This window comes from Myiozetetes cayanensis, unplaced genomic scaffold, assembly GCF_022539395.1.
Source record: "Myiozetetes cayanensis isolate MyiCay16 unplaced genomic scaffold, myiCay2020 scf31, whole genome shotgun sequence".
Lineage (NCBI taxonomy): Eukaryota > Metazoa > Chordata > Aves > Passeriformes > Tyrannidae > Myiozetetes > Myiozetetes cayanensis.
Window position 1 is genome coordinate 3182714 of NW_026087533.1, and position 53059 is coordinate 3235772.

Here is a 53059-nt window from a genome sequence, read left to right on the forward strand (position 1 = left end):
GGAGCGGGGTGTGAGATGGGGAGCCGTGGGAAAAAGCTCTACACTTGGATCCTGCTTTCCTGGAGAAACACGAGGCATCCAAGACCACGATGAGTGCAGTGAGAAAGCTCAGGAGTTGTCAGGAAGGGTGAACCCTGGAAACGAGGTGCCAGTTGTGGCTGGAAGATCAGCAGGAATGTAGGAGCGGTGGGTGAGTTCAGCTTCCAGGGCTTTTGTCGTGCTCAGCAAACTTTTTCTCTGGGCTGGAGAGGGCCAGGGCTCGGCAGCGCCTGCGTAAGCGTTTTGGGAGAGGGGAAATTCTGAGGAATGCTGGCAGTGGCCAGCGGGAGGTGGGGAAGGGAGCTGCAGGGCGAAACCAGGCTTTTCGGAGGGTTGGGTGTTTAGTCACTGCCGTCACAACAGGGCTTGGAGCCTTCTGGGGTTCAAAGTCGTGACTTGGAGGCTTCAGAGGAAATGCTTGGGAGCAGGTAGGAAGGGTCTGGTTCAAGTGGGAGAGGAAAATCATTTGTTAGCGTGAGAGAAGCCTTGTTTTTAAGGAGGTGTGAAGCACAGTGGTTGGGAGGATGAGTCTTGTGAACATCACTGGTGCAGGGTTTGTGGATTTTCCTTACGGCTCTCCCAACCAGCAGAGATCACTGAACTTCTTGCCTCACACCGTGTGGCAATTTGAAGACTTCCTTAGTTTTCCATATTCATCAGGAATCTGTTGCAGACAGTTTTCTGTTTCTAGAGGCAATTTCCTCTTACTTTTAACACACTTGGTCTCCTCTCTCATTACACTGGGATCAAGGCAGGTCCTCCGTGCCCATGTTGTTCTTGCAGCTTCTTAAAAACAGTGTCCACACCCCAAAACTCTACTCCTGAAAGAAATCTAATCTGCAGCGTTCATAAGCAAATGGAAACGCTTATCTTTGCCCCAAAGATAAGGATTTTCGGCCTTGCAATTCATTTAAGTTGCATGTGAATGGTAGGATTTAGTTATAATATATGGTGTGCGGTGGTTGTGTGACAGTGACTAATGCCTGATGACCAGGCTGGCCGGCCGGGGTGCAATTCTGCTGTGCTGTCATGCCCTGAGCACAGAAAGGGAAGCGGTTCTGGATGGCCCGTGCCTGGCACTGTGCTGTCAATCGCCTCCTTAATGACTCTCTTAAAAAATAAAAGCAGGAGCCTCCCGGAAAGCTCTTTTAGCTCCTTCCCTTCTTTCATTTACTGTGTCTCCTCCCTGCCCCCAGTTCCTGCCTTCCGCTGGGCTCTTCCTCCTTCCCCCTCTGCTCTCACACCTTGTGCTTCTCCACACCTGGTTTTCTGCCCTGCCTGGCTCCTGCTTTCGAAATACACCACTTATTTTCCAATCCACCCTATTAATCTTCGTCCCACCTACTCAGGAGGCATGAAGGTTTTACAGGAGCCCATTAGCTGTTATCTCTGTCCCTCCCCTCCAAACACTCCAGGGGAAAAACAAGGTCTAACAGCGTTCTTGTGGGGGGCATCGACTGCTCTTTTTGCTCATGTGGTTCCCAGATTTCCTTCCTGAAACCTCAAAGCTCCTTGTCCTGCTCAGAGGAGGGGAATTTTTTTTGCTTTAAAATGCCTCTTACCCCCAAGAAGCTGCTGGGAGAGCAGGGTGATTGTCCACAGCCCACCCTGCCCTCCTTGCCTTGCTAGTCTCCGGTGCTCCACGGGGTTAATCCCGTAGTTTGCTGGATCCTATCTGGTTTTAGGGGCAGCAGAGTCATCCCCGTGGCCTTGGGAAGCCCGAGGAGGCTGTCGTGGCAATCACGAGGGCGAAAGTCTCAGTTCTGCAGTGGAGTGTGGCTGTGCCCGGAGGGTGGGGGTGGCTGGCAGGATGAGCTGGGCTATAAAGGGAGTGTTTTTCTTAGCCCTTATCTCTGCTGTCTTGCACCGGTGCAGATTGGTGCTGTACTGGTGCTCTGTCGTTGTTTTTCGTTTAAAAAAAAAAGGCAATTTTCACCACTACTCCTTGCTTTTAGTTTCAAAGCATGCTTTGAAGGCAAACACTTTTGGGGTGGCTGTACATAGGCAACGTATTCTGAGCCTTTTTTTTTATGGGTATTTGGGGCACTGCTCCATTTTCTGCCCTGTTTTCCCCAACCTTGCAGGGATTAGTGCTACCTGTGTCTATCCAGCCATGCTGCCCATCATCTTTGAGGGGTGTTTTTTTTTTGTCTCTTTTTATACATTGTGCTCACATCTCACCCCCCACTTCCAGGCTTATTTTTCCCTCTTGCTGTTTTCCTTCTGTCTGTCCTACACCTTGGAAGGTTTCCAGCCAGGCTGTCCACTCCAGCTCTGCAGATCCCACCGCGTGTGCTCCCTGGCCGAGCCCTGGGGAAGCACGGGGGAGAAAAGCTGGATGCAGGCAGCCTGCAAATGCTTGCCTTGTTTATGAGAGCTGCTTCTTGGTGCAGACTGCAGTCTGGGGGGAGCTGGGAAAGTTTGTCTGGCATGAAGCACTAAAGCTGACAAAAGATTGTAGGGCTTGGGCTGGAATCGATAAAACACAGGGTGTTGGGAAGCGAAGGTCAGAGCCCTTCCTTAGTTCACCCTGTTCTTTAAATATCCTGATGGCTGTGGCAGTGCTTGGACACGGTGAAGAACAACGTGGACTTGATCCTCTGAGGGTCTTGCTTTTATTTATTTGGATGCAGATCTCCCTGTTCTGTGCAGTACCTCGTTTTGGAGACCCTTTTCCGTGCAGCCTGTTCTAGTGGAAGGTGTCCCTGCCCAGGGGGTTGGAAGGAGATGATCTTTAAGGCCTCTTCCAACCCAAGCCATGCTGTGATTCTGTGAAATCCCTCATGTAGAGACTGTTGCAAAATGGCAGCAACCTGCATCTGCTTGTCTGGGAGATATCCCAGCGCTGGGTGCTGCGGCTCTTGAACTCCTCTGCCTTAATGGGTCAAATTTAGCAATTCAAAATCTGGCTGGTGAGGTAATTAGGAGGGATAATGCCCACTTCTTCCTCTTAACACCCTGATAGAAAAGCATCCAGGAAGGACTCCTGGACCTCAAAGATAAGCTGCCAGCTGCCACAGAGACTATCAAAGGGTGGCTCAAAGTCAAGAGCAAACAGCTGATTTTTTCTGGTTCTTGGGTTTTTGCTGGTGGTGACAGGAAGCCATGTTCCCCAAGCTGTTCGCTTCCTGTTTTATTTTTACACCCAGCCCGAGCAGATCCGCATGCCTATCACATGGGAGCTGCCTGCTTCTCTTGGGTTGTTCCTCAGCTGACCTAGAAAAGTGATTCTTTCCCCTTCTAAATTAATCAAGAAGTTGGGATGTATTTGCTTTCACGTAGTCCTAAAGATTTCAGGCGTGTCTCATGCTCCTTGTAGTGAGATGGTCACCCAGGATTCCTCCTCTCCCTTGGAGCTGGACAATCCAGGAGGGAGCTGTTTGTTGCTTCAGCGTTTGGGCCTGTTAGCGAAGGAGATTTTTGTGAGTTCAAGGCACTGACCTGCTCATAAAAGCGTTTTCTGTCCAAAGCGCAACTTCCGGACACTCTGTTTTCTTCAGGTTTTTTATTTCATTATTTTTTTCCTTTTTTTTTAAAGAACTGGAAGTTTGTCCTGCTTGTTGTACAATCTTGACTCCTCTCCGAGCGCGCTCCAGTCCTGCATCCTGAGTAGAGCTCCCTCAGCCTTAAACTGCTGTAGCAGGAAAACAATGGTCCAGTGTAAACCTCATCCCCGGGGGATTTCCCAAGGGAAGAGGGGTGCAGCCTGCAGGATAAGGAACAGTCACCAGAAAGTTTCCTGGTCAGCTGCAAGCGCTTCCTGTTGTTCCAGGAGAGCCCTGTCTGCTGCTCCAGGAGGGAGGCACCTCGTGTGCTTTGGTGTGCTGGGAAAAGCTGTTCTGTTCCTTTTCTTTTTTTTTTTTTTTCCCCCTCTTTCTCTCTCTTTTTTTTTTTTTTTTTAAATAATAACATCTCCCATCTTCACCTCCTCGGTTTGCAAGCGACTGTTGCTTGCAAGTTTGAAATGTTTGTGAAGAGGAGCTTGTAAGAGTCACAGAAGAGGCTGCGTGTGAGCGCGGGAGGAAGGAGACCACGGATGGGTAGGAAGGGAAGGAACAAGGGCTGCGTGTGGGCGAAGATGTGGAGTTCTCCATCTCTGCCTCTGTACCTGAGCTGGTGGGGCTGTGCTGTCACTGCAACTCAGAGAACAGCAGGATCTTTATTTCTGATGAACCAGTTTTCTCAGGGTGGGGAGCCGGGGGGGTAGGGGGGGAGCGAAGGCTTATAAATAAAGCCATTCGAGAGCAGGAAAAACGAACACCATGGCTCTGGTGTGCCTGGAATTTGCGGTTGAGTAATCCTTTCCTGTTTCTTTTTTGGGTTGTTTTTCATCTTTCAGAACAGTGCCTGAAGCAGGTCCACCATGCCGTTAGTAACGAGGAACATTGAGCCAAGGCACCTGTGCCGTCAGACGTTGCCTAGCGTTCGGAGCGAGCTGGAATGCGTGACCAACATCACCCTGGCAAATGTCATTCGACAGCTGGGCAGCCTGAGTGAGTACCATGGCGAGCCTGCGCGTTGCCCTCAGGAGTCGCTACTGCTCTTTATTTAGCTCCCTTTCTACTCTCGTGTTCCTATTTCTCCCCCATCTGCCTTCCCTGGGTAATGCTAAAATGTTTTCCTAAAGAAATCCGATGCTAATTTCATATCCCCGGTCCCACTGCCTTCCTATCTGGGAGAAAATGGGGAGGGGGGGGGTGTGTGGATGTGTTTGTGTGTGTGTGTGTGAGAGAGAGGCTGCAGTGAAACTGCAGATGGAAGGATGGAGCACAACTCAGGCTTGTAAAATGGGAGGCTCTCGGAGCAGCCGGGATCTTGTGTCAGAGAACGTGCCTGTAATTGCACGAGCTACTAAATGGAGCTTGACTCTGTTGAATCTGCACCATGTCAGTAGTCTTATTTATAATGAAAGATAATTAAAGCCCCCACGCAGAAGCTCCTGTTTGCCCCTGCTGCTGTTTGTTGTGCTGTGAGACCCAAAGACCCGGCTGAGCCAAGCGGTGCCTCTGGAGCATCAGGGGCTTGGGGCTGCTCTGAAATGGCAGCAGGAGCTGGAGCAGTGCCTGGCTCAGCTCTCCAGTGGGCTGACCCATAGCCTTGGAAAAGCTGGAGGGAAAACACGGGCCTACATGCCCTAGGAAAAAATGAAGAGTTAATTGTGGTCTCTCCGGGATGACTCTGTACTCTGCTGAAATGCTCTAGGTTCTGATTAACCACCTTTGTCCTTGAAGCGAGACTTTGATAATCAAATTAATCTATTGTTTAGCTTCTCCGTGGTGTTTGCAAGCCCTTCTGCTTGCTCTGCAAAGCAGGCCCCTTGTTTTCCGCCATGTGGCAGGGAAAGTTTGGGTGCAGCCTCTTTCCAGCAGTGCAGACCATGGCTGTCACTGAAATCTGGGCCCGCGTTTGCTGCCAGTCTGTGTCACATTCTGTTGGGTTGGAGAAATGTCACTGCACAGGCGAGACCAGGCTCTGTGCTCATGTTCAACTGGCCCTTGGTGTTCATTTGTTAGGTCTGGTAGCCAAGATGGTTGTGGAGTGTGAGTAAAATCCATCTCCTGCATGTGAAATGGTGAGGAAGGAGGCAGTAAAGCTGTGCAAATCCCAGCTGCAGGGAAGGCTTATCCCAGTCCGGAGACGCTCCATGGGTTAGTGTGACACAGCCCTGGCCAGATCCTGCAGGTTTAGACCTTTGCACAGCTCAGATATTCAAAGCTTCTCTGCTTCTGAAGCACTGGGAGCCAAATTGCAGCCTGGTTTCTCCCTCGGGAAGGTTACCCTGGGAGCTGGGAATGCGGGGAGGAGGTGGGAGCTGGTACCTGGAGGAGAAACTGTGGGAGAGGTGGCTCCTGCTGGCACTCGGTGTGGAGGGGGAGCGAGGCAGGTGGGGAGGAAATGCTGAGCACCATCCGCTTCCCCAGGGTCAGCAGTATTTTAAATGAAGCAATATTTAGCCTGCACTTGCACCCAGACGCCCAAACTCCTGCCCCCCACCCTTTCCTCTCTCTTCCAAAAAACCACAACCCGCTCTTTCCTTGTACCTTGACTGTTAGAGGAACGCAGAGCGGGTTCAGTAGGCTGTGACAGCCCTGTCAAGTGAATAATCAGCCATGCCTGGTGCACCACAGTCTCTTTACAAAGATGCAAACATAAATCTTGTCAAACTTTCATATTCCAGTGAGTTTACCCTTCGTTACTATCGCAGCTGGGAGCACTTTGTATAAGTCGACTGCGCGTTTTTGTGTGATTTTATAGAACCCACAAGCTAAAGATGGAAGGACCTATTAAATCATGCCGTCTGTCTTCCTGCCAGTGCATGACAAAGATAATTCTGATTGTAAGCTGCGCTTTTGCAGTCAAAGTAACTAAACTAAAAAATTAATCTCTGTCTTGCCCTGTCTAAAAGTGTGTGTGAAGCACGGGCGGCGTGTGAGGTGCTGGGTGATAACTCCAGGTGCACTTACACAGGCAAGGGAACACAGACCATCCCTTCTTCTCCCTCCGGGGTCAAGACCTGTATATAAAATGCTGTTATATGATATTTTACACTTGAAAAATGCTTTGCAAACCGAAGACTTCATTTACCCCTCCCCGAGTGCTTTTTGCAGTTCCCTGTGAAATTCAGAAAGTATTTTCACTTCTCGTGAAAGTAGAAACCAAATGACAACTTTTTTTTTTTTTTTTTTTTTTTTGAGCTGTTGCTGGAAGGTTTCAGATTTTCCCACAGATAAATTTTGACTCTCTTCGGTCAAATAGGAGAGCTGGTCTGTGCTGATGTTGAACACGGAGAGGGCAAGAACTACCTGGCCCTTGGGTCTCCAGAAATAAAACCCTTCTCATGAGTTTGGGGAAAGCTGCTTGGGCTTGTTAATGGCTCATCTGTGGAGTTTGTGCTGCCTGGGAGGGTGGAAGGAAGAGGTCAGTTGAAGTTAACCTCCAGCATTTGCTTTCTACAAACACTTGGAGCTTGGCATTGCCACCAAAAGGGGTGGAGGAGGTTGAATTTTAACCTGGCTGGTTCCCCGTGCTTGGCAGTGTAAGGAGATCTCCTGGGAGCAGGAACAAGGAGCTCTGGGAGCAGGAACAGAGCTGATATGTTGGGTTAGATAGCTGGGAGTGTTTGTGCAACTGGGCTTTGGGGATGCCCTCGCCTTGCCTTGTGCAAGGGGCGCTCATCTCTCTGATGGGACTCTGCAGACAACCACATTTCCCAAAACTGCCGTTGAAGTCAGACTTCCAACTGGTTATCCTCTCCTGAATGTCGGCAAGGATCTTGGGGAGTAACAGATTCCAGAGCAAACTGTTGACCATATGATGATGCACTTCAAAACCAGGCTGCTTATTGGGAGCAGCCTTGTACTCAGCAGCCGTGGCTGGAAATGTTTCCCATCAGTGGGAACGCCACGGGCCCATGTCTGCTGTCGGTGCCAAGTCTGTCCTCGGTGTGGTTGGGGCTCCCTGGCTTGGGTTGTGCCTGGGAGCAGAACAAAAAGCAGAACTCTTTGGAAGTGCTTGGTTTTCTTCCAGCTCTCCCACCTCTGTCTACCTGTGGCCATCCCTTGTCGCGTGTGTAGGTTTTTAAACTCCCTTTTGAACGGGGACATCTTTTTGTGACGCCTGTTAAGTGGTGCAGCGAGTTCCTGATCCAAACCCCCGGCCCAAACAATGGATGGTGTTTGCCATAGCAGCCCACTGGGCAATCCAAACTGTTCCAGAGAGAATGTCCCTGATTGAGAAGTTTCCCCTTTGGTTTTGATTTAGAATCAACGTGAACGCATCAATTTTTCAGACACTGCCACCTGAAGGAACAACAGGGTCAGTGCTTTTGGCTGCGGATACAGCTCCGGCTTCGGGATCAAGGACTGGGTCTACTCTCTGCTTCCAGAGTGCTTTGAGCTTGTAAATATGTGCCAGTTCCCCTGGAGGCAGGTCTGCTGGAGACTGGGAGCCTTTGAGATTCTCCAGAGCAATAAAAATCTGACTGTATTTCCTTGTCTAATAAACAGAACAGCAGAGAATCTTAAAGGACCCTCAGACCCATCCAGGCTCAGACCAGTGTAGTGTTGTCAACCCTCTTTAGTTCTTTACTTTAATAGACTTTAAAGTATGTCTCAATTGTTTCCTTATTGCTTGAAGATCCCTTGGAAATGTCAGGTTTTGGTGGAACAAAGCGTTTTCTTCCTGGATGTTTAACTCAACCCTGACAAACTTGAAAAGAAGCATGGTTGGTTCTTTCTTCCTTTCTTCTTGCTTCAAGAAAACAAGCTGGGAGACTGAGTATGGTCTGGTGTGGCTCACGGGGGTGACGTGGACACTTTAATATTCCAGGTAAATCTGCAGAGGACATATTTGGAGAGCTGTTTACCCAAGCCAACACCTTTGCCTCTCGGGTGAGCGTTCTGGTCGAGAGGGTCGACCGCTTGCAAGTCAAAGTCACTCAGCTGGACCCCAAAGAGGAAGAAGGTAATGGAGTGGAGCACAGGGCCTCTTGTTGTGTCAGCATGGTGGGTCCAGTGCCATAAAACCAGTGTGACACTGCCGTGGGTGCTGGAATGTCCTCTCTGGAGCTGAGAGGGACTGTTTCCTTCCCTCACAAAAAGGGGGCTGTTTCCTCCCCTCAGGTGGACACAGCCTTTTTGGCCAGGTCTGGGTTTGCTTGTTGGTGAGTGTCCATGTGGGAACTCGCTTTCCAGCAGCTGGATAGCCGGTGGCTGAGTGGCCTGAGCTTGGTCACAGAGGTTCCAAACCTCTTGAGAGAGCTGTGTCGATACAGCAGCGGATCTTGGCACGGCACACTCTGAGATTTGATGGGTTTCCCAGGGGACCTGTGGGAAAAGGAACCTGACCTTAAGAAGTGCGAAGCATGCCAAGAACTCCAAGTGAAATCAGATGTTCGCTGCTTGGTCTTCAGTGTCATTGGCCTGGGTCAAGCTGCTCCTCACTTGCTCTTTCCTCTTCCTTACAGTCTCCCTGCAAGGCATTAACACCAGGAAGGCCTTCAAAAGCTCCACAACTCAGGACCAGAAGCTCTTTGACAGAGATTCTCTCCCTGTGCCTGTCCTCGAAACCTACAGGACCTGCAATACTCCTCCACCTCTCAACATCCTCTCACCTTACAGGTATGGCTGCAGTGCCTTCTTGTCCCCTTGCAGAGGAGATCCTCTTCCTCCCAGCCTGCTGGGGGAGGTGCTGTGTTGAGGTGGCCCTTTCCCATGGGATACTGAGTTACTAAACTGAGATCCACCGGGAAACCTCCATCCTCTGGATTACATAAAGCTTCTCTTTTGGGGTCGTACAAATGGCTGCAGCTAGAAAACCATCTCTTGGGTTCCCTGCTGCCACTTCTGTGACTGCCCTGGGGCAAGGCTTGGCTGGCACTGCAGAACCACGCTGGGTGTGCTGCGGAGGAGGCGTTTTTCTTGTGCTTCTCCGTGGCCCTGTGGCTCCTTTCCAGAGAGCCACAGTGCAGAGCGTTCCCTTGGAAGTGGCTCCCACCCAGGTGGGCTCAGCAGCCTCCTGGAGACCCTTCCCGTGGCCTCCAGCGCCCGCTCCGGGACATCTGGTGGGACCTACGCTGGCTGCGCAACCAGTTCTGAGCGGCCCCGCTCCGATTTCATCTTGTGGGTAGTAGAAGGAAAGGGGGTCAGAATCCAGAGACTTATCCCACATCCATAAATATCTTTTGAACAGGTAAAAAGTAATTACAGATAGCTGGAGGCAGCTGTCTCCTGCCAGACGCGGCTGCACTGCAAAGTGGGAGGAGAGGCAGTGTGTGTGTGTGTGTGTGTGCGCTCACTCGGGAGTCTCAAGGACGTTCCTGGTCTGATTTAGGGTTCCTGAGCTGGAGAAGGAGGGTTTTTTCCTCACCAGAAACACAGCACAAACAAGAGGGAGCTGCTGCTCTCTTGGTGATTGTTCAGAGCAGTGGAGCTGTTCGGGTGCTCAGTAGTGGAGGGTCTGTGTGAGGGCAGAAGGGATGGGAAGTGGGAGAGGCCGGGATGAGGAAGGCTGGGGGTCTCTTCCTGTCTGAAATGGGGGACAGAGGCAAGACCAGCCCTTTTGACCATCTCACTGCACTTTTAAACTGCCGTCTGAGGCTGTGCCGTGTGTTTTCTTTGGGCTTCAAATGTGTGAGTTGACCCCCAAGTGTGTTGTTTTCCCCTCCCCATTCCAGGGATGATGGCAAAGAGGCGCTTAAATTCTACACGGATCCTTCATATTTCTTCGACCTCTGGAAAGAGAAAATGCTTCAGGACACCAAGGATATCATGAAGGAGAAGAGGAAGCATAGGGTGAGGAACTGGGAGTCATTGGCAGGGAGGAATAGGAGTTGGGAAGTGTTAATAAATCTTGGGCTCCACAGTTGCCATCCAGAATTCAGGTTTGCACTTTTAAACTCTTCAGGGATCAATTCGGTGAAGTTTTTACCTGGTTTACCCTCATCCTTGTTAATTAAACAAAGAAAATAAAGATCCCCTTAATTGGTTTTTCCAAATGCCATCATCTTTGGGCCTTAACATTAAATTATACCATACCATGAAAGATGTAGTTTTAACATACTTTATTTAGCTTCTGGAATATTAAATATCAGATCATGATTTTTTTTCAATTGAAATAAGAAAGGAGAGACTTAGGGTGTGTTAGAATGAAGAGTGAGGATAAAGCCCAAGTCTTTGTGGGCAGGTGTCCATATTGCACCCCAAAACACTAAACACCATCAGGATGATGGGGAGATTTGGAATTCTCGACATGGAGGCCAAAATCTGAATTGATGTGGGAAACTGAGCTTTCACTGCCCTCAAAGTGGTTGTGCCAGGGGGTAACGATGGAATTGTGTCTGGGCTGCACTGGGAAATCTGGTGTTGTCTGGCAGGTTTTGTGCTCCAGATTTTCTGTATGGGAGATCTCTGGAGCGTGCAGCAATCGGGAAAGTCAACTGAAAATCCTCTTTGAGAATGTGTCTTCATTTTAGATGCTACAGGCCTGGCCTGTCCCTCCCCCATGCCCAGTGAATTTAAAGCAAAACAAAGCTTGTGTTTGATTCCTCCACCCCTTAGAAAGAGAAAAAGGAGAACCCGAACCGAGGAAACGTGAATCCACGGAAAATCAAGACCCGGAAAGAAGAGTGGGAGAAGCTGAAAATGGGACAAGAATTTGTCGAGTCAAAGGACAAACACGGTCCTGCTGGGTAAGCAAGTCTGGGGCGGGTTGATTGGGATGCGGTTCACCCTGCTCTGCAGCTCCTCCGGATCGATACTGCCACTAATCACATTCTCCAAAGTAAATCCGTCTGCTGATTTCACATTTGCCAAATAAATCAGGGAGCGGCGAGGCTGCTCCCCCCTGGCTGCCTGTGGGCACGGAGGTGTCGGGAGCTTTGGCTCTGCCCCACGGCAGTGCCCTCCCCTCGCACCCAGCCGAGGGTGGGATCTCGCTGGCATTGTGGGATTGCTTTGTTACATTTCACAAATGGCTCTTCACGCCCCAAAGTTGGGAGCGGGGGCCGTCCCCATCCAAGTATTTCAAGCTACAGATCTCTCTTTAGCACTTCTGGCTTGGGAATTCATTTAACTTTTGACACCAGCGAGGCTGGAAGCAGACCGAATTCCCCACAATGCTCTTCTCCCTTGCAGCTTCCTTTCATATAAGAAAAAAAAAAAAAAAAATCTCTCTTTAAATCACACTCTCCAGCTAAAAATAAAACTTGCTTTTAGTTTAATAGGAGAGCAGGTTTGGTTTCTAGCAGGGGAATCGAGCAGCACAACAGCACCATTTTCTTGCTCCTCTCTTTTTTTTGGGTGTGTGTTCATGTGTTTGAATTCACTCAGGTTCCAGACTCCCCCAAAAATGGGGTGGTTCCACCATATCCACAGTGAAATGAGCTCACTGAGAGTCTCTTCCTTCAGTACTATTCCAGCTTTGGATAGTTATTTTAAAGGCATCACTGTTTCTGGGGTCATTTTTGATATTCTATTCTCGAGCTTATTTTTTGGCATCTTTGAGTACCTCCTCTGTTTTTGCCACTGATGATACTCAGTGTAACTGCAAGTTCTTTAAGTCCAGGTTGGTCTTAAAACTTAAAACACTTCTAAGTGTTTTCACAAAATGAAAGGTTAAGGAAAATCTGTTTATTTAGATGTTTCCTTGTTTATTATAATACATACTAGTGCTGTTCTGGTGTGTGGCAGCAATAAACAAACAGGGGAGCATCTGGGCAAATTTTTAGCCAGAGAATTATGCAGAGCAAACTAATGCAGGTGTATGTGGTTCTTTATGTAGGAATCTTTGAGAAGTAGAGGGTTTTTTTTAATGTTATAGAATCCTGGAATGGTTTGGGTTGGAAAGGATGTCAAGGATTAAGTTCCACCCCCTGCCATGGTTGCTCTAAGCCCCGTCCGACCTGGCCTTGGACACCTCCAGGAATGGGGTCAGCCAGAGCTTCTCCGGGCGACTCTCTGAGGGAAAAACAAGCTTCAGACATTGCCTTGAGCTCATTAAATGACCTGCTCATCCTGCTCTGGCCCAGGTACCCCTCCAACATGGTGTATCAGAACGGCAGCATCGGCTCCAACGAGAGCATGGATGGGAACTGCTACCCGCCACCGCCGCAGACTGACTCCATTGTGCCACCACCTCCTTCATTCCCAGATGACAGCCTGCCTCCACCCCCGGTGGAATTTAGGTAAGCCTACGGGATCCCTTCTGTCACCAAGGAGTAGTAGGTGGTGTAAAAGGATGACATGAGCCAGGGCTGAGATAGTTCAGCAGAACTTCCTGACAGGTGTTGTATGGGAACCAGAATGCTCCTGTCTGGAGGGGAAGTGCAATTGCAGGCAGGGGCAGAGGCGCAGGCAGCACAGCTCTCCGTGAATCCCAGCCACTGCCATCAGTCCCAGGCAGAAAGGGAGGACTAAGAGTGGATTTATTCCACAGCAGGGTCCCAGTGAATGGTTTGGCTCCATTGCCTGGGTTTTCCAGAGCGTGGACTCATGTTCCGTTTGGACAACGCTCTCAGGCACTATGGTGGCATTGTTGGGGTGTCCCGTGCAGGGCCAGGAGTTGGACTCAATGATCCTTGTGAGTCCCTTCCAGCTCAGGATATTCCATGACTGAGCTTTGCAAAGAACAGCTTCTTTCACCTCTTTTTTTTTCTTTTTACCATTTGCCCCCTGATCTTTGGGAAACTCACGACGTGGGCACTGGAGGTGTAGATGTAGTTGAATTTCAAGGACTTGAGCACAGCAGCTGCCTCCTTCCCAGGGATTTGGGTGCAAGTTCAGGACATTTTACTTTGGACTGAATGAATTGGTGACTCCCAGGCACCTCTAGAGATGAGAGTTACAGTCCAGCAGTGGCTCAAGACACAAAGGGTGAAACAAGAGCAGACTTTTTGTTTTAAAGACAGTAAAACTGAGTCAAGAGTAACAAAAGCAAGTCTGTCTGATAGACAGGGCTGCTTGGCTTGTCTCCATCTTATCCAAAGGCAGCAGTGCTGCAGCAAAGGCTCTTCTGATGTGTCAGAGATACCCAGCACTGCACTCTGCAGCCTGTGCCTCTCGGGCAGAGCAGACACGAGCTCTCAGATGAAGCTCACGCTGCCTTATGCGGTTGCTTAGATCTCTGCCCAGCCACACAGCTCTCCCCTCTCTGGTTTTGTTTTGGTGGTTGTTTTTATAATGAACCCTGGGTGCTCAGTTTGATCTCCAGGAGTCTGTTTTGGATCAGCACTGTTAAAGATGGCGACGTTTTTTTGTGCCAAATGTACCTTATTTCTCTGTCTTGCCCTGGGAGGAGGTGTCGGTTTGGGGCTTCCCTTCCATGTAGAATTTTCTGGTACGAACACAGCCTCCATCATGGGAGATTCAGTCACTCATGCATCAGCAGGATTGGGTTTCCAAGCCTTCCCCTTCGCTCCCCACGGCGAGCTGTGAGGCCAGGCTGCTGCTCCGAGCCGTGGAATCCGGTGAGGAGATCTGTTCCTAGCAGGTGTTCAGAGCATATGCTTTCCTGGCTCCCCCGCCCCTCCTCGTGCGATTTATCACGGCAGACATCCCTGCCTGGCGTGTCACGAGCCTGACCTCAGTGAGGAGGGGTGTTTTGCTGCAGGAGCTCTGGGGCCAGGAGGCTGCTCTGAGCTCGGGAGAGGTGAGGTGGCGGGTGTTCTTGTCAGCCTGGGAGATGGGATGGAGGGATAGCATTCCTGCCCGTCCCCAGCAGCTTTCCTTTGTTCTGGAGGTGAAGGCCAAAAGAAACACTGCGAGGGAACTAAAACCAAGGAGTTGAGGTCTCATGGAAACACCAGTTAAAGCTGGAACTTGGATTTTTTTTTTTTTTTTTGGTCTGGACTGCAGCGAACACACATGATTTGCATTAACATTGAGACTGTACAGCCTGATCTGGCCTCACAGCTAATTCCTTGTTTCTTTCTCTCTCTCTCTCCTTCTGTTGCCACAGCTATCCTGTAGACAACCAAAGAGGTTCTGGTTCTGGAGGGACCAAACGGTCCAGCCTGGTCAGCCCGAGCCACCCACCACCAGCTCCTCCGATCGGATCCCCCTCAGCAGCCAGGCCGGGCTTTGCTCCCCCTCCGGCTCCTCCTCCTCCACCACCACTGATGGGAAACCCCCCCCCTCCACCACCTCCCATGGGCTTCCCCTCCCCGGGAACCCCCGCCACCCTCACCCTCTTCTTTCCCCCTCACCCCGAGTTTGCTGCCCCTCCACCCCCCACCCCCTCCGGCAGTCGACTATTCCAGTGTGCTCCCACCTCCGCTGCCTCAGCCGGGCAGTGGGAGTGCACCGCCCCCGCCTCCCCCGCCACCTCCCGGCCCACCTCCACTGGTTTCTGGGGGCCTGGATGGCCCCCCACCCCCTCCTCCACCCTCCGACACCTCGGCCTCCAAGCCCAAGTCATCCTTGCCCGCGGTTAGCGATGCCAGGAGCGATCTGCTTTCAGCTATTCGGCAAGGTGAGGTTCTGTTTCCATGCCAGCGCTCTCCTTTGGCTCTGGAAAACCCCGCAGTTTCCCAGTGGGAGCATTTGGGAGCTGTCCCATGCAAGCTGTGTGACTGCCCCGCTGCTTGAGACCTGTCCCTTGGGGTCCCTCCTTGTCTGCCCACCCTCATGAACCCCTTGCTGGGTTTTACTGCCTCCCCCTGCATCCTTTGGAATGGCAGTGCAGGAATTGGGGCGGTCGACCTTTGCTGTGGATTTGCAGCAGTGGTGTTAGCCCTTGGAGCAGCACAGAAAGGATTTGCTTCCCATTCCACCTCCCCGCCCAGCCTGTCCTGGCTGTCATTCACCATCAGTGTTATCCCAATACTCCCGGCCCGCCTTGCTTGGGGGACTGTGACAAGGCTTGCATGGGAGATTCCAGTGCGACCAAAGCCTTTGCATGATCCCCCTCCGTTCCCTTCTTCCCTACAGGCTTCCAGCTGCGCAAGGTGGAGGAGCAGAGGGAGCAGGAGAAGCGGGACGTTGTAGGGAACGACGTGGCCACGATCCTGTCGCGCCGCATCGCTGTGGAATACAGCGACTCCGAGGACGACTCCTCCGAGTTCGACGAGGACGAGTGGTCGGATTAGCCACGGTCCCATCCCCTTCTCCCCCTCCCTCCCGGCTTCACTTCTTACAGAAATCAGGTGGCCAAACCTTCCACCACGTCCTTTCTCATCCCGTAACCAAAGATGTGCCAAGGGTTTTCAGACAACCAGCAGCATATCTCCCCCTCTCCCTTCCCCCCAACCCCCGGCTTTGGCAGGACTTTGTGCTCTGCCTTTCCAAAAGGTCTCCTCACGGACGCTGAGGATGCGGCGTTGGGATTTAGCTGGAGGGGGTGTAACGGTTGCTTATTTAAAAGAGAGCTAAACCTCCAGATTCTCGATGCCACCAGGCAGAGCACATATAAACCCTCCATCCTGAGGGATTTTTAAAGTAAAGATGGATGATCCTGTTGCGGCCGCGTGGCCTTTCGGATGAAGGACATTTTCAGCTGGTTTTCTCAGTGCAACAGCAGACAGTTGATCTGATGGCTCTTCCTTTCCAGTGAATACTGGTAGTGCTGCAAGAAAATGGGCTTTAAATGTCAGTTCTCTGCTGCATCCCACTGTCAAATAATCAGGTTTTTGGCAGTGGTGCACAATTCCTTCCCCTCTGACCCCTGAGTATTAATTCCAGACCACCCTGCGTGGGGTGCGTTTCCCAGCTCCGGGGCCACGGAGTGCCTTGGGTGCAATGTAAGGAGGGACTTGTTTTATTTTAAAAGCTGCCTTTACCTTCTTCAGATCTCCTGGACTGCTTTGCCAAGAGGAGACTTGCACAGAGGGACGTAAAACCAGGGCAGGATGGTTGCTCAGCTTCCCACTTTTGGGAAAGCAGAACCACTGCCCCACTGAGACACATCTGTGGTCAGCTCCAAGCGGGGGCCAGACCCCGCCGGGCTGATTTCTCCAATTCATGCTGAGATTGTGTTTAAAAATTCCAAATCCAGTGCCTAGAGCAGGGAGATGGGGTGGAGAGGGACTCTCTGAACACCAGGCACTGTGGTGGTCTTTGGCCTGGCCAGAGCAGTTTGAGAGGTGCTTTTTTTTTTAGTGGGATGACCATACTTTTAACACAGGGACTTCAATGCTGGTATTACCTTTGCTTCTTCTCCCCTCCACTTAGGGAGGGGAGTTTGTGTGCCTAAAAACATCACGTGTGTGGACTGAGTTGCCCATCAGTTACATCAGATCTAACCTACCCTAATTTTGCTACTATAATTCATTAGTTAATTTTAAGAGAACATTTCTTCTCCTCACTAACCCTGTGAATTAATTCCCAGGCTGCTCACTACAGATCCAGTACTGGCAGGGGAAAATGGGGAATTTGAACTAGCTGACCTCGGTTTTATTGCTGTTTTATGTTACCCTACATAGAATATGAGCATATCTTAGAAATCTAACCCAAATACCCTCGATGTGTATTTTAATTTGGACATGACTCGGTCAGGGTCATGCAAAAAGCAATTCCAAAGCCCTTTGGAGGTTATGGGTCCAGCTGTTGTGGGGTGTATGTCCCACTAAGACCAGCTCTCCCACCTTTTTGCCTTTGCTGAAGTATTTCACCAGCCTGTGCCTGTTCTCTCTTCCCTGGTTCTCCTCCTTTAATGATGTTGCTGATACCTGAAACACCAGGCCCTGCCTGAGGCTTCCAGCTTGCTTGGGGTTTGATTGATGGCTTCAGCTTGTGCCATCGAGTTCTTACTGATCTCTTGTGTGTGTGCCTCTGCATTTTAATCTTGGCCAGAGCAGACAATGGCCTGGAGGGTGGGATTCAGGGTGCAGATCGAGCTGGGATCCAGTGAGACCCCCCTAAGATTCCCTGGATCGCGGCACCGTCAGGTTTTGTCTGCAGCTCAGCTGCCAGGCAGGATGCAGAGGGCGTAGGCAGCGAGGCATCCTGATGGGCTGGGAACATCTGAGCTGCACTAGTTCCAGGTTCTGGAAGAGGGAACAAACCCCTGGAGTGCCGATGAGCCGTGGTGCAGTGGAGAGGCTTTGAAATGCAGAAGGGATGATTGCTGCAAGCTGGGTGAGGGGGTCACTGCCTCTTGTTCTGCTGCTCTTTCTGGGAGCATCCTCCTCCTGCCACCCCCAGAGATGGGTTCCTGGGAAAAACGCACCCCTGAGCTCACCCGGGCTGACAGCAGGGTCACCCAGGGAAGGAGGAACTCACAAATGCCAAACCTGGGTTAATTTTAAATTGCCTTAACTAGACTTGGCCCCTGCTGGGGAAGGGGAGCGAGTCCTCCTGTCGCCTGAAACACTGAACAGTGCCATATTCCCTGTGCCCCCGGTGGATGGTCTGTCGGGCAGGGCCGTGCCTCGGGGTGCCCCCCACACTCTGCCTGTTGCACAAGGATGTTGCTGTGTGGGCGCCAGGGCTCAGCCCCGGGTGGAGGCGGCTCCTCCGGCCCTGCTGCAATCACCCTCTGCTCCCGAATCCCAGCCCAGGGTGGGAATCAAAACGGCAAGGTCAGGGTTGTGGGCAGGTAGGGAAGGTTGGTTGGTTTTGGGGTTTTTTTTTTTTAAACTTCCTTTGATTCCTGCTTTTCTTTTAAATCTCTGGTTGCCAAGCGGGATGAGGCTGTGTGGGGATCCCTGAGAAACAGCTGCTGTGAAGGGACCATCTCTGAGTATCATTGCAAAATCACAGAGTGCTGGGCCACCAAGTAAGCTCAGTATTTTTTGAAGCAGTAGGGGAGGAGGAGAGGTGCCAAAAACAACCTTTGCAAGACAGAGCAACTGTGCTGTAACTGCAGGGCCGAGGGCACTGCCATCGCTGTCGTCATGTCGTGCTCACTTAGTCCTTCCTCCCCTCTTCCCAGGCGAGGCTGGGGCGAACCTCGCACCATCTCACAAAGCCCCAGAGCTCATCCTCCTCCCCACGAGGATTCCCCCCTCCCTCCGTGCTTTCCATTTCATCCCGGTGGAGCCGGAGCAGCCATTTCGCCCGTCCTGGGAGCCGTTTTGCTCCGGGTGTGCAAGTTGGGGCAGGTCACCACCGCCTTCCCTTCCCTGGTTAAACATTCTCCCGGTGTCCTCGCCCGCAGTGCTTGGCTGCTGCTCCCGGCAGCCTCTCCCCCGCCGCCCCCCTTCCCGCTCGCTGGGAAAGCCTCATCCCGGCTCCCCGGGCTCAGCCCGGAGCCTCCGCCGCAGTCGGTGACCTTCACTGCTTCTCCTCTCCTTATCAGACCCAGAGCACCAGACCAGATCCAGGGAAGGGGCTCCCGGAGCTCCCAGATGGCTGAGGAATCGTGCAGAGTGGCGTTTCGGGGGAAGGATAGATTGGGGGTTATATATATATATATTTTTTTTTTTTTCTTCCCTTCAGTCCATGAACTTATTTAACGTGTTTCTTTTGGAAGTCCCTGCCCTGGAGGGGCTCTGGGGGGGAGCTGCCTGGCAGGGCAGATGCAGCTGCCCCGGGTCAGGTTTCATTGCTGTTGGATTTCGGGGAGGGAAGGGGGGGTGCTTTCTGCTCTTCCTTTTTAAACAAAGCCTTGAAGGGGGAAGTGGATCCGATGTTTTTATTACTGTATTAACATTCGTTTTAATTCATTTCAGAAACTAACCCATTTTTCTTCCTGATTAGAACGTCATAGAATTAGACGAGCTGTAACCCCTCCTGAAGTGCCTTATTTTCCTACATGATATAAATATATTTATAAGAGTAATTATTCCACTTGTATCTTAGGGGTTTATTGCTGAGCAGAAGATAAGGTGGGAGAGGAGGGATGGGAAGTGCCCTCCTCGGACCTAGCCAGGCTGGGGGGTTTGGAAGGGCAATGTTTGACGGATACTCTCAGGGTGCAGGGGCTTCCTCACTTCAGACCAAAGGAGTTTCACCAGTGAAACTCTGCTTAGAAAGAAGAAAAAAAGATTTTAAAAAAAATAATAAAAAAAAATAAAATAAAAAAACAACCTTGTGAGCAAAATACTGTAGATTTATTTGGTTTGGTTTTTTACCCCTGCAAAATAAACACTGATGGTAGGACTCTGCAGGGAGGCAGTGGGTGGTAGGGGATTGGAACCCGCTCCAGGTCCGTACCTGCACATCCCAGCACATCCCAGTGCAGGCTCCCTGCCTCCTGTATTCCCATGCAACGTCTGTCTGTGCTTTTCCCTGTCGGTTGCTGTATAAGCCAGGCTTTCCTGCTGCTTTGTTTTGTTGTTTTTAATAATCAGCTCAGTAACCCCTGGATGAAGATCCCAACTGCAAATATTTTGTAATGTACATGTATAAAAAAAAAAAAAGTAATAATTTTTTTGATCCTTTTTTAAAACTTGATAAAACCTTTCTATCCAGTCGGTGTTTGTGTGTGTTACTGGGAGGGAGTGGGGGGTGAGCACAGAGGCTTTGGGTGTGGCTTGGAATCGTGGAATGGTTTGGGCTGGAAGGGTCCTTAAAGCTCATCCCATTCCATGGGCAGGGACACCTTCCATTAGCCCGGGTTGCTCCAAGCCTTGTCCAACCTGGCCTTGGACACTTCCAGGGATGGAGCAGCTGCAGCTTCTCTGGGCAACTTGTCTCCTTCCCGGGAGCACAGAGAGGTGCTGGGCCATGAGCCACTCGTGCCTGCCCTTGTGTCCTTGGAGGTGCTGGCTGTGTCCGAGGAAAACCAGCGCATCCCGAGCTGTCTGACAAACACCACCAGCACAAACACCTCTTCCCTGTGCCGAGCTGGGCTGGAGGTTATCCACGGTGGGAGTCTGAGGGTGACAGCACCGAGGAAGCCCCATCCAGGAGGAACCTCCCAGCGGTGCTCCCTGCCCTAGGAAATGAGCCCGGGCTCCATCTTGCAGAGCGGAATGGCTGCAGCTGGGCTGGGAAGGGGCTGCCGAGGCTTCTTGCCTCCATTTCGCAGCTCCAGGTCCCTGGTGCAGTTAATGTGCCTGGCAGCGGTGGCTCCTGGCCCCGAGCTCAGGTGCCTCGTCTGCCCTCGCTCCGTGTGGCTCCGTTTTCTTCCCGGTCGCTGAAGAGCAACAAAAGGCTCCGTCCCTGCTGCTCCTCGTCCCTGCTTTTACCGCGGGCTCCGCTCTGCCAAATTCCCTTGGCTTTCGGAGACACCGGTGCCTCGCTCCGCAGTGCTGTGCCTTTCTTGGCTGACAATAGTCCCTGGCTGCAAAACCTCATTAGATTAATTGGCCTTGCCAGCTCCTGAACAAGCAAGGCCTTTAGTCGTGCTGGGGCGCGGAGGGCAGGGGAAGGAGGGAGCTCTGGGGCTTCCACGCTCCCTGGAGCTCTCTGTGTCCCAGCTCTTGGCTCTGCCTCGAGGCCGGGAGGGGCAGCCGGTGCTCCTGGCACCCTGCATGGGTGCGGCTGTGGCAGGGGGTGGTGCCTCTCTGCTTTTTTGGGGTGCATGGTAGCACGTGGCCCTGTGCTTTTGGGGTGACAGCCCCTGGAAGTTGTCTTTGGAGTCCGGGGGGTGTTGGTGAGTGTCGTGCTGGTTTAACCCCCTAAAACACAGGGAAAACTCAGTCCCAGATCTGCTTTCCTGGGTAACCCACAGGGCCCTACGCTTCCACTCTCCAGGGAAGCTGCTGGTGCTCGGTGCAGGGAGAAGATGGGAGTTGTTGGGAATTGTGTGCCGCTGCTCTTGGAGCCACAGCCCTGCCCGTGAGCTGCAGTTTCCTGCCGCAGCTGGGGGAGCCTCTCCACAGCTCCAGTGCCTTGGCACACCAACCTTGGCCCTGGCCTTTGATCTCTGTCCTTGCCCGTCTGCCTCTTCCACACGACTCGGCACCGGATCACAGCTGGCCGGGCTGCGGCTTCACAGGAGCCCCTGTCTCCAAAGACCTATTTAATTTTCTCCTTCAAGGTGGTGTTAGCAACACCCAGAAGATGCTGCCGGCTGCCTTGGACGAGTGGGCTGCGTGTCCTTTCCACCACTGACGTCAGCTTCTCTCCCTTAATTCCCCCTCTGGGACCGAAGCGAGTGCAGGCGCTGCCAGCTCGGATCAGCGTTAACAGCCTGCTCTCCCAGTGTGTGGCAGCGCTCCGCCGTGCCAATGTCACCCCCAACTCGCGCTGCTGTCCCTGGCCAAGCAGCCATGGGTGGTGGGAGAGCACTCCCCTCTTCCAGCATCCCGGGAAGGGCCCGCTGCCAGCAGAGAGTCCCCGTTCCTCGCACGTAGGTGTGCTGAGATGGCAGCTCAGCCCCTCAGAAATGGCTGACTCCTTCTCTCTCGCTCCTCTTGCTGCCTGGTGGTTTTTTTTCTCTCCTCCTCCCTTGCCTTTGCCGTTGCCTACGCGGTTGTGTGGGGAAGGCAATCGGCTCCCGTGCTGCGGATGGCTTTATCTGTAACTCTTCCATCTGCTCACAGCAGCTCACAAATAACCACGGGGTGCCAGAGGAATTATGTTATTTGGAGCTCAAGTTTCTGCAGTCTGGCAGGGCAGCAGCTCTGCGCCGGGCTCAGCCGCTCCGCAAAGGCCAGCGCCGGCATGGCGAGGGCTCGAGGCAGCCGGCACAGAGCTGGGGATGTGGCCAGGCAGGAATTATCCTCCCCATCCAGTCAGACAAAGCCCCAGCCCTCAGCCAGCAGGGGAGCCTGGTCCTCTGGGAGGTCCCCATGTGGAGCAGAGGGTCCCGCTGGCCCCTGTCCCTGCGCCCCATCCAGGGCTCGTGGCACGAAGCGGCTTCCGCATCAGATGCTGTGGCAGGAATAAAACAGGAGGCTGCTGAGCCCCTCTCCACCCTGCACTTCGCCATCTCCCACACAGGCACAACCTTTTCAGACAGGCTTTCCTCCCTGGGAAGCACCACCCCGTGCCTCCCGGAGCCACGGCTGCGGTGGTGGCCCGGGATGATGCTCCGAGGCTGAGCCGCGCCGGGAAATGCCTCCCGCTGCCTCCAGCATTTGGTAAAACGCTTACAGCGGGGCCGTGTTTTCTTCATTTCCTGCCTGCTCCTGCTTCCAAGGAAACAAAATCCCCCAAGCCAGGGCTGAGGTTTCTCATTTAAATGTAACCCAGGCCCACAGCCGGAGCTGCCAGCCCTCCCCATGGCCCGGCGGTCCCAGGGTGGTGCAGGGAGGATATTGGGGATCGTGATCCCATCACGGATGTCCCAGTAAGGCACTGGGACAGAGACCCATCCCTGGGATGAGGTGTGGGTGAGGGCAACGCTTGGCTCTGCCCCAGGGAGGGCACTCAGGGTTCAGGGTGCTGGTGGGAGGGGTTGGGGTAGCAGGCACCTCCTCTCCTCCTCCCATCTGGTGCAACTGGCACCAGGGCTGGAGTGGAGGCTCTGCAGTGGGCGCTTTGGGACCAGCCCTGGCTTTGCTGTGGGTGCTGCTGGCGCTCTCACCTGCAGGGTGGCCAAGGGCAGGCCCTTGGAGCCAGATCTGGGCCCTGCTGCTGCCAACAGGACCAGGGCTGCCAACACTGGAGATGGGAAACAAATCCCCCCCAAGTCCCCTGCCTGCACTGCAGCACGGGCAGGGCTTGGAGGCAAGAGCTGCCTGTGCTTACGGCATCTGCTGGAGCCTGGGGAGGGCTGGCCCTGCCAGATGTGTGAGCACAGCTAGGGTAACGCCATACCCACATCTCTCAGCTCGTGTTTTAACCCCAAAATCGGGCTGTTGGTCCCCCCAGAGCCCCTCCTGCTCATCCCCAGCGTGGGGGTGGCTGCTCAGCACTCAGGCGCCTTCTTGGATGGGTTTGACTCTTTTTTATAGCTCTACTTTCTGCGTCTTTCTCCACCAAAAAAGGGAGCAGGCTGGGCCATGCTGCTGCAGGCTGTACCTCCCTGCCTGCTGCCGCCTGCTCCATCATCCCCCAAAGGCCTGGAGCAGGTGGGAATGCCTCTGGACTCGCTGGAGTGCTGGGAGAAGGACCAGCAGCAGCAGGGTTGGAAGGTTGTGGCTCCTCCAGCCCCGTTGTCAGCCTCGGCTTCCCTCATCCATCCTGGCAGCAGGGAATCAGACACAGGTAGGAGGCACAGGGTGTGTTTCCCACCTGGGAAGGGGCACACGGAGCAGCCACGTGCTGGGTGATGGCCACCCTGGGGGCTGGTGGCAGCAGGGGATGGGGCTGTGAGGGTGACGTTTTTGGGGGACATGTGGTGGTGGGGACAAGGGCTCAAGGGCTGCAGAGCCAACAGCACTGGGGGGTCCCAGCAGACCTGAATGGTGCTGCCTTTGTGCCATGCACACCCTGGTGTGTCACCCTGTCCCCAGGGAAGGTGACAGGGACCCCAGGGAGTGGGAGGGACTGGATGGGCTTGCACACCACAGAGAAGCTCCCTCTGAAGACATCAGCAGGGGAGGCACGAGGGAGAGAGAAGCTGTTTCAGCTGCCATGTGATGTTGACATAAGAACCACCAGGTATGAACTGCTCCTGAACACAGCAGGGCTGGGAATTACAGGATTTTTCACTGCTGGGGGAGGTGGGCTTGGGAATTATCCCTTGGTTGAAGGATGGAGGGCCCTGGGGTACAACGAGCATCTCCAGCCCCTGGCTTAACCTCCCTGGGGACAAGGAGAGCCCCAAATTCCCCATCCACAACACTGAGCCTAGCCCTGGGAGAGCGGGAGATGATCTGGGGGTCCTTCAGCCCTCTCTCCAACCCCATTTCCCCTCATCCCTTGCTGCCACAGCCCCTTTTCAGCCCCGAGCCGAAGGAAATCTTTATTTCCTTTGCGACAAACAGCACCAACCCCCCGGGCTGCCACCAGGTCCCCGAGCCCAAGGTGAAGTGGAGCCTCGGGGGGGCCGGCACTCCTCCTCCTCCCACAGCACCAGCCGTGCCCGGCTGCTCCTCAGCCCCGGGCTCTGCCACATCCCGGCGCGTCTGCCGATGCTCAAATGCCCGTGAGAAACCTGCTGCTCCCTGACCGGGGCGAGCAGGGACACGGGGGGCTCCGGGGGTGCAGAGTCCTGACACCAGAGGGGCTGAGCTGCCCTAATTAGCTGTGCCATCGTTAACCCTTCCTTCCCTGAGGCGAGCAGGAGCAAGGATGGGTGTCCCACCTCCTGTGTGAGCAGTGGCTCTTGGAGCACGGGAGCCTCAGCGCTGGGGTGCCCCCCCAATGCAGAGACCCCCAGGAGAGGGGCTGGAGCGCAGTGATGGAGGCAGTGACACCATCCCGATGGATGGAGGGCCCAGCTCGCCGCGCCTCAGATGGATACACCCCTCTGGGAATGAGTCCTCGCCGTCCCTGGAGGGGGACACATCAGATGTCACCGGGAGAGCTGGATGCAGCCCCTCTGCCTGCTGGGCGCTGTGAGGATGAGGATGGTCAGGGCCCGTCCGCCCCCCGGGCCGGTTCCTGCTAACAGGATGTGATGGGTTGGGGGAAGCGCTGTCGCTTGGCATCTCTTATCCGGGAGCAGGGAAACGGAGCAGGGAGATGGCCCTGATGGGACGCGGGGACCTCAACCTGCTCCCTCCTCCTCGGGAAACACCATCCCAGTCCCCTCCCCAGCATCGAACAGCCGCACCTCGTATCACAAATTAATTTATTCCCCTCCCGTGGTTGTAAACAAGAAGCAACCCCCCCCCAAACCCCTCACCCCGTTCCCGAGAGGTCCCCATCCCGAGAGGTCCCCATCCTGAGGCATCCCCCATGCCAAGAGATCCCCATTCAGAGGGGCCCCATCACAAGAGGCCTCTTCACATCCATCTCCTCCCTCCAAAATGTGCAAATCCATCCCCAGTGCAAAGAAAGGCTTTGGCGGAGGGGAAGGGGGTGGGCGGGGGAGCCCTGGGTGCCAAGAGAGGGGGTGGCAGCACCCAGGGGACCCCAAAACTGCCGGGTTTGGGGGCGCGGAGCCTCCGGCAGCCCCCTCCTCCCGAAGGCAGCGAGCACTAGAGGGCAGCAGGGCCCAGTGCTGGGCGGGAGGGAGGCACGGAAATCAAATTAAATAATAATTAAAAAACAATAAATAAATCAATGGATGGACAGCTGGGAGAAAGGGGAGGGGGGGAGAGTTTGAGTCCCTCCTCCTCCGGCAACGGGTCTCTGCCCCCCTTCCCCAAACGTATAAAATATATTTTAACTATCTGAGGTAAATAACGAGGTTGTAAAAAAAAGCAGGAGCTGAGGCGAACGTTCCTGGTGTCGCCCCTTCCCCCCCCCTTAAAAAAAATAAAGCATCGTAAATAGTTTTAAAGAAAATATGAGGATCTCCCCCCCTCCATCTCTCACACATAAATATAGATTATATTATGGATAAAAAATATGCTTTTCTCTCCAGTACATTCAAAAAGTGGAAAAATAGAGGCAAAGAAGGGGTTGTGCCCGAAAAGGACGAGGCTGAGAAGAGCTGCCTGGTTCCAAGAGCTCCTGCAACGCTGCCTCTGGGAACGAGCAGGGGGAATAAAAGCGAATCCCCCGACCGCAACCGGTGAGTGGAAGGTGCAGGGAGGTGGTTGGTGGTCGGTGGGGCTGAGGTGGGGGGAGGCACATCAGACGTCACTGGGGGAGCGGGAGCGGAACGGCGGCGCGGAGGAGAAGCACCCGCAGCACACGGCCCACAGCACTTTCTGGATCTCCTGGTTCCTGAAGGCGTAGATGACGGGGTTGATCATGGAGTTGTAGGTGGCGGGCAGGAGGGTGGCGTAGGTGTAGAGGGCCGGGTAGGTGTAGTCCCCCAGCAGGCAGTAGACGGCGAAGGGCAGCCAGCAGGACGCGAAGGTGCCCAGGATGACGGCCAGGGTGGCGATGCCTTTCCTGGTGGTGACGTAGTGGGAGCTGGCCAGGAAGTGTCTCTGCACGGCGATCTGGTGGGCGTGCCGGCACACGATCCGGCAGATCTGCACGTACAGCTGGAGCATGGCCGCGAACACCGCGAAGAAGGACGCGGAGAGGATGATGAGGTGGTTCTTCGTCAGCGGCCTGACGACGCTGCAGGCGCTGGGCGGCTCCTTCAGGCAGTTCCAGCCCATGACGGGCAGGAGCCCGTAGCAGATGGAGGCTCCCCAGGTGAGGATCAGCATGATGTAAGTCCTGGTGACCGTCCTCTCCGAGTAGTAGGTCAGGGCGTTGTAGAGGGACAGGTAGCGGTCGATGGTGATGGCCAGCAGGCTGCAGACGCTGGCCGTGAAGGAGGTGACCAGCAGCCCCACCGTGAGCAGGCTGACCGCCTCCGATGGCACGAAGTAGACGAAGGCAAAGTGCAGGATCAGCCCCAAACCCGCCAGGAGGTCGGCCGTGGCCAAGCTGCCGATGAGGAGGAACATGGGGGCGCGGAAGGCCGGCGTGTAGAAGATCACCACCACCACCACAGCGTTCTCACAGGAGATGATGGTCCCGGAGATGCAGAGCACCACGTCCCACGGGTTCAGGGCGAGGGGTCGCACCACAGACTCCAAGTCCAGGGAGCTGCCGCTGCCGTTCCTGGCAGAAAACCAGCCCTGCTGGCCTTCGCTGGAGTTGGGGGGCCCTTTCTCCATCATGGTGGCAGAGGGTGACCTGCTGCAGCTGAAAGCAAAAGCAGCCCCCTCAGCACCTGCTGCCCTCAAGAGCTCTCCCTGTGCCACCCAGCTGGGGACAGTCCTGGCTTTCCCCCCCCAAAGCTGTCTACAGCAGGGGGGATGGAGCTGTGTGTGTTGAGGGGGTGCTCACTGTTTGCTCCAGGGGGATTTCCTGGGATGAGAAGGTTTGGTTTTAAAATAAACAGGTGAATAAAGGGCGGGGGGACACACACACAGCACCCCTGCTCCTGCCTGCCTGAGCTGCTGGGGGTTGGGCACTGCATGATTTTGGTGGATAAATCCTGGGGGAGCAGGACTGGCACTGGAAACCCCTCCTCAGCAAAGACTTCAGGGCCAAACCGAGGGCATCTCAAGCAGCAGGTGAAGGGGGTAATCAACCCTTCCCCCTCCCCCTAGACCAGCACCCCACCGGGAAAAGACACACCCCCACCCCCACCATACACCCCCCAAACAGGGGGATCCCCACTTACCTTGGGGGGTCTTACCCCTCCCCGGGCACAGCCACCATACACCCCCCAACCAGGGGGATCCCCACTTACCTTGGGGGGTCTTACCCCTCGGGCACAGCCCCTGGATGGGGTGTGGGGGGCACGGCCGCTCCTCGCCGCCCTCCCCTTCGCCCCGCGGGCTCCCCCCTCTCGCGGTTCCCCACCCCCCCGCGGTGCCAGGCACTCACCTGCCGGGATGCTGCGGGGCCGGGGCCCGGGCTGTGCGGGGCTGCCCGGCTGGGGGCCCGCTGCCATGGGCGCCGCCGAGTTATAGTGGCCGAGCCCGGCCGGGGGCTCAGGGGTTCGGGGTGACTCACCGCCACCCCCAAAACCCCGCTCGCCCCGCCGTGACGTCAATGCCGCCGACGGGCCAATCAGCGCCCGCACAGGCAGCACGCGGCGCGCGCGCCGCATAGTAATCGCAGCTCATTCATAAAAACAGGGCCTCCCATCACCCACCCAGCCACCACCCACTTCGGCCCACGCCCCGCTTCACACCCCCCTACCCACCTCAAACCCGGGCTCACGCCACCCATGGGACCCCTTCTTTAACACCCGCGATAAAGAGAAAGGGGTGCCCCCTCCCTCCCCGCAATGCAGAGGTTTGGGGGCTCCGCTTTGGAAGGGGCGGCCAGCGGGGAGGAGGAGGAGGAGGGGGTGAGGATGAGTCCTCCCCACGCCCCGCACATCCAGGGGTGCGCAGCCCCGGAGGGTCCCCGCGGCCCGGCTTTCCCACGCGAAGCTGAATAATTCATGGCCGGGAGAAGCGGGAAGGCCCGGCCGGGAGGGGCTGCGGGAAGGGCGGCTGGCGGGGAGCCCTCCCCCCGGGGGGAGGAGGAGGAGAAGGGGGAGGAGAAGGGGGAGGAAGGAGAAGCCGTGCGCCCCCAGGGACTCTTCCCCAGCGCCGGTTCCTCGAAACCCGGAGAGTTTCCCTGTCCCCTCTGGGGAGAGGGGGGATTCCTGGGGTACATGGGGCTGCCGGAGCCCCCGATGCCTCCAGAGGGGTCTGCAGCTCCAGCTCGGGCAGGGAGCGGAGGGTCCCGGCCCGGTTCGGCCCGGTTCGGCCCGGCCGGAGCTGTTCGCGGTGCTGAACGAGGGGACTCGGGAGCCGGGGGGCACCCGTGGCAGCCCCGGGGAGGGTCGCGGTGCCCCGAGCGCGGGGCAGCGGTGGGGAGTGTGTGCGGGGTGTGCGGGGTGTCCGGGCGTGAGGTGCGTGCTGCGGGTGCGGGTGTTGGTGCGCGGGGTGTGCAGGTTGTACAGGGTGTGCAGGTGTACAGTGTGCTCAGGTGTGCAGGTGTGTGTACACTGTGTGCAGTTGTGTGCAGGTGTATGTGCGGTGTTTTCAGGTGTGCAGGTTGTACAATGTGTACAGTGAGTGCAGGTATATGCAGGTGTACAGATGTGCAGGTATGTGCAGGTGTGTGCCGGTGTGCAGGTGTACAGTGTGTACAGGTATGAGCAGGTGTACAGTGTGCACAGTGTGTTCAGGTGTGTACAGGTGTGCAGGTGTACAGTGTGTTCAGGTATGTGCAGGTGTGTGCAGGTGTACAGTGTGTTCAGGTGTGTACAGGTGTGCAGGAGTACAGTGTGTACAACCCGTGCAGCACAACACCCCGTGCCAGGGGTTCAGTGCCGCGTCAGCCGCGGCTTCCCCACGGCCAGGCAGGGAGTTGGGGGTGTGGGGAGTTGTGGGGCGGATGCACCTCTGGAGAGACCCCCCCTCCCCGGGCCGGGCCTGCCGGGGCGGGGCGGGGCGGGACGAGGCGGGGCCGCCCCCCCATCCTCCCCCGCCGCCGCCGCCGGGGCCGCCTCCCGCGGGCGCGCATCTGCCCGGTGCTCCGCTCCGCTCTCCCGGGAGAACCGCGGCCACACCGCCCGCTGGGACCGGGCCGAGCCGCGCTGAGCCGAGCCGGGCCGGGCCATGGCCCCGCCGGGTCTCGGGGCGCTGCGCTGCGCGCTCCTGTGCGCGCTGCTCTGCGCGCAGGGACCCGCTCCCACCCGCGCAGGTACGGCCGGGGGGCGCGGGGGAGCGGAACTTGGGGCTTGAGGGGGGTGGTTTGCAGCTTTGGGGCAGATGAACTTTTCCGGGGGGGTCCTTTAATTTCCAGAGGCTCCTCCCGCCCCCACAAGACTCCGTCACCTGCTCGGTTTGGGGGGAGAGGGACTCCTGCTCCCAGCCGTGCTCCGGGGGGCTGGGACCCCCCAGGGCCGGGAGGGGTGCGCTGGGCTGCTGCTGGATAAGCGGGATGCAGAACCCAACCCTGACCCCAAAAAGTGTGGGGACCTCGTGGATCGTGGTGGGGAGCGAGGAGCGGAGCCGTCTTCCCCCCCTCCCTTCCCGAGGTGCTGCAACTCCGGGCATTAATTATGCAAACCCCAAGCATCCTGCTGCCCCCCTTCTCCCATCCCCCGCGCTGCTCCCGGGAGACATTTCCACCCCGACTTATCCCAGCGGGACCCACGCGTGTCCCCAGAGCGCCCATGGGGATGGGGGTGCCCTCAGCCGGCCCCGCTGCCCCCCTTTATTCCCTCTCCCTCCCCACACCTGACGGCAGGAGCGGGAGTTGACAGCGCTGGGCTCGAACGTCTGTTCCTGCGCCTGCCGCGATAAAAATAACTTAAATTACAAACCTGCCTGAAACCCTTGCGAACAAAGTCCTACTTTCCCATTGGCTCCCGGCAGGTCTCTAAATGCTGCAGGGGGGGGCCCAGCGGCGTGCCCACCCCCCGCCCGTAGCCATGGCAATGGGGCCGCAGCATCCCCGCTTCCTGCCTTATGCCACCAGTTGCCCCCTTGGCTTTTGCTGGGAAAGAAGGGAAAGGACTTTCCCGTCAGCCAGACACGGTTTTTAGGGGACCCTAAAAGCTGGGGGGCTGGCGCTGGTCACCCCAAAGGGAGGCGGTGTGGTGGGAAGCGCTGCCGGCAGGGATGCCTTGTGCTTGGTCGGTCCCTGCATGGAAAGACCCCTGGGGAGCAGACCCAGGGGGGTGCCAGCCCTCAGCGAGCCCTGGAAGGAGGTGTTTGCCCCGTGAGAGCCTGGAAACACATCCAGGGTGGGGAACGGCTCCCGGGTCTTTGGCGGGATGGTGCAAACGCGGGCGTGGGACTCGGGAGGTGCAGGCAGGGCCCGGCCGCGGCTCGTCAGTCGCAGCCTCCCTCGCCGACAGTCATCGCTATAAATTAATGATGAGCGTGTGTGGGGGAAGAGCAGCTCCACAAACACCCGAGTGACTCACCACCCTCACCGGGGCCAAGGGAGCAGGGTGTCCTGCGGGGTGGTCTGCGGGGGAAGGGGGGGTGACGCTGCTCAGGTAACCCCGACCAGGCTGTGCAGCCCCCTTGTTGCATTTAAACATCCCCCAAAAGATCCCGGGATCCCAAATCCCAACCCCTGGGCTGGGGGATGTTTCCCTGCAGTGTGGGTGATGGGGTGAGCCCTGTGTGTCCCAGGTGGGTGTTGGGAGCTGTGGGGTGTCCCCTCTCCAGAGAGCTGGTGACGCTGCAAGCCCTCCCCTGGGATGGGTCTGTGGGTGGGTTTGGTGCTGTGGGATGTGCCTTCATCCCTCCCACAGCATCATCAGAATTCCCCCTCCATGGAGCTGAGGGTCCAGCCCCAACCCCAGAGCCAGGGGGGACAGATGCTGGCCCTGCCCTCACCCCTTTTCCCCGGATTTGGCAGGAGAGTGTGGCGAGCTGAGGTCCTGTGAGACATGTACGGCTGTCACCCCCTCACACAACACCACCGGCTGCGTCTGGCTGGGCTGTGGGACCCCTGAGGAACCAGGTGAGGGGCTTGGCTGCAGGGGACAGCCAGGGGCTGCCACTAACCTTCTCAACTGGCCCATCCAGAGGGAAGGGGGGGGGATCTGTGCCAGTCCAGTGGGCAGGGGTGTAGGTTTTGGTGTGTGCTGCTCACAACCATGCCAGGGTAACGCTGGGAACCCTCTGTCACGTGCACATGGAGCAGCTCTGAGTGATGGAGATGGGAGACAACCAGCTGTTTATAAAGACCCAGTTTGGGGCTCTTCCCTGAGGGGATGCAGATACGAACCCCAGCTCACAGCCTCTTGGATGGATGAATACCCACCCTTGGGAATGAGTCCTCATCATCCCAAACCCTCTGGTGCTCAGGGCAGCCCAGGGCCCAAACACTGTTGGCTGCAGTGGGTGCTGGCTTGGGATCCTTGGGAAAACCCCGTTCCTTCTTCCCATAGAAATAGGGAGCTGCGTGCAGAGAGGGGCAGCACCACGGGAGACCTGTGCACTCTACAACAGCAGCACCCTGTGCCGAGGTAACCCCAGACCCCACAGCCCCCCCAGGCCCAGCAGCCTTCGGGACAGAGGTGTGGTCTGGGGGCTGGGGCCACGGGGAAGAAATCCCACCCCTGGGACAGGGGTCTGGGGTCGGGGGTGTGTGGCAGTGTCCCCTGACACCCCTTCTTCCCCCTTCCCTCTGTCCCTGCCCTCTCCAGCTCTGAAGTCCCCCACAGAAGAGCCTCCACAGTCCCACAGCAAGGAGCCAGTGACGCACTCCACAAGTGAGTGGGTCTAGGGTGTGGGAGGTGGTGGGATGGGGGTCCTGGATGCCCCAGGGATCAGTGACCACTCCCAATAAGACAATTCCCTCCATATTTCACATCCCTTTGGGAGGGATGTGCCTCAGGGTTGCATCAGTGGACTGTGCCCCAAGAGGTGCCACCACTGTCCTGGGTCGCAGCTCCGTCTTTGTCCCCCCTCTTTGCCCTGGACAGGGCTTGGATGGAGCTGGGGGGGTCATGGCACTCCACAGCCCCCCAGGAGCCATCCCTGATGCCATCCTTGCTGGGAATTGCCACCTCCAGCCTGGCTGGAGCTGGGGCTGGGAGCAGAGAATGAACCTCTTCCAGGAAGCGGGAACTGGAGAGCACTGGGCTAATTACAGCAGGTAACCAGAGCCCAGAGCCCGCTGAATTATTGATCCTGATGGGATCTTTTTCCTGCTGCCTCCTTTGCTGCAGCTCCAGCTGCTATGGCATGGGAAAGGGTTGAGCCCATCCCAGCAACCACGTGTCAGTGGAGACATCCAGCCCCAAGCTGGGAACTACCCCTGCAGCCTCTGGGGGATGCGTGTACCCCAAATTCCCCCTCTTTGGTAGGATCATCACTGCTCAGGGATACCCAGAGCATCCAGAAGCCCCCAAACCACCCTGTTTTCCCCTGCCAACAGGGACCACCACCACTAGTGCCCCGCTGACGGGCAGCCCCGAGTTCCACCCGCCCGGCTTCGACACGGCCAGTTTCATCGGCGGCATCGTGCTGGTGCTGAGCATCCAGGCCGTCGTCTTCTTCGTCATCAAGTTCATCAAGTCGAAGGACAGCACCTACCAAACGCTGTAAGGCTCCCACACCCTCTCTGGGACCCAGGGTGGACAGGGGGGACCTGGGCCAAGCCCACCCTTGAAGCCAAAAGTGGGGTCACCTCGGTGCGTGTCCTGTGTCGCCGCTGTGTTGTCTCCTGTGGCTCTTTGTCCTCACCCGGCAGGGGGAGGATTCACTGTCCCCCCCAACATGTCCCCTCACTGGTGTCTGGCTGTCCTGCCACCTCCTCTGTGTGTCACTGCCTGGCTGGATCCTGGCTCTAAACCCTGTGGGGAGTGGGGAGGTCCCCAAATCTGTCCCTCTGAGGTTGAGCCAACTGAGGGTCCCTGCTCTCTTCCCGTGTCCGTGGGGCTCGTTGTGTCTAACATGGGGGGCTGTGCCCCGTCTCTCTTTCCTTCCACGCTGCCAGAGAGGACAACCAGTAGGTTCTGGGTGCTGGTGGCAATGGGGAGGGGGTGCCCTCCCTGCAGCCCTGGAGCTTCGCCCTTCCCTCGCACCTCCCCGGGGAGAGGAGAGTGGCGTGGACCCTCTCCCCTGGTTTGCATGTCGGGTGTTTCCCACCTGGTTTGCTGTTTTCCCGTGAGTTGTTAGTGGTGGAAGGGAAGGGGGTGTCCACCCTCGCCCCCTTTTGCAGGCACAGAGCCCCTTGGGGGGTGCAGCTGATGTACAGCCCCTTCTGCCACCAAGGCAAGGTGCCTCCAGCACCCCCAGTCCCACCACGTCAGGGTGCAGCCCTCGACAGGACAGGAGCTGCAGGGCTCCCAGTTTGGCCCCAGTTAGCACCCAGCAGCCCCCTCCCCACCCTTAGCAGCCCTTGCCCTGTTGCCTCTCCAAGGCTTAGGGGCTCACTGGGGTGGGGTGGGGGTCCCCTTTTCTCCTGGTGGTCTCTCGTTTCCCTCCAGTGTTTTGGCTGGAGCACCCACCCCCCTGTCCTGACAACCCCCCGCCCCCCAGCCCCCGTGCCCACCAGAGGAGTGGAGCCAGGGCCTCGCTGTGTGCTTTTGCTGTGCCTCTGTGTTGCTCTGGGGGGTGTTTGGGGGGAGTTCCCTCTCCCCCCACCCCCTTTCTGTGTGTTGTTTTGGGGAGGGGGGTGCGTGTCGTGTGCTGTGGGGTGACACTTGTAGCTCGGGCTGCCCCCCATTAAACTCTGCGAGGTGGTGTCTCTGTCGTGTCCCAGGGTGGGGGGGGTGTAGCTGGGGTGGGGGTGCAGGGGTGCCCCCCATCCCTGCCCTGCAGGAGTTCCTGGGGCAGTCCAACCCTTCCCTATGGCGTGGGTGCAGCAGGGTGGGCACTGGGACTCCCCTCCTGCACCCCACTCCCTGGGGGGCCTGCAAAGGGCTGGACCCCCCCAGGGTAAAGCCCTCCAGGCCCCTTCCTGCCACGGCTCTTTGTCCAATGCACCAGGATCTGAGGCCACTGCGTGCCCCAGGCTGGGTGGGGGACGCTGTCCTTGTCCCCCCCGGGGTGAAGAGGCTGCTGGTGTCACCCCCCAGGGCCACAGGGCCCCCCCTACATCACAACTATGCAAAGCTGGGGACACCAGGGTGGGACACGTCCCCCAGGCCTGACCCCTGTCCCTGTGCCCAGCGCGGTGGCCTGGGATGCTCCGGGGGTTTGCACCCTCTGGCTGCTCCCCGGGGGGTGCAGGTGGGCAGGGGGGGCCCATCCAGCCCTGAATCCCACCTTGGGATCCCCCACCCTGTGCTTGCCAAGCTCCCAGGGGACCTGGGGCACCCCAGGGGTCACAGGACACGTGGCCATGGGTGGCAGCAGGGGGGCCCTTTGCTGGCTGAGCCCCCAGACCCACTCTGGGGCAAAGCCTGAGATGGCACAGGGTGGGACAGAGACTAATAAAGGATTTTCCTGTAATTCCCGGTGTCTGTGTCATTGTCACCCGTCACCTGTCACTGCCAGGGCCCCAGGAATGGGTGCTGTCCCAGGAGATTCCGACTGCAACACAAATCTCTGGGGATGTGGCTGAGTCCTGCCCACAGGGTGGTGTTGCTGGGTGGCCCTGAATGACTCCAGTCCTCCCAGTGAGCAGGGGAGAGGAACCAGTGTGGGGTCTCCCAGTAGGGAATGGGCCATCCTGGTGTGGGAGTGACCTCTCCACCCCACCCAGGGCTGTGACAAGGCCACTGGAGCCCCGGGGCTGCAGGACAGTGGCAGAGGGGACAGCCCCAGCTGGGAGCAGTGGGGTGCAGCAGCTCCAGCCCCAGAGTGGAGGGAACAGTCGGGGTACGGTGCCCAGAGCAATAAATATCCACCAGACGTGCCCTCTGGTGCCACTTCATTGCTGCTGGAAGGGGAGGGCACAGACCCCCAGCCCTGCACAGTGATGCTCCAGGTCTCCATCCCCCCCAGGTCCCACAGTCCCGCTGGCACCAGGCGGTCCTGGTGGGGCCAGGGGGCTACGCCCGGGGTGCCAGGTTGGTCCGCAGGGGCAGCAGAGCTTCCACCCACTGCTGGGGCTGCTGGAGCAGCTGCTTCCACACCCCCTGCTCCTCCGCCGTCGAGTCCATCCAGCCCACGGGCAGCCCGTAGCTGCTCCCTGCGGAGAGACCACCACGGTCACCCCCCGAGCCACGGCACAGGGGGGCACCCTGAGGAGCTGGGGCTCCCCCGGCCTCACCGGTGCCCAGGCTGAGCCGGATGCCGCCCAGCTGGCGCTTGGAAAAGGCTTCCTGGTGCCAGAGGGTGAACTCGGCGCACGCCTCGGCCAAGTCCTTGGCCTGGAAGCCGTCGTAGACCATGGTGTGGTTGAAGAGGGGGTTCAGGCTCCGCTTCACCACCCGCGTCTTCTGCCGGCTGGCCTTGCTGTCATCGGGCAGCACGTAGCTGGGGGGGGCACAGGGGGTGAGGGGACACTGCCACCAGCCCCTCTGGGTGCCCCCCAAGGCGCCAGCCCCGCTCCTACCACTGCACAAAGGCGTCCACGGTGCCGCTCTGCAGCGGGATGAGGCTCTGAGCGTCCTTCACCCAGATGTGCAGCTCGCCCGTGGGTGGAGTCCCCCTGCCTGCGGGCCAGAGGGGTCAGGGGCACCCTGCCATGCCAGACCCTCCCTCCAGCCACCCATGGGCACCTCTCACCTTCTGAGCCAGCAGGGATGAACTTCAGTGCCAAGTTGAGGTTGCCCCGGCTGGCGAGGCCGTCCGAGGGGATGGGCATCTGTGGAGGATTGGGGGGGTTATGGGGGCTGTGGGTGAAAGGAGAGGACTGGGAGGGGGCTGGGGGGCTCACCCGTGGCTGGAGGTTGAACCACTCAGGGCGTGTGTTGGCCCAGTCCCAGGCACCCAGTGCGACCTCCACCTCGCCCAGGAAGAGGTTCCTGCCCAGGCTGTCATGGTGCCACACCGAGAGGTTCAGGGTCCGGCCCTGCAGGTCCCTCTTCTCCAGCTTGTACTGGTGGGGAGGGGACACAGGGTGAGATTGTCCACCCCCACCCAAACAATCTGAACCATTTCCCCCCCACCAAAACCACCCCAGGGCAGGGTTAGAAACCTTGAGGGTCTCATTGAAGATGGGATCCAAGCTCCTCTTCCTCACCGCCGTCTTGCGCTTGCTGCGGTTGGACTTGTCCGGCAGCAGGTACGTCTTGATGTACCTGGCGGCCAAAAAACAGGGTGGATGAAGGGGGTGCCAGCGTGGGCGTCACCTGGGCAGCGCCACCGGGGGCTGTGGGGTCGCTCACGGGTCCGAGCGCTGCCTCTTGGCCTCGGCCAGTTCCCGGCACTGCACCACGTGGACCTGCAGCTCCTTCTTGGCCGGGTCGTAGTGGAGGGAGAACTGGACACAGCCCCTCACGGCCACACTGCCCAGCTCCCCCTCGCTGTACAGGCTCATCAGGCTCCCACTCAGCTGCGGGGCAGGGGGACGGGGTCAGTGGGGTCAGAGAGGGATGGGGAGGTGACTCCCCCACCCCACACACACCTCCAACCAGCCCCCTGGCCCATACCGTGGAGGAGCTGAGGCTGGACACGGAGGAGCTGGTGCTCAGCAGGCTCGGGGGGGTGTGGCCATTTTGTGGGGGCACCTTGTCTGGAGGTGTCTGATCTGTCTGGGGGGTCTCAGGCCTCTGGAAATGCAAAGAGGGTTCAGTAGTCCCCCCCCAGACCCATGATATGCGTGGGCACAGCCTGAGGTGTGCTGGCTTTGCTCAGGCCAGAGGCCCCCCGCAACCCCATACAGCCACCTCCAGTCCCCCCAAAACCCCCCAAAACCCCCTCCAATCCCATACAGCCCTATATCACCCTCTTCAGCCCCATCAATCCCATATAGCCCTGCCCAACCCTATACAGCCCCCTCCAGCCACCCAGCCCCATAGAACTCCTAAACCCATATGTCCCCCCACAAGCCACTACAGCCCTATTTTGCCCTATCCCCCCCCAAATGCCATCCAGCCCCCCCATCCCATCCAGCCCTCAAATCCCACCTGCCCAGCGCTGCTGGGTGCAGAGTCAGGCTCCTCCTCATCCTCCTCCGTGGATGAACCAAAAGGGTTCCCACCTCCCGTGTCACCTGCAAGGGTGTGGGGTGGCACAGACCCAGCAGGGGTGGGTGGAAGGGTGGGGGTCCCCTTTTTTTGGCAGGAGGAGCAAGATGAGGGGCCACGATGGGGAGTCAGGGGGGAGGTGGGAGTCTGGGAAGCAGTGCTGGGGGGGATCCAACCCCCCAAATCTCCACAGCACCGCCCCCCCATCCCGGTTACCTGTCTGGGCTGGGATGTCCTGCTCCCTCGCTGGGATGTCACCCTTCTGTGGAGGCTGTGACTCAGGGGTCTCCTCCAGGGCTGGGGGGCTGGGCTGTGAGGTGGCACCAAGGGAAAGGGTGAAAACACCCATCGAGCCCATCACCAGGGGGTCAGGCACTGTTCAATCCCTCAGCCAGGGACCCACCTGGGCCTTGGTGGTTGCCTGCTCCTCCTCGGTGGGGCTGCTGTGGGAAGAGACCACCGTTAGTTTGGTCTGGGTGGTGGGCAGATGCTGCACGGTGGGCAGATGGACACAGGGACGGTGGGCAGATGGACACTGGGACGGTGAACAGACAGACACTGGTTTTGGCTGCACCATCCCCTTCACCACAGGCTCTGCTCCTCACTCCCCACCTCCAGCCCTGCTGTGCCACCCCTGGTGGGTACCAGTGAGATGTCACCAGCCCTGGTGTCACCGTGGGGTGACAGCCCCACCTTTCTCCCCCCCCTCACCTCTCATCCGTGTCCGCTGCGCCATCCTCATCCTCCTTCTCCTCCGCTAGTGGCTCTCCGATGGCCCCCAGCTCACCCAGGCTGGGGCCGCGCTCCAGGTCCCCCCGTCCTGGGGACACCGGGGACCTCAGCGGGCTGAGCCCCGGCACCTCGGTCCCCGCACGTCCCCGTCCCTCACCTACCCCGGGGCCGCCTCCTGCGGCGGATGGAGGCCCGGACGAGGTCGGAGCCCAGGTGGTGCCGGTGGCGCTGGGCGCGGGCGTCGCAGAACCAGTCCCCGGTGAGCACCCGCAGCCGCGCCGGGTCCGACACCGACTTGCGGAGCTTGCTGGTGGTGGGTGGGAGGGTGGCGTTGGGACCCCCGCCCTGGCACTGCCATCAGCCCCCCCAGTGTCACCGTCCCCAGGGCCCTTCCCAATCAAGGGAGCCACCACAACGGGGTTTGGGAGACGTCACTGTCTCCCAGGGAGTTTGGGACCCCCAGCGCTGGTGTGACCCACCGTGGGGTTTAAGCCTGGCTGGGTTCAAAGGGTGACCCCATCACTGGGGAAAAGGGGACTGCTCTGTCCCCAAGGGTGGCAGACCCCAAAGTGTCTGCCTTTGGGGGGTCTGTGCTGTCCCCACATGTGATGGACCCCAAAGTGGCTGCTTTTGGGAGGAGCAGCTGTCCCTAAAGCTGACAGACCCCACACTGGCTATTCCTGTGGAGGGTCCACGCTGTCCCCAAGGGTGACACCAAGCAGGGGACACCCAGCCCACCTGATGCGCCCCTCCTCGCGCCGGCGGAGCTGCCAGTCGCGGCGCAGCACCTCTGCGATGGCACATCGCTCCTCCTCCGTCAGGAAGCTCAGGTCCAGCAGCGCCTCGGCCCCCACCTCCAGCGCCATGGCGGGGTGGGGGGACACCTCGGGGGCACCCCGGGGCGCTGGCTTGGGTGGGCGCTGAGGATCGGGGGGCTCCGCTTGCCGGGGGGGTTCAGCGTGCCGGGCATGTACCAGCGATGCCAACATCTGGAGAGGAACCTCGGGGCCGCTGGGGATGATCCCCCGCGATCATCCCGCTGCCAGGAGAAGAGGTGGGGGGAAGCTCAGCGTGCACCCACACACCCACCCAAACACCCCCAGCGAGGATGAAGGGGTGGGATGATGCCGAGGGGGCCAAGGGAAGAGCACGGGCAGTGCCCAGGGCAGAGGAAGGGACACGGTGCCGCTCCCGCCGCTGTCGGTTCCGTGCCAGGGCCAGCCCTGCCCGCTGCCGGGATCCCGCCCGAGGCCTGTGTTTGCCCAGGGTGTTTGCTCAGGGCTGGCTCTGCCCCTGCCCGCTTTCCCATGGGATTCATCGGGTGCCACGGCACACGGACAGATGGCAAAAGAGGGCTTGGTTGCCCCTACAACGGGCTGAGACCTCACCGGTCTGAGAGTGAACCGGGCTGAGACCGTACTCAGCTCATCACACCTCCCAGGGGGGTCTTGCCCCACGGCCGGCCTTGCCTCACCACTATCCTTCCTGTCCCCGTGGCTGGGGAAGCGCTGCCTGCTGCCACCGCGGGCAGGAAATTGCAGCAGCCGTGGGGCAGGACCAGCCCAGAGCCCACCTCAGCCCACCCCCGGCCACCCCACGGGGACCTGAGCACCCCCACGGCCGGAGGGGGTCCCACCCCCACGAGTGGCCCTGTCCCCAGCCCCACAGGTGACTCTGTCCCAGCCCCGGGGGGTCTCAGACACCTCCCGGCGTTGGGGACCCCAGTCCAGCACCCGAGCACTGGTACCAGTGGGCACCCCGGGGGTCAACCCCACCACAGACCCCCCACACACCCACCCAACCCAACCACATCACACACCGGGGACCCCCAACACCACCCGGCCTCCTCGTCCAGGGGGAACCTGTGCCCCCCACCAACACCCTGCCCCCAGCAGCGGGGCTGGAGGGGGTCTCGGGGGGCACATCCCTGCTCGCAGTGGAGTTGGGGTGGGGGGCGTTCGGGGGCCACGTACCGGCTCTCACCGGGGCTGGGGCGATGCTGCCGCTGCCTCCCCACCGCAGCCGCTCGTATCCTGTTTACTGCCGGCACACGGGGGGGTTCCCCCGCCCCGGAACAGCGCTGCCACCTCAAGATGCACCTAGGTCTGGCCCAGGCGCTGCTGCGGCTCCCCAGCTCCCTGTGGGGACCCCGAAAACCGAGCCGTAAACAAGCACCCCCCGCCCGCCGGTGCACACAGGGGGGCTGGGCACCCGGCCCCCCACCCTGCACGGGAGACCAGTCAAACCAGTTAAACCTCCCCAGTAAGCCACAACCTGGGGGGTGAGGGGGGTGTGCACGCCCCCCTTTCTTCTTGGCAGGCAGCCCGCGGCATTGGAGGGGGGTCAACAGACGGCGCCCCCTCTCCCCCAAAATGCACCCAGGCTCAGCCCCTCCTGGATGACCCCCACAGACCCCCAGGGACGGGCAGATCCCAGTCGCCACCCACGACCCCCCACACACTCCTCCCAGCACCAGGGAGCCCATCCCCGTGGCCTCGGACCCCGGCCAGCCCCAGGCCTGTGCCACAGCACGGGGACAAGGAAAAACCACCCCACAAAGGCGTGACCCCAAGCCCCCGACCCACCTTCCTCAGTGGGGAGCAGAGCAGGGAGGGGAGGGGGGGATGCAGCCCACGGGGTGAGGCGAGAGGAGCCAGACCCCCCCACGCCCCCTCCCCGGGGTGTCTGTGCAGCCCCCCGCAGTGGGTCCAGCCCCACGGCCGCCCTTACCTGCCCAGGTGGTGCGGTGTCGGTGGCTCGTCGCGACCCCGGTAACCCCACGGGGACCCTCGTGGGTGTGCGGGTGCTCCCCCCGATCCCACCCCCGGCTGGGTGCGAGGTGACTCAACCGCAGCCCTGCGAGCGCCTCCTCGCCCGGCGGCACGAAATCAGGGACTGGAGCCAGCAGCACCCGCCGGACGGGACTGAACTGGGCTGAACTGGGCTGAACTGGGAGGCGTCAGGCGCCTGGGAAGGGGTGGCGCAGCGGGGATGAAGCCCCGCGGAGGGGGGACCCCAAATCTGGTGGAGACTCGAAGTCAAGGGTGTGGGAAAGGGGATGGGGTGGGTCACCCCCTGCCCTGATGTCACACAGGGGTTTGGGGGGGCAGGATGCGGGCATGAGGTGCCCGGGAGAGCACCTGGGTTGCACTGGGGGGACTGGTAGCCCCAGCTCAGCACCCTCTCCCTCACCCCATGGCTCCCCACAGTCCCATATTCCCTATCCCATGGCTCCCCACAGTTCCATATTCCCTATCCCATGGTTCCCCACAGTCCCATGTTCCCCATCCTGGGGGTGCCCCCAGACCCACAGCTCCCACCCTGCCAGGAACAATCCCATCCTGCCCTGAATGGCCGGGGGTCCTGCCCACCCAGGACCACCCCGGGTGCTCAGCCCCACGCAGGATCAGGCTGGCAGTGCCAGGCAGGGATAAACCCTGGGCAGGAACATCCCTGCCTGGCACAGTAGGACCTGTGCCTCAGCTTCCCTCGATCCCAGGGGGAGAGAGGTCAGCTGGGGCGGGGTTTCAGGCTCCCCCCAAGCTTTATGGTGAGGTGGCAGCACGAACTGAGCACAAAACCGCAAGAAAAGGGGATTATTTTTAGCCTGGTGTCTCAGGAAATGAGACTTCAGCAGTGACACTGTATCTGTCTGTGGGCCACCCTCGTCCTCCTCCCCTTGCTGCTCAGTTTTGGTGGGGAGGGGTCTCATAGGGACCAGGTCCCTGTGATGGCTGTTCTGGGAATGCAGTGAGCGTGGCCAGGTCTCTGCAGGGGGACAGTGGTGTGGGGACAGCCCTAACATGGGCTGGGGGGTCAGCTCTGGGTCACCCACGGTGGGCACCGAGCCCTTTCTGGGCATCCTGGACCCTTTGTCCCTGCAACATCCAGAGCAAGGAATGTTTGTGGGATAGAGAAGGACGTGGTAGGATGTGCCCCCCCTGTTCCTGGATCTCCGAGGATGGATGGATGGATGGATTGATGTATGGATGGATGGATGGATGGTACCTCAGTCACAGATGCCACTCTCTGGGACACATCCAGCAGCTGGGAACAGCCCTGAGCACAGCACAGCACAGCCAGAGCCAAAGGCCATGGCCCAAGGCATGGGTCCCATCCTGCAGAGTGTGTCCCATCCCCACCCCTGGTGTGTGGTGAGTTTGCTGGGTCTCAGACACAGCTGGTGCCTCGGGTGGTAGGACCAGGGGCTGTGTCAGCCCAGAACACCCCGGTGACACCCAGGAACACCCCAGCCATCACCACCAGCACACGGTGACCCAGGGGCCAGGCCAGCCCTCGGGGGTGGTTTTCCTTCCAGCCACCTCCTGGAGCAGCCTCTGAGCACCCCTGCTCCTGGGTGCTGAGTGCCGGGTGCTGGGTGCTGGCAGCGTCCCAGCAGATGAGCAGAACAGGTTCTGCCTCATTTCTGCCCTGTGTGGGCAGCCCCGAGCCAGCACTGACAAAGAGCAAGTCCCTTCCTGCTCCCAGCCCTGTTCCCCCTCCAGGACTCGTTCCTCGGGTCTGGGAGGTGCAGGAGAGTCTGGTTCTTCCTGGGAGGAAGCTGAGGCAGGAGCAGCAGCAGAGACCCACCAGGGGGTTTGGTGGGAGCAGCGGGGCAACACCTGGGCTTTCACACTGCCACATGTTCCCCAGAACAATGGGGTCACCTGGCCCCATTCCCCTGCTGGGGTCCTGGCTCCTGTGCCCTTTGCCCTCCCAGAGCCTTTGATGTGCCACTCAAGCCCTCCCCAGACACGCAGGGATGGACCCACATCTGCCACTGGGACAATGCCCCCCAGCTCAACAAGGACAGAGCCCAGCTCCCACGGTGACAGATCCCAACTCCCCCAGGCTGGGGGGGGCCCTTGCTTGCACTCCATCCAAATTTTTAATTTCAATCCCCCTCCCCGCCCCCAACACGGCAGGGACCTCGAGGCATTTCCAGCTGTGGCTCCAGCTGGGAATGACACACAAAGCCCGTCTGGGAAGCCACCAGCACAAAGCCCCCCAGTGCTGGGTCTTGCACCCCCTTTTTCCCCTCCCCTGCCTGGGAAACATCACGGACGACAGGGTGAGGATGAAGAGGGACTCACAGCCCGGGAGGCACCACAGCCCCCGGTGGATTCCAGAGCTCCCCGTGTGCAGCTGCCAAAGTGCAACCTGATATCGCTCCTCGGGGAGCCCTTTGATGCCCCATCCCCCCAAAAACGGGTGACCCCCCGGCCCCCTCCCCTCCGGCAAAGTGACCGCACATCAAAGGCGGCTCCGGGGCCGTGGCATTCCTGGATCCCTGCGGGGTGGGAGGTCGGGGACCCCCAGCTCTGCTCCCCCCACCGTGGTGCCGGGGGGGATTGGTCATGCTCAGCCACTGGCAGAGGGGTCACTCGGGGATGATGGCTGAGGTGGCAGTCAGGATGGATCCTGACATTCCGCTTCACGGCACTCCTCGCTCACAGGGCTGGGCTGGTCGTGGAGGGCTCGGAGGGGAAAATGAGGGAAGCAGGGCTTGGCACAGCAGCCTGGGCAGAGAGCTGGGAGCATCCCGGGCATCTGAGCGGGACTATCTGGGAACAACAGCCCAGCTGCTCCCGTGTAATCCCCACATCCCGTGACCCCAGCCACGCGGCTCAGCTCCCACACGTCCCACGCCAGATCCCCCACAGCTCCCAGGCAGCAGGAGTGGGTTAGGAAAATCCTGCCAGGCTTGACAGGTGAGGAGGGACCCCTGCAGCCCTGGGGGGTTTGGCATCTTCACCTCATCCTCCAGATGCGTGTGGGATAAACCCCTCAGATCTGCCACCCCAGAGGATCCAGGTGGTGTTCCATAAAATGCGGAAAATCCCTCAGCCTCGGACACAACCCAATTTTAAGGCTGATCTGCTCCAGCCTCTGGATATCAGATGGAACACAAAATCAGTGGCTGCAGCCGCAGTCAGCAGGCACAGCTTCCCTCGCTCCCAGCTCAGGCAGCAGATCCAGCTGGGAGAGGGGAAAACGAGTCCAGCTCTTCTCATTCCACTCTGCTTCCTGCAGCCCTGGGGCCAGCACAGGCATCCCCTCCCCCTGGGAACATGGAGGGCTCCGGACTGGAAAAGGAAAGGAATGCAGCACCTCCAGGAAAATAAGATGGGAGAGACAAAAGGGAAACTGTTCACATCTAAAGGAAAACCTTGGACAAGGAATCTTCCATCCCAGTTCACCTGGCTGGCCCTGCTTGAGACCCGGCATTAAACCCCACAAACCCTTCCTGCACTGCAGGGATGGGGATCCTTCTGCCTCCTTCCCAACAGCAGGGCTGGGAGTTCTCCCTGGAGCAGGGAAATGGGCAGGTTCATAAAGTAAAAGGTTTGTGAGCTCCAGGATCCAGGATCCAGCTCCTGTGGGCAGGAGAGAGGCCAGGGGTCAGCGGGGCAAGGGGGGAATCCCAACCCCGCTGCGAGCTGGGAGGGGGGAAGAGCCTCAACAAGAAGAGATGCAGCACTTGGGAGACGTCCACAGAAACCAGTTTATTCCCCTGCCATCGGGATTATGAAACCACAGAAGCAGAGTTTAAATATTTACAAAGAAATCCAGCGCCCCGCAGAGATGAAGGGAACAAAGGATGCGAGGGACGGGGGGTTCGCCCTCGCCACTCCGAACTCGGCTCGGGTTCAAAAAGCATCGGGAGCAAACGAGAGGGGATTTCACAGTGGGGTTTGGGGAGTCCCAGGAGCGGGGGCTGCTGGACATCCCCAAGTCTCAGCTTTGGCAATTCTTGTAGAGCTCATGGATAAAACACGGCTGGGTCGGACCCAGGGGGGGACTCGAGGTTATTGCTGCTGCGTAGGACGGGTCAGCTCCAGCCCCAGGGCCGGTCACTCCAAGGAATCACACTTAAAATAAACACAGAGGGAAAGGATTCCTCTCTCCCATCCCCCCCGGGGCACGTTGGCCTGTGGCCACTGGGTGGAAAGGCAGGGGAGCTCAGGAACACACCATCCTTTCATCCTAAGGTTCTCTCTGATTGGGATCTTGGCTTTCTGAGCAGCCCCAGGCCCAGCACCCTCCATCCCACGCTCCCCACACCGGAGGGAAATGACTGTAGGGAGCAGACACTGGCATGCTGGAGCTCCAGGGAGATGGGGAAGGGTGCCAAGGTCGGCATCCACCCCAGCAAGGCCAGTGCAGGGCGAGAGAGACCACGGGGGAGAAGGGAGAGGCTTAAGGGGTGATTTAAAAGTGACTGAGGGAAAGGAAATACAGAAACGAGCCCAAGAGGAGGCTCCAACCCTCCCATACGGCTGGACGAGTCAGAGAGGTGGGAGAGGACAGGGAGGCACATGGGGAGGGGTCTGAGAGCCAGGGGGGTGACAGAGACTGCAGGGAGTCCAGCAAAGCTTCCCTGCTGGCCACAGGCACTCCTCGAGCTTGAAATCCATCAGGCAGCAAGGTAACGAGCTGGTTTCCCGACTGGAAAAGCTCTTCTCCTCCCTCTGCAGTCAGCAGGGATCTGCTCAACTGCACATGAGCCTTCAGCCAGGCTTGTTTTCTGAGAACCCACCCGGCTCAGAGCCCTCCAAGCCCAGCCCTGGCAGGGCAGAGCTGTGGCAGACACGGAGCTGGACACGGAAGGGGCTCTGGGTCACATCCAAACCACCTTCCTGCCCGGCACTCAGGAACCACCTCACCCCCTGCAGCCCATCCTGCCCCACCCAGGCCTCAAAGGGGCCGTCAGCCCCCCACCACTGCCTGCCTCACATCAAACCCAGAGCTGTACCCCGGGTGTGCCCTCCAAACCGCACCGAAGGTGCTCAACCGTCCCTGAACCACCACCCAGGGAGGGAAAGCCAATGTCCCAGTCTGCTGCTGCACAGCCCAGCCACAGGGTGGGCACCTTCCAGCCCCTTCACCTCCTCTTTTCATCCCTGGTGGCCCCCTCTAAGCTCAGGTGCTGCTCCCACAAGAGGCCTCCAAACCCCACGCTCAGCCCTCTGCCCCAGAAACACGTCCCTGCCGCCGCCTGGGAGACACAAAGGACAGGGATCAAAGGAAAACAAGTGGCTTGTGAGGAGTGCAAGGACAGATTTAGCTATTCAGAGCACAGGGAGAAGCAGGGAAGCGCTATTTTCTCTGGCACAAGCTAAAAGGGCCCGAGCAGCCGATTCCCAACGCTGCACCAGGGCTCCTTGAAGGGGTGCAGACTGCCATGAGCCATTCCCAAGCCAGCCCATCGACTTTCCTGCCTTTCCAGGCTCACCAGCAGGACCAGGGGAGCTGGCCCTGCCACAGAGCGTCCCTCAGGAGTGTCCCACCTCAACCCCTTCCTGCCACTGCCAGGGAGGGAGTCAGGGAGTGCTGGGGCACCCCATCCCCCCGGGAAGAACCCCACACCTCCACTTGGAACGTGTGCTACTGGAGAGACGTGCAACAGGGAAAACAACTCCTAACTGGAGACTCAGGGAATCCGAGGGAGCATCTGGTGAAATCTGCCAAGAGGATGAAAGCAGGTGATCAGAGAGAACCTCACAAGGTGGATCTGCTTGTGCTCCTGGAGGAGGCAAGGTTTGCCTTGTGGCTTTTCTTGGCACTGAAAGCAAGTGGTGCCCAACCCTTCCCTTTCCTGACCCCATTCCCACCTCCCCAGCTGCAGACAGGGAGAGGGCAGGAGCTTCCAGACCCCCTGACACCGGGAGACACCATCGACAGAACAAAGACAGGAGGAAAAGAAGGCAGTCCCAGGAAACAAAGATGAGCTGTTACAATGGAGTGGGGTCACCACCTTCCCTGGAAAACGGCTCCCAGAGTCCCACGCCTCCATCCCGCTGGATCAGTCACAGTTTCTTCCTTCGTGTGCTCAGGGATTGGGGGGGGGAGTTCAGAGCTGCCATCACCGCAGGTGCAGGGTGAGAACAACGGTCACAATCACCCCCAGGAACAGGACAAAGGGCAGCCAGGTCTTCACAAACCCCCCTATGCTGCAGGAGGGAGAGAGGGGGGAGGTTTAGACGTGGCAAACCGGCAGAGACAAAGGGATGGGGGGATAACTGGAGCAATCAGAGGGAGACAGATGCCCTTCTGACTCTGTCATCCTCTGCTGGCACTGCCACACACCCCATCACGCTGGAGACACAGCGTAAAAATCGGGACTAACTCAGGTCCACAACAAATGTATCACAAACAACAGGGCTGGAGTCTCCCTGCAGCTTCAAATTAAATCAGAGACTAACACATTTCATACCTGCACAGACAGGAATGGCGACAGACCACAAAAAATGAAACCTCATTAACCACAGCCATTGCTATTCTGAGCGCTGGTGGATTTAACCAACACAGCAGGAGCTACACTGGCCCAAAAGCTGGTAAAGAAGCTTTTCCAGGACAGGCAAGAACCCACAGAAGTGGAGCTTTATGCAGGGCAATCCCTGCAGAATCTCTTCCTCAGGCACAATGAGCTGAAATGGAGATTCAGTGCCCTTTCCCGAAGGAAAGCTCGGGCTTTCCCTCTCCACTCCAGCTGGAAGCTCCACAGCTGCTGGAAATCCAACTAGTTTTTATGTAAACAAGATTCAAGAGAGGGAAGAGAAACCAGTAATCCTTGGAGACAAGCCATCCTGTGACCTTATGTTCCGACCTAACCCAGCCAGAAGACAACACAGAGTGAGATTTGCTTTAGCTAGCATTTCCCAAATTCCAGGCGCTCCAAATTAGCAGCCAGAAACGGTATTTTGGGAGCAGCATCTAGAGCAAACCAGCAAACACTCCTGAATCTAAGAACAGGCAGTGATGGTACCACCCACCAGCAACACACCCACGGGCTGGTGTGGGGGAAACGTTTCTCCCTTTTCCACAGGACAAGTGGGTGCTTTAGAGGGCTCAGGAGAACGAAAGAGCCGAATCCAGAACGTCCCTCAGCTCACCTGACATATTTCCCATACAGGAGTGTGAAGAAGCAGAGTTTCACCATGTTCCAGGAGGTGCTGTTATCATATCTCATCAAGTTTAAGGCCAGAGCCACGTGGGAATGGCAGTTATCACAGCAAAGGTTGTGCTGGAACGATCAAAAAAAAAAAAAAAAAAAAGGGATTAGACATCCTGTTCCTGAGGCTGCCCAGTCCTGGTGCACCCTCCAGACTGCTGGGGAGATATAAAATCCCAGAATCCCAGAACGGTTTGGGGTGGAAGGGACCTTAAAGATTATCCACTTCCACCCCCTGCCATGGTCAGGGACACCCTCCACTAGACCAGGCTGTTCCCAACCCTGTCCAACCTGGCCTGAAACACTTCCAGGGGTGGAGTATCCCCAGTATCCCATGGGGTATCCCCAGTATCTCTCCAAACTCCAGGGAGATATTCCCTTCCCCCCCAGACTGGAGCCGTACCATGCGGTGCTTGTACTCCTCCGAGGCATCGTGCACGGCCGTGTCCCAGGCGTTGGGACCAGTGGCATAGACTTTGTTGGGATCCAGCTTCCAGTACCTGGAAGGATGAGAACAGACCCCCCACTGCACCATTCTGCTGCTGCACCATCACCATTTCTTGCTCTTCTGAGATCACAGAATCTCCGGAGTCCGAAGGGACCCACGAGGATCATCAACTCCGACCTCTGGTCCTGCACAGGCTTGAAGCACTTGGAGAAATCCACTGCCTCCGGAATCCACAGAGCCCAGTTCTTCAAACAAGCAGAGGGCAGCAGAAATGGCTGCTCAGCACCCTCAGCACCCCAGAGAGAGAAACTACAGACCTCGGGGGCACAGAACACCCTGAACCGCTTTCACATCCCATGGTACAGAACCTCCAGGCCACTCAGGACATAAACCTGACCTGACAGATCCACAAACCCCAGGCACCTCTTCTCCTCCCCCAAAAAATCATTAACAGTGACGACAGTTCATTAGCACAGCCAGGCAGTGTTTACTCAGAGCACTTGTTAACATCATCTTAAAATGCCTTAGCCTTTTTCTTTTTCCATTTTTTTTTTTTTTTTCAAACAAAGGCTCCACACAGCTCTGGTTATTAATGCCATGACGTTGCTGTCACGCTTCTAAGAAGATTTAATTTAACGTGGTTTCCTGAAAAGCAGAGCCACACTGGCCATCAACGTGAATTAGGGCAGCTGAACACCAGGAAAAGCAATATCACAGCTCACCTGTCCCCATGAATTAAAGGAACACCAACAGGTCAGTTGGTCAGTTTAATAAAAACAAACAGCACTTACTTCACTGGTTTCCCAAATGCCATGTTGTCTTCCTACAAAAAAACAAAAAAGAAGAGGAAAACTGTCTCAGGAGGATATGACCCGTGCAATATTCACGGCATGGATGGTGCTGGAAGGTCTCACAGCCCGGGATGGCTGAGTGATAAAACTGCCAGGCTGCCTCAGCAGCCCCCAGACACCAATCCCATGTGTGCCTGGTTTAGATTCCCATTGTTTTCATGTTCCTGATCTGGGCATGGATCTACACAGGGAACACAGGGAATAAGTGCCTTGCTCCCCTGCCTTTTTTTTTTTAACCTGTTAATATTTTGTTAACTCGAAGTTGCAAATGTCCCAGTCCATTCAGAGTACTAATCATCCCAAATTAAAACTCACTTTACTTCCAAAACCCACTGAGCCACAAGCAGCTTTCAGGACTGGTACATACAGTTAACAGCCATGTTACTTGTTATTCAGAATCAGATTCCTGGAAGAGAATTTAGGTCCAAAACTCCTAATTTAGAGCCTGGAATACAAGATTTTTTCCCCTTCTGCTCAGCAAAACGGGAATGTATCACATCCCCAAGCGAGTTCCACTGGAGCTGCCCATGGAGCAACGATCCATGACCTTTAAAAAACACTTAAAGCTGTTATTTTGCACAACTTTGGAGCTGCAAGAGGCAGGGATTGCTCAAAAGTCGCCGAGGAAGGCGAAGAGCAGAGGGAGCAGGGATTGTCCTCATGCACCTGGATCCAGGATCTACTTACGGAGACAAAGTACGGCCCCGCGAAGTCCCGGATGACTCCAGTGGATGTGCAGATCCCCATGTGGCCAATGATCGGGAAGAGCCACCTGCCAGGGCAACAAGGGGGTCCATCAGGTGGGATGTTTGTCCCTGAGCACAGCTGAGTGCTGGGAACTGCTGCAGTGGGAATGGCTGGAGCGGGAATGGCTGGAGCGGGAACGGCTGGAGTGGCCGCACAACACAGGGTGGGCAGGCACAGATAACCCAGGAGACAGGGCTGGGAGGAGGAAAGGGGGGAGCCAAAGCCAGGCAAAGACCAGGAAAACAAGGGAAAACACACAGGGAATGACCAAAACTCCGCTGGCAGCAGGTCTAGAGGAGAGCTCCAGACACGCACACCCCAGACAGGGAAGGGCGAGCCCTGGTCTCCCAGACAAACCCATTTGTGGAGCCAAGGAAAAAGATCAGATCCTGGAGAAACTGCCTTGGGATAAACCAGACTTTCCACTCCACTGAAAATCAGGTCACCCTGCCCATCTTCCCATCACGCTGCAGCTTTCCACAGCAACCTGGATTTAAGCTAGGAAAATCATTCCCCCCTCTCAACGATCCCATTCTTTCAAAGACCTTCTCCCTGATGGGTATTTACAGCCCCAGGGAGCAGCAGACCTATATCCCAACCCCTTTTCCATCATTATCACTTAGAATTAAATACTCCAGGCCACATTCTCCAGCATCCTCAGGTTTGGTGATCTCCCTCTCACTCCTCTCTCCCTGAGGGACTGAGTGCAGGGACTAATATTCCAGAAGAGACCACAGCAATTGGATTTACAAGCCATGGCTTCACCAGAGACCCTAAAAACTCCCCCAGAGATCCTAAAATAAAGTGGGACTGAGGCTTCTGGAGGAAAGACAAACCACGCAAGACAACAGGAGGGGGTGAGGATATAAATAGCACATAGTTTTTGGACAGCTGTGGATAACAGCTGGGGATAACAACCCTGTGACATGGGGAAAGGACTCTGGAAGTCCAAAGTGTGGCTGGATTCACCACTGTCACCTTCCCAGGTAGGGGCACTTCCTCTTTGTAAACTCTCCTCTCAGCAAAATGCTCGATTATCCTTTCCACGAAGAAATTTTCCTTAATATCCAACCTAAACCTCCCCTGGCACAGCTTGAGGCCGTTTCCCCTCATCCTGTCCCTTGTTCCCTGGGAGCAGGGGCTGACTCCCCCTGGCTTCCCCCTCCTGTCAGGGAGTTGCAGAGGGATAAGGCCCCCCTGAGCCTCCTTTTCTCCAGGCTGAGCTCCCACAGCTCCTCCTTAATCAGACTCGTGTTCCAGATGCCACAATCCACCAGGGAATGCTCCCACAAACACGGGTGCCCGCTGGCTCTGGCAGCAGGGTGACTGAGCAGGGCTCTTCATGAGCCCCAGCAGGGGTTAAAGGAGGTCAAAAAGCTTCAGAAAACCCTCCAGGAAAAGACTGAGGTGAGAAATTTAAGCAACCAGAAAAGGAAGGAGATGAACGGGACAGCAAGAGGGAAGGTGCAGCTTCTGCTGGGCGAGGAGAGCTCCGGGCCGTTCCCGATCCTGGCACACACCACGCCACATCTTCTACCTGACTCTGAGCTCCGGCTCAGCAAACATCACCTGATGGGAACCGGAGGGGAAGAGGAAGGCAGGAAAACAAGCCTCGGTGTGCCCAGACAACCCCCACAGCCACATCCACAGCTCTTCGCGTTCCCACGGCCGGAGGAAAGCTCAGAAGTTCTCCCTGGAGCCTGCTCACACTTGGCTGGAGAGCCTGGGAAGGCAAACCCAGCCCTAGCTCATCAAAAGCATAGCACCCGAGACTCTCCTCGGGGGCACGGGGTGGTCTCAGGTCCCCGCGGGCAAACTTTCGCTCCAAAAAAAAAAAAAAAAAAAGCCTTCCCACGTTCCCCTGGATCCCGCTCCTGCAGGGACAAGCCCGCTCACCACAGAGCCTTCCCTATAACACGCCCTGGCTGCGGGGAGGGGGAAAACAAGGAGCCCTTCCCAGGAAAAGGGACCCGAGGCTGCCGAGAACCCCAGGAGGGGCGAGGGAAGGCCCTGGGGGAGGCGAGGGGGGACCCGGGAAGGGACATGGGGGAGATCCGAGAGGAGAAAGCCAGGAGAGGCGAGGAGGGGGGGGCAGAAGGGCGAGGGGGTCCCGAGAGAAGCGAAGTAGGGGAACCCGGGAAGGGCGAGAGGCCCAGGGAGAGATGGATGGGGGATCCCGGGAAAGGCGATGGGGGAGACCGGGAAAGGGCAAGGAGGAGACGGGAAGGGCGAGGGGGAGCCCGGGAGGAGCCGGGGAGGGGCAAGGGGAGACCAGGGAGGGGCAAGGAGGAGCCGAAAAGGGCGATGGGGGAACCAGGGAGAGATGAGGGGGCTCAGGGAGAAGCGAGGTGGGGGGACCCCCGAGGGGCGCGGGGGGGTCCGGGATGGGCGAGGGGACCGCGGTGAGTTGTCCCCCCGCCCTTCCCCGGCGCTCACGTCAGGACGGGGATCGGGGTCCACACCACGCAGTGGGGGAAGCGGCCGCGCTCGCTGTCCGGGCTGGCCCCGCCGCCGCCGCCGCCGCCGAACTGCTTCATGCCGGGCTCCGCCGCCGCCATGCCCGGGGCGCGCGCCCGCATCGCGTCACTTCCCGCCGGCCGCGCGCGCTGCCGGGAAACGGCACCGGGATAACGGCGGGATAACAGCGGGATAACGGCGGGATAACAGCGGGATAACTGTGGGATAACAGCGGGATAACACCGGGATAACAGCGGGATAACGGGACACGGCACAGCGGGATAGCGGGGAACGGGACTTGGGATAATGGGAGCGGGATAACGGGGAACACTGGATACCGGACATGGGGCACACACGGGATACAGGAACAGGACATGGGATAATGGGACACGGCATAACAGGACATGGGAACGGCAGGAGGGAGAGACCCCAAACCCAGGACCGGCAACACCGACTGGGACCCCCAGCCCCAGTCCTGGACCCCAGCCCCAGGACCGGACCCTAAAT

The 53059-nt window shown here is 57.8% G+C and overlaps 5 protein-coding genes across 9 annotated transcripts; 2 read left to right on the forward strand and 3 right to left on the reverse strand.

The window, feature by feature from the left end:
• Positions 1-3951: 3951 nt before the first annotated feature.
• Positions 3952-19885, forward strand: WASF2 (WASP family member 2). The gene is given in 10 exon segments (XM_050326316.1): positions 3952-4079; positions 4379-4532; positions 8368-8502; positions 9005-9158; positions 10214-10331; positions 11097-11227; positions 12566-12721; positions 14494-14763; positions 14765-15006; positions 15465-19885. Coding segments are annotated over 9 exon segments (1494 nt in total). The 5' UTR covers positions 3952-4079; positions 4379-4402; the 3' UTR covers positions 15623-19885.
• Positions 19886-23173: 3288 nt separating this feature from the next.
• On the forward strand, positions 23174-34738 carry CD164L2 (CD164 molecule like 2). Of its 5 annotated transcripts, none has more exons than XM_050326536.1 (7): positions 23283-23513; positions 25783-25932; positions 31191-31295; positions 31726-31803; positions 31984-32049; positions 32718-32883; positions 33279-34267. In XM_050326536.1, the coding sequence occupies exons 1-7, from the start codon at positions 23309-23311 to the stop codon at positions 33292-33294; spliced, it is 786 nt and encodes a 261-aa protein (XP_050182493.1). In that variant the 5' UTR covers positions 23283-23308; the 3' UTR covers positions 33295-34267. The 5 variants fall into 5 exon arrangements, with proteins under 5 accessions (XP_050182495.1, XP_050182493.1, XP_050182494.1 ...); XM_050326537.1 differs by lacking the exon at positions 33279-34267 and adding an exon at positions 34274-34738 and having other exon boundaries at positions 23289-23513; XM_050326539.1 differs by lacking the exons at positions 23283-23513; positions 25783-25932 and adding an exon at positions 29327-29516.
• GPR3 (G protein-coupled receptor 3) lies at positions 25926-28061 on the reverse strand. The gene is made up of 2 exons (XM_050326534.1): positions 28021-28061; positions 25926-27008 (listed from the first exon to the last, which is right to left on the reverse strand). The coding sequence occupies exons 1-2, from the start codon at positions 28044-28046 to the stop codon at positions 25994-25996; spliced, it is 1041 nt and encodes a 346-aa protein (XP_050182491.1). The 5' UTR covers positions 28047-28061; the 3' UTR covers positions 25926-25993.
• Positions 34739-35158: 420 nt separating the features above from the next.
• On the reverse strand, positions 35159-40938 carry SYTL1 (synaptotagmin like 1). The gene is made up of 16 exons (XM_050326520.1): positions 40825-40938; positions 40068-40232; positions 38833-39133; positions 38256-38401; positions 38074-38182; positions 37766-37805; positions 37579-37672; positions 37303-37388; positions 36826-36945; positions 36562-36728; positions 36372-36474; positions 36111-36272; positions 35960-36038; positions 35787-35886; positions 35502-35707; positions 35159-35420 (listed from the first exon to the last, which is right to left on the reverse strand). The coding sequence occupies exons 3-16, from the start codon at positions 39081-39083 to the stop codon at positions 35281-35283; spliced, it is 1803 nt and encodes a 600-aa protein (XP_050182477.1). The 5' UTR covers positions 39084-39133; positions 40068-40232; positions 40825-40938; the 3' UTR covers positions 35159-35280.
• A 3637-nt stretch (positions 40939-44575) lies between these two features.
• Positions 44576-52689, reverse strand: TMEM222 (transmembrane protein 222). Its single transcript, XM_050326543.1, has 6 exons — positions 52532-52689; positions 50036-50120; positions 49289-49320; positions 48453-48549; positions 47991-48121; positions 44576-47048 (listed from the first exon to the last, which is right to left on the reverse strand). The coding sequence occupies exons 1-6, from the start codon at positions 52672-52674 to the stop codon at positions 46961-46963; spliced, it is 576 nt and encodes a 191-aa protein (XP_050182500.1). The 5' UTR covers positions 52675-52689; the 3' UTR covers positions 44576-46960.
• Between the last annotated feature and the right edge of the window lie 370 nt (positions 52690-53059).

Bases quoted from the DNA above. Each gene is read 5' to 3' on its own strand.
- TMEM222 (XM_050326543.1), bottom strand. From the start codon at position 52,674: ATGCGGGCGCGCGCCCCGGGCATGGCGGCGGCGGAGCCCGGCATGAAG. The intron at 50,121-52,531 runs GTGAGCGCCGGG...TTGCCCTGGCAG, and splicing joins ACCCCGATCCCCGTCCTGAC to GTGGCTCTTCCCGATCATTG. The intron at 48,122-48,452 runs GTACGGCTCCAG...TGATCGTTCCAG, and splicing joins AGGAGTACAAGCACCGCATG to CACAACCTTTGCTGTGATAA.
- CD164L2 (XM_050326536.1), top strand. From the start codon at position 23,309: ATGCTGCTGCAGGCTGTACCTCCCTGCCTGCTGCCGCCTGCTCCATCA. The intron at 25,933-31,190 runs GTGAGTGGAAGG...CGGATTTGGCAG, and splicing joins GAATCCCCCGACCGCAACCG to GAGAGTGTGGCGAGCTGAGG. The intron at 32,050-32,717 runs GTGAGTGGGTCT...CCCTGCCAACAG, and splicing joins GCCAGTGACGCACTCCACAA to GGACCACCACCACTAGTGCC.
- GPR3 (XM_050326534.1), bottom strand. From the start codon at position 28,046: ATGGGTGGCGTGAGCCCGGGTTTGAG. The intron at 27,009-28,020 runs GTGGGTAGGGGG...TTTTGCTTTCAG, and splicing joins GGCGTGAGCCCGGGTTTGAG to CTGCAGCAGGTCACCCTCTG.
- SYTL1 (XM_050326520.1), bottom strand. From the start codon at position 39,083: ATGTTGGCATCGCTGGTACATGCCCGGCACGCTGAACCCCCCCGGCAA. The intron at 38,402-38,832 runs GTGGGCTGGGTG...ACCCACCACCAG, and splicing joins CGCGAGGAGGGGCGCATCAG to CAAGCTCCGCAAGTCGGTGT. The intron at 35,421-35,501 runs GTGAGGCCGGGG...GTCTCTCCGCAG, and splicing joins CCGGCTCAGCCTGGGCACCG to GGAGCAGCTACGGGCTGCCC.